Source organism: Marmota monax, unplaced genomic scaffold (assembly GCF_021218885.2).
Source record: "Marmota monax isolate L192 unplaced genomic scaffold, Marmota_monax_Labrador192_F-V1.1 WCK01_AAM20220418_F8-fsc00072, whole genome shotgun sequence".
Lineage (NCBI taxonomy): Eukaryota > Metazoa > Chordata > Mammalia > Rodentia > Sciuridae > Marmota > Marmota monax.
The window spans coordinates 9,690,851-9,762,939 of NW_026692356.1; the positions used below are offsets into that span (position 1 = coordinate 9,690,851).

Genomic DNA, 72,089 nt, shown 5'->3' on the forward strand with positions numbered 1-72,089 from the left:
GGAGGACCACGGCCATATTGACTAAGACAGAATCAGGTTAGACTAATGCTATGGCCCAGTTGTAATGGAGAGAGCGCAAGTATGAAGTTCAGGAAAAAGACGTGTTTCTGTGAGATGGCAAATGCAGCCACATCACTGAACATTCTGCCTTTATTTTGGAAAGTAAAGGTTGGAGATTCTGAGGGAATGAAGAGGTCGAGGAGCTGGAAGCATAAGTGATAGCTGAAATTTCATGTTCTCTTTAACTTCGTATTTTAGAGAAGAATTTCCAAACATGTACAAAGACATAGGCAAAGAACAGTTCACGGCCAATCTCATTTCCTTTTTATTCTCAACCATTTTCCTGCCTCATATTTTGAAGGACATCCCAGACATCATTTATTATATTTCTTTTTGCTGCTGGGAATTGAATGCAGGGCCTCATGCATGCTAAGGAGATGGTCTACCATTGAGCTACCATTGTTAAACATAAAGTAACTACTCCAAATATACACTTGATTCTGGGTAACTCCCTGATGGTTTTACTGAAAAACTTTATTTGGTTTCGATCCAAATCAGATCAATATGATGCAGTTGTTTGAGATCTAAGTCAGATTCTGCAATCTCCTCCATCTTTTTTCCTTTTTACTGTTTGTTTTATTGAAGCAACTATTGTCTTAACGGCTCAGGCCTGAACTTGTCATGACTGCTTAGGTGGTGTGCACTTCTCAGGAGGCAGCAGTGCCTGCCTTCCTGTGTTGTGTCCTTCATTAGCCACACTAGGACCTCTTGGTCCATGGTTCATGAAGGTTACATGTGGCGATATTCCACATTCCCCATCAGCTGGGCTTCTGCTATGGGGAGAATCTGACCTTTCTCAGCTACTATGTTAGCCTGAGGGTTAGTTTGTAGAGGAAAGGTTAGGGTAAATGCTTGATTCTTTTATTTACCAGGTTGCAAAGCAGTAAATTGGTTCCCTGAGATATTCCAAAGGGGATCATAAGATTAAAGAGTCATTATGAAGCTACAGATTTAAGTATATTTGATGTGTTTTAACTAATCCATTATAGTTTTATCCTGATGTTCTGCCTCAATACTTTTAAAATAATACATTATTCATCATGAGACACCTGTGTACTGAGATACTGGACAGTTACCTCGTGCTCAGGAAAGGAACTTGGTTTCATTCAAGTCTACGCTTACCTCCTAACAATTAGCCCATCTTCTGGGAAAGCAGAGCAGTTTCTGGAGAGAACAAGGCTCAGAAAGGCAAAGCATTGTGAACCTAGGACTGATAGCACACTGAAAGTATTATACAAAAAGCACACTTGTATTTTTGCATCATCCTGCAGATAATTATATCCAGAACAGTTAAATTTGTCACAAGTGTGGCTTTGAAGACCAACTGGAAGTATGGAAGATGAAAGTTTTCACCTATTATTTGCATAGCAAGGGTAGTATCAATGTTTTTAGAACCCACAGGGAAAAAGCAAATTCTTGTTCTCCAGCAGGTGTTCTAAGAGTCCTTGTCAGGGCAGATTTGAGCAGATCTGAACTTGACCACAGTGATTTGGGATCTTCCTGAACCCCTAAGTCGTATGGATGCATAGACACATTTTCTTGGAAAAAGGGTCTATAGTTTATTTATTAGAGTCTCAAAATACGCAATAAGAGAGTTTGAGTACAACTGGGTTTAGTAACCATCAATCTATGAGGTCTGTCTTGTGGTTGGGTCTGAGGATTGCTGATGTGCAGAAAAAGTAAACTACTCTGGACCCAAAAGTCTAGATCTAGGGAGATTAATTTACCGGGATGTTCCTCTCAGAGGGACTAGAGGTTCCATGGACAAAGGGGCATTAACTCTTTGTAGGTGTTCTTTCAGGCCAATTTGAAAAAGCTGGTCTGTAGGTTTAGTTACCTGCTTTGAATCCTTAGGACATGCTTATTACCAACCAATTTCATCTCTAGGGACAGGCAAGCATTTCAAATGAGATGTGTAAAAATGAAGATGATGATGAAAGTAGATGGCCATTTTAGGTCTTTATGTCAATCATCAAAATTTACAGATGTGAGCCTTAACTAGGCATTATCTGAATCCTGCAAAACTATTAACATTATAGTTAGTCACATATACTGGAAAAAAACTGTATCCTGCTGAATCTGCATACTCAGAAAAGCATTAAACACAAAGTAGATCTAACTAGCACACAAGTAGCTGAACACTTATGGGGTCAGTGGAGGAGCTGTGAATTAATAGATTGCAGGGTGATTTAGTGACACTGTCATCCCACTGATTACTACTTGGATGACTTGGTTTCCCCTCATTACTTTGTGTGCATACATTCCGAGATGGAGCACTGAGTTTAACAAGATCTTCTGGGTAGAGAACCATCCTTTGCTGCAAATTGTGAGCATACTGAAAGAAGGTAAGTAGATTAGATTCTCTTCAGATGCAAGTCTGAACAGGTTAAAACAAACTGGGAGCACACACACACAAAACCCTTAAGACTTAGTGAAATGGTGTAAATGCGTGTGAGGTTACGGGGCGGGGGGGGGAGGGACGAGGGAGCCTCAAGTTACCTTTTGAAAGTATCCCTGGTGATTCTGATGCTCAAACATGTTTAAGAACTACCGGGCTAGCTGGGCACGATGGCACAAGCCTGTAATCCCAGCAGCTTGGGGGCTGAGGCAGGAGGATCTACAGTTTAAAGCCAGCCTCAGCAACAGCAAGGTGCTAACCAACTCAGTGAGACCCTGTCTCTAAATAAAATACAAAATAGGATTGGGGATGTGGCTCAGTGGTCCAGTGCCCCTGAGTTCAATCCCTGGTATGGGGGGAAAAAATTTGTAAGAACTACTGGGCTAGATCATCCAATGCTCTCAAACATAAATGTCATTTCTGAGGAACATTCATTTCATGTATTTACTGTTTTCTATTTTCTCCCTTGTGGGAACCAAAGGAAGATACAGTTTCAGATATAGAATCTTTCTATTTATGATGTATGAACTACCCTTTGCTTCTATAACTTTGGAAGTTGATTAAGGTAATTAAAGAATGATATTCTATGTAACATCTCCAAGAAAGGAGCAGAACTCTTGATTCCCAGTGTTGCAGATCATAACGCTTTGCTGTTGGCTTTACTATTCTATCCATAAAGTGATCAGGTGTGCAGTTGTCTTAGTATGATTGCAGTGTAATCTTAAAAGATTACACAAGATTCACAGAACTGACCTAAGTGAACCTTTCTCTTACTCATCAATTAATTTCAAAGACTTATTTGTGATATTTTTATAAATTTTTCTGAGACTTGCCAATCATCTATTTACTTTGCCATACAAACATGTTCTAGCAAGTGCCCCAAAACATCCACCAGGCAAGAAATCTTCAGTGATTATGTGTGTGCTTTTTTTTTTTAATTGTATAATTCGTTTATACAGAGAAATCATTTGATTGATCTATTTACATTTTTTTTTCCAATTTTCACTTCTACTGGCAAATATATTTCACATAATAGTCAATATTGACTTGAACTGATCACCATTATAAACCTGCAATGACACAGAACTTTTAGTCTTTTCTCCCTGTCTCATTATAACAGAAACATTTTGCAGTTAAGATCCAGGAGTCTTTTTTCCACTTTATGACTAAATCCACCAAAATTGACCTAACATGGCCAAATTTTCAACACATTTCATTGTTTCTTTTCAAACTTATTTGCAGGTATCATAAACCAAGGCAAATAAAGTCCACATCCCCTCAAGCCTTCTACAACTTACTACATACCCTCAAAAAGAGCTTTTCTATCTCCTTTCATCCTCTGGCACAACCAGACATTTTTACTTTAAGACAATACTACTCTCTTTTCCCCTCTGTTTTCTTTTACTTAGTACCAGTCAATTGCCTTCCCTCTTGCTTTACAGACAACACTAAAACTTTCAATGAATTCCTTGAAGTGGTTTTTCTTTCAGTAGTCTAGATTATACGGAGTCATTTCATGCGCCTTCACCACCCTGAAATGCTACACTGTAAAAATTTCAATTTCTTAATTGGCTCAAAAACAGTATGGCTTAGTTTCACTTGGCAAAGTTAATACAATTTAAAAAAAAAAAAAAAAAACCACAAAAATATATATATATTTATATCACGCACACACATACACACACATTTTTAATCAGGAAGAAAAATAAAGATTGCCAATCTGAAAAGGCATTAAAGTAAAAAAATAAAAGCAAATGCTAAAAACTACTTTACAATAAAAAAACATTAAATAACTGGCAGGATAAATGAATGAAAAATGAGGAATGTGCAGTGAAAAACAAGCTAATATATGGTATTCCAGTTGATAAAATGGAAAACTTGTTAAGTTTTGTGGTTTGTTTTCCAGGAAGCTGTTTCAACATAAATTTTGAGATACTTCAAACATAAAATCTAGGTGCCAATGTCAAAATTTCAAATTTTGCAAGCAAGCCTTAATAAAGAAACTGGTAGAATTCCAGTCTTTGAAAATTCTGTTTTGGCTGGCACTGTAAATATCATAATTGTTGTTATTGGAAAGTTATGATAAATTCAGAATTAGGATAAAACTCAGTTCGTAAATATTTCATTTGATTAAAAATACCAGGCTTGCACAATCTAAATAATCTGAGAAATATCCTTTTTTTAAAAAGTCTGCAATTTAACAGTAATCTGCATATCTTTAGCTGCCATTAAAACAAAAACAAAAACAAGACATAAAAAGAACCCCAAACCATGAAAATGTTACAACTGGTACAAAGTAACCCTATGATGAGCCCATGCTTCCATTACAAGGAAAACAAAACTGTACACATTTATAAATAAACAATCTTTCCACCAGTTAATACACAGAGCTTCCTTTACACCAAAGTCTCCTTCCGTTTGCCGCAGAGCTGGGCTTTGTCCCTGGCTCTTCGGAAGCCAGCCTGTGTCCGGTGTGTTTTTGCACTCTTGGTGTCTGCCACCTGCAAGCTGGAGCTAAATTCTGAGGCGTTTTCGTCACCTTCTACCTGCATCATGCTGGAAACTGTGGACGCCCTTCTCTGGGCTCTGAGGTTCCCAGCAGAAGGGTTGTTCTCTTCACACTCTTCGTGGAGCTCTGGCAAACCCTGAAGCTCTGGTGGACTGACGGCCTGCTGGAAAGGGGCAATGGCGGTTCGGATACAATTGAACCACTGCTGCTTATGGAATACATCATTGGCTTGCAGAGTGTGAGACTGGCCTGGAGAGGGGTCTTGGAAGCGGACTCTAAAGATATTTTTAGCTGTAAAAATAAAAATTGAAAAAAATGGAAATGAGATTTAAGAAACTGTTTAAAGAAAGTGGTCATATTGTCCTAACACAGGCACTAGGACATCTGTAACTTGTACACTGTTAAAGTGAGCCATCACAGTCACGAAGCACCTGATAGCTCAATGTGTGTAATGAGCACAGGATAAGAGAATCATTTCATTTTAGAATTCTTAAAAAGGTTAAAACTAGATTTATTTAGATTCTGAGCTTAAATTTCAAAACTTGTATTCTACCTTTATCTGAGTTGCCAAAAGCCCCTCGAAAGGAGCCTCCCATGCGCACGTCCCCATCCTGCAGGTCTTCTAGCACCAGCTCCTGGACTGGGATGGGCTGCCGGTAAACCTGGTAGGAGTGGCGCTCATTTCGTGTAACAGGCCGGGTCAGAACCAAGATGTCTTGAAACAGGAATATGTAAAGTTTCTAGAGAAATGAGAAACAAGTGTTTTTTAAATATGAAACTTCACTGATTTTAAGTGACTGAAATATACTGTTAAAAACTTGATTTGACATTACTAATTTCATCAAATGTATTTAACTAAGATCTTTCTCTGACTTTATAAAATAGTGATTTCATGACTATGCATGTTTTATTTGGAAAACTCAATCCAGACTTGATAATTTTTTTTTTTTTATTGTTGTGTGGTATCAGGCAACAGTTGAGTAAACTATGCATCACAAAGACCTATTAGCAGTCTCATGACTTGAATCGCCACTATTTCATTTCAGTTTTCTAAAATAGTAGGAATTAAAAAATGCAAGCCAGATGAATGTTAATGGTTCCATTTTGTCCACAGAAATTTAAACCTTTGTAAAACAATTATGCCTTGTGATGGAAATCGGAGATGTCAGCTTTCAACTTTTCTAAGTAGGCCTCAACTTACACACTGTGCTTTTAAACAGCATATAATAAAATGAAAATATTATTTCATGACTAAACTTAGTTCTAGTAGGTACTTTTTTTTTTTTAAATTTTTTTTTAATATTTATTTTTCAGTTTTCGGCAGACACAACATCTTTCTTTGTATGTGGTGCTGAGGATCGAACCCGGGCCGCACGCATGCCAGGCGAGCACGCTACCGCTTGAGCCACATCCCCAGCCCCTAGTAGGTACTTTTGTAAATAATATTTCAAAAATAAATTTGCTTCCATTCAATCTGTTGTAGAAATTTGTTGAGTAGTGCTAAAAACTACTTCCATAACTCTATACTCTTAAAGGATTCTTTTTATTAAACATTACAGAACTTAGGAAAGAACCCTTAGCTAAACAAATTGATTTATACTTCAAAACTGGAAAATGAATATTACTAATTCTTCTCTGAGACATTTAAGTCAGTTATTCTATTACTGTAGAAAACAAATGCTTGCTTTATCAAAACTGATAACAGAATAAAAATCAGTTACCTTCTTTCATTATGCTATGAATTTACTTTCACACACTTGCTTCATAATTTACATGCAAAAAGTTAAGCTGGATGTGAAAAGGAAAATAATGGCTTACTTCCTGTTAGTACTGAGATGTACTTACATGTCCATTTTTATTCTTCAGCTCCCCGTGGCACAGAAGCACTTTACTTGCTTCAATTCTAGGGTCCTTCTGTTTCTCATCCAGATATTCTAGCTTGTCAATGTAATACTGGCACTCAGATTCACCTTTCTTCAAGTTGATATCGGAGAGAACTCCTTGTATTATCACTACCTACAAATAATTAAGAAATGGATGAGTAACTTTTGTATATTAACTTATCCTGCTTCCTTATGGAGTAATAATGTCACATGAAATGACAGAATTAAAGGCTTGAATCAATTAATTCATTCAGTCCTTTCATTATACAAATGAAGAAAAACAGTCTCAAACTGGGTGATTTGTCTGAAGTTAACAGCTAGCGGAAAAAACTAGATTAAAACCCAGTCCCTAGACTAAAATATAAATGTAAAATACAATTATGACAGACGTGCATCTCCTTATTACTTAGTGCACATTACATTTATTATTTGGTACTTAAAAACAATAAAACCCTTTGCTATGCTGATTCAATACATGTACGATTTCAGAGTACATTCTATACTTTCCTAAGGCATCCCAGTATATGAATGAAAAATAAAGGATTCATTTAATGGACTACTTACTGCTTCCTCCAGAAGCTGAACATCAGGGTGGTCTTTTGGAGTGTGTCTAAGAATTTCTTTTAACAGTAAAGGGTATTTGACTAGGCGACTTCGAGGGATATCTAGGAAGCTCCAAAGATCTAGTTTTCGACTGAAGGGAGACTCAAGACATCGCTGGAGAAAGTCTTGGACTCTTGGATCTTGTTTCTTTTGATCAAGAAGAGCTTTGGCTGCCAGCTGGTTACTGCAATAGCCTTTGTAGGCATTCAAGCCTGGTAACTGAAGAATAATAAAAACAAGTAAGATGCATTCCTGCTATGACCGAGTGCATCCATAAGCCTGTGAACATGAAATGCAGAATGACAGTATAGCTATGCTTGAGTTTTAACAAGCTGTCGACATTTTCTAGAGATGATAATGGGAGCAGAAAAGTATTCTGGACCAACATCACAACACTCTTGGATGAGTTCCTTAAGTTGGCTAAATTCAATTAAAGACTCACTCATATGACTTCTACTCCCCCAATCTCACTTTGATGTCAGTTGTTGGGAGTTCTAGGACACCTGAGCATCTTTAATCACATTCTTCACTGACTCTGAGACTGTTTATGGGCTCAACTATTTATACAAGGGTATAAATGCAGGTCTTTCACTATGGAATCCCCAGTGTCCCTTCCTTGAATAGTATCTAGCATTTAGCAGGCACTTGAATTTTTAAGTGAAGGAATGCAACAGGTAATCAACAGCATATAATGTGGAAATTCTGTCCAAGCAGGAACATATCTGTAAATATATTCGTAACATGATTAAACTATACCATTAATGAAGTTTTATTTATTTATTAAAAAAAAAAGGTAACCTTTTTTATCATACAATTACTTAGTTTTAGTGCCTTTTCTGTTTGTAGAATCTAGTTATGCAATCAAATTGTTTTGATATCCATCAAAAACTGTTGTAGGGCAAATCTACAAAAAGTTGAGGGGGATCAACAACTTTATGCGTACCCAGTTCACAAGAATGTGCCCGATCTGTTCCACTGTTCCATCAGGCTTGGTGGCTTCTCCTAGTCTTGCCAACAAATCTGAAGTGCAAAAAAAGCAAAAGGAACAAAGATTTTAAAATAGGTGAGAACTACATTACTTGTTTAGATTTAAAATTACTTGTGTTACTGCTGTTTAGATACTTATGAAAATTAAGTAGTATATCTAACCTTCATGCAGAGGTATATAAGCATCCAAATCACCAAATATGTGTGTGAGTTCTTCTTCTGACATGATAGACAACTTTAACATGGGGTCATGGTAGGCCTAATCAGAGGGAGAAATGTGTCATACAAAGATCAAGCAAAGCAAATGTGATGAGTGATGCACCTGAAAGTATATGAATACATAAAAGCTAGTGTGGACTCTGTTTGCCACACATAGAAGAAATTAAAGTATATATCAATCCCCCCAAAGGCTCTCTAATACTCATTTGAAGAGAGATGTCTAAATCTCATCCCAAAACTATATTTATCAGTAGATATTTTCTCCTTTACTATTTTTAAAGGTTAATAAACCTATTCTTCAGAATTTTTTGAAATGTAATTTTTAAAAACTTGGGTTCCTGATAAAAAATGATCTACTAACCTTTCTTGCAAGCTTGAGATCCTCAATTAAATCCTGTTCACCCCGGGACATTTCATATATTGCCTAGAAAACACCCAGCAAACATCAGAGGTCATTGCTTTCTTTTTTTCTTTTTTTTTAATTGGTTGTTCAAAACATTACAAAGCTCATGACATATCATCTTCCATACATTTGATTCAAGTGGGTTATGAACTCCCATTTTTTACCCCAAATACAAGTTGCAGAATCACATCGGTTACACATCCACATTTTTACATAATACCATATTAATGACTGTTGTATTCTGCTACCTTTCCTATCCCCTACTATCCCCCCTCCCCTTCCCTCTCATCTTCCCTCTCTACCCCATCTGCTGTTGTTTAATTCTCTCCCTTGTTTTTTTTCCCCTTTCCCCTCACAAAGGTCATTGCTTTCTTTGAGAAAGGAAAATTATATATAATTGATATTTATATTTAACTAATGCTTTGAACAGCTCTTTTTAAAGTGACTTAAGTCTGAAAACTATAATTCGGAATGGAATCTCAAATAAAAGGTTGTCATACATTTTATAATTTTACCAATAGAGTTGTTCAAGTTGATGACGACCACCCATCACAAAGGCTGTTCAATATGAGTTATACATTTTTACTCAAATACAAAAAATGCAAGTTAATTTTGTCATACTCATTACTATGCTATTCTTCTGGCAAAACATTTAAAAAGCATGTCTTTTTTCTTAGTATAAGCCAATAAAGTTGCTCTTGGTGCTGAAAGCCAGCATACCTCCTGACGTTTGATTTCTCTGGTTGTCAAAGACTCCTTCATGCTGATGTCTAACATCTCTGACCATAGCACACTGCTTCTTCTCTTGGCTGGCGTTGGAACTGTTGATCTGCTAGATGACTTCTGGGCAGAGGCTGGGGATCTGTGGTCACCACGAAGGGTAAATGACTGAAAGAGGCAAATAAAAGAAAACATAGATTTGGAGGCTACTTATCGTTCTTTAAGTGAAGAAAGAAGAAAAAGTTCTGAGTTTCCTCAATGCATAAATCAATCATTTGCCAAAGTTTCAATCTATAATTTATATAAATACTTGTCAGCTCAAATTACTTTTTGGGAATAAAAATTAAGACTATCTTTTGATGCATCTTAGTTCAATACAGGTTATATAAACACTGTTCTGCTAATACTATTACTTACCAGCAGATTCCAAAAAGAAAACTCATATGTCTGAACAGTGCAAACATGTTTGTATAGCTCAAAGAAAAATAAAAATTTTAGGCTCCTATAGAACGTCTCCTGCTGTATCCTTTACCCTTCCCTGTATCTATTTATATATTAATTTTTTACCTGTATTGTTTGACCAAAACGTCTGACTGCTCCATTTCTTACAGGAGAGATTAAGTTTGCCAAGGACGTGACCCGAGCAAGAGGTCGAACTCTTTTATTGCTTGGCTCCTGTAAAAACAAAACCAGACTACACTAAATGTGTGTTTAGGTGCAATGATTTCATACAAGCCTGGACAAAGTTAAGCCCTCTCACAGAACAATATTTGTACGTTTTAAGATGGAGAAACACAGAACTCAAAAAATGAATATTGTTCTTCACCATTAAAACAGACTACTACTGAATAACTTGCTAAAAAATGAATATTGTAAGAAAGGCCAGTCAAATATCTGAATATTAGTTTAACAATGTAACAAATTTACACTCAGAAGAAAAACTAAGATTAAAACAAAGAAAAATCCTATAAAACTTTTTAGTTTAATGAGGAAAATAACTTAAAAAGGCCTTATAAAAAATTTCAAACACACACAGAAGTGGAGAAAAGCATAATGAGTCATTCAACTTCAACAATTTCTGGTATAACTATTTGTCTCATTTCTGCCCCTATCTGAATATTTTAAAGCAAATCCTGGACATTATATAATTCCATTCTTAATGACTTTAATTAAAAAATATTTTATATAAGCAAGTCTGGTATTGGAGTGAATCAAAAAAATATTTAAGCCATGACAGGGGGCTGATTACAAAGGCTCCCAGACTCTAGGAGTCAGAATGTTTGGCTCAAATTATGGCTCTGGTACTTGCTCAGGCATTCCCTGGGCCTTAGTTCTCTCATCTGTAAAACTGGGCTAATAATTATAACTTCTTAAATGTTGTTGTTATGAAGACTAAATGAATAAACAGGGATCAAAACAGTGCTTGGTACACACCAAATTTTAGTTACTGCTAACATTCTTAAGGTATTTCCACTTACTACTTAAACATAAGGGTTTATAAAAAATTAAGTCCTCTCTCACATGATTAATTTATTAACTTAAAGGAAAATACAAATTCAGAAGAAATAGTTATTATTCTGAGTCTACTGCTAGCAAAATGGAGGCATATCATTAGGTGACTCACATAGTTACTCAGATAAAAATGGTACGTCACAAAACAGGCATGTCTATTTTTTATAATGTTGATGGGATATAATTTTTTTGTATTTGGTGCTCTCGACAACATGATTTTGATGAGAATTCAGAAAGATATATCATTAAAAATTATTAAGATCACTGTTTAAAAATACAAATTGTCACTTAAAAATTGTAGAACATTTTTTTTTCTAAAAATTCTTTGACATAACTAAAGTCTCATAAAAAGGGATGAGGAAACCAAATAAAAAAAATTAAAAACTGTAAAGGAACTTAATCATTGAAATATCCAAAGCAGCAGTTATACTTATGGAAGCTCCTAAATGTATAATACATATATAATATATATTAATCAGAAAGGAATGTAAACTGTTGAAGAGACTCTGTAGATAATTAAAGAGAATTCAGAACCTTGACTTTGGGAGAGAGCAAGCAAGTGAGCAAGTCAGAGATGTTAGACCACTCCCCAATTTCCAAATAATACACTGCAAAGTAAGATTCTGATTATGAAACAGCTGGTGTGTAAATGTTACATGAACTGAAAAAGAAACCTTCAAGATATGCAGTAAGATGGCACAGGCTATGCAGCGGAAGACATGTGAATGTTTTTACCATACACATCTGTGCAGACTGAGTGACACACACGTGTGCACAGGCCAGTGCAAGGCATTCCTTTCCATTTAGTAAAGACAGTACAAAGAGTCTTCTATTTGAATGAAGATAGGATTACCTCACAAAGTAAGACATGCCAACATTAACTAGAAACAAAGCAGTTGTCAGAAAGTTCTGTTCTGCTTTTTGGAAACAGAAGTTAGCTGCTCTTCCTTGTTTAAAGTGTAACACATTTGACTTCCCAGTAAATCATAAAACATGTAAGTCCAATTTAAAGGTTTTTGAAAAGGTGTTCTTCCTGGTGAATTTGAAAGGAGAAGCTAGTTTAGCTTGGGGAGAAAGAATTTTTGATATTATTTTATTACATGAAATCAAATTCATGTTAAAATTTTTTATCTTTATAGAATTAGTTATCGTACAACTATTAATTTCCTGGCAATTAAAAATTAGGTAATATTAAAAAAAACTACAGAATTTAGATTTAGATATAAATATATCAAAGCATGTTTCGACACTAACATGGACTTTGTTTATTCAGTCTCCTTAGGGTGGTGGGATATCATGCCAAGCAATATTTGGTGGTTAAGTTGCATGGTTCTTTAAAAACAACTATAATCTCGTTTCTCCACAAAGGACATGTTACTCTTCAGAGTTTATCAAGCCTAAAGTGCTTGCCAAGAAAGGATGATGCTAAGTCATAAAATATGAGTGGGGGAAGGGAGAGGAGAAGGACATCTCTGCACTTTTTGTACATGTTTTTTGGGATCCAATAAAAACCTTCCTGCTTTAGTCAAAGAACATATAGGAAGAAAGTTTGTCAGATACAACACAGGCCTTTTAGCATACATGTATTTCAAAAAAGTTAAATTTTAAGGAATAAAATAACTTTAAAAGTGTGATTATGAAATTTAACAGTGCAATACTGAAAATGGCCTACTGCCAATTTCAGAATTCATATGCTATTTGAAAAAAAAATGCAGAAATTTTTTTTGGAAAAGTAATATTGATTAGGCATTCAATGGGTTACCTAAAAAGCAGGGACAAAAAAACCTGTCCCTTTTGGAACATAGGTTAGGATTTGGCCCATGTGACTTAGAAACTTAAGTAGTAGTTCTAATTGAAAAAAAAAAAAAAGTTTTTCTTTACAGTTCCTCTGAACCATTTCAATGATCTGAATTTTATTATTAAAAACCCAAATATGTGTCACTGTCACAAAACATATTTCTAAGACAAGGTTTTTAGAGAACTGGTATTACACCTATATTCACTTCTTAATACTTATAGGAAATAGATAAGGTATTTGGAGGCAATGAAAAAAAAAACTGAATAGGAATATGCATAACTTCCCACCACCAAAAGAAGGCTCAGATAATTTTGGTGGTGGCAGTGTATTTATTTCAAAGTGCTGGAGGCATGTTATGGTGAATACAAGAAGCTTAGAACAGATGAGGATATTGAAACAATAACTCTCCTCAAAAGACATTTCAATAACTCTCCTTCCTCAAAAGATAATCTGAAAATCATGGGTATAAACAAAGAATACCAATAAGGTTTCCCTGCTCAAAGACTTTCTACTGTAGACAATTTTTTACCAAGGATAAAGTTCACTTGGAAGGGGAAAAAAACCCAGTGCTCTCACAATAAGTTTATGTTGTTTATTTTGGTTAATTTTTAATCAGACTATCCAGTTTAGATAGACAGTCCCATGTATTATCACAGGAAATCTGCCTTTACACTGGGCTTATACTTACTTTTCATAATTCACTTATAGTCAGCTTTTTGTGCCCTAAAATATTTTCTGGATGTCTATAAACAGAAAATTGTTTAGATTAATTTAGTTTTTTTTTTAATTTAGCTTTTTATCAGGATATATTTTACAGATAAATGCAACACCACAGAAGTACATACATTTAAAGTCTGAATTTAGCTTTTTTGCCAAGAAGGGTTTTTCTAACCATGCCACTTAGAGGGTATATTTTAGGACATTGACTTTTCTATGGTCAATTGAATCAAGACAAAAAAGTCAGTTTGTGTCTGGGTTTATTCGTCCTGGGTTACTAGATTCACCGTTCTTTCCTACCTAAGGAGAACTTTAAAATCAGAAGAGTAAAAATAAACTTATTTTCAAAAAAACATAAAAATAAGTTATGATCACATGGGTTTTTTTTCCCCTTTAGACTTGGAAACAGAAATACTCAAATTATTAAGCTGTTCTAAAACAACACATTCCCGGTGTTTTTAATCTTCAAATAAAGGTATGCCAGAAACATGGCTCATATCCAATACTAAATAAAAAAGCCTAGTTCTTGATGGGCCAAAAGATGATCAGTTTTAGAATTAACATTGATGACCATGTAGGTATGAGTTGTTTTACTCAAAGAAAACACTTATATATTTAAAGAACATTGAAGCATACAAACCAAAACCAAAACCAAACAAATAAATATCCAAGGCAATCCACACCAAATAAATGCATACCTCTCTCTTAAAGATGGTAGCTATTTTAACTGCCAAAAGGTGTGCAGATATGTATGAAAAATGGCTTCACAGAGGTATACAATAAACTGCACATATGTAAAAATGTATGTTTTGACATATGTATACATCTGCAGACCCATTACCACAATCCAGAGCTATACAGTTAGCTGAATACAGGAATATTTCTATCACATACATTTCTATTACATAAGTAACAATGTGGTATATACCAACAGTTCATACTTTGCAGTACATAGTACAAGTACTTCCCAGTACATAATACATACAGAATACCATATAGTGTTAAATACCAAGATTATATAAAATGTCAAAAAATAACTTTGTTAAACGTTCATAAAGACTTTAAAAAGCCAAAATGACATCTGAAAATTAAAGCAAGGAGAAATATTTAAGCAAGGATAAAGAACTTAGATAATGTTACTGTGGCTTAAATATTTTAACACATTTTTTTCTTTCTGAGAAAAAAGTGGCACACAATGCGCTTATTAGAGGTGGAAAGAAAAACAAACACCCATATCAGTTCAGACAACATTTCACTGGCATTTTGTTCACTAGCATTAATTTGTGAGGAAGAGATTCTTATTTTTCTTACTCCACTAAAGGAGTTCCTAAGACTTGGTAATATAAATTCAAGTTAAAAAAACAAAAAAACCCCCAAACGCAACCACATTAATCATCAGAAAGATATGTGACAAATGAAACCAGAGAAGTACATATATTTAAAGTCTTGTGTATACCCAAGCAGTTATATATAAGCCTATTATTTCAATTTAGACCACAGCTCCTAAATGTAATTCAAACTTGCATATCAAAGTCATACATTTTAAGATTTAATAAGACCAAAAATTTAAAATCATAGTTCATAAATTGTTAAAAATTCCCAAATGTTCCGTGGAGTTAGAAAACATTCCTCTGGCCAGTTCTCTTAAATTCTTACCTCTTGTTCTCTGAAGGACTGGTTATTAACATCTAGGACTCGGATAGTCCTTTTAATAGGTAAGAGACCTCCAATATCATCATGCGCCACCATGCTTTACCGAGTATCCCTTCAAATCTCTTGAATTAATCCACATGCAAGTCAGCCCCGTAAAGAAGCACCTTGGGGGAGCACAGGCTTTTCTTCAGAGTGCTCAGCCTCCGCTGGCAGCCATGCGCCCATGCCTCCTGCTAGTGGTGGGGCTGGCCGCGTCTGCGAACCACAGGCAGCAAGCACTCAGACCTCAGGGCTCTGGGGGTGGAGCTGCAGCCAGCCAGGCTCCAGGGGCGGGGCCCAGTGCCACGTGACTTGAGTTAGCCGCCTGCTGGGTACACCTAGGCTTCTCAGCTTGCACAGTGCAAGAGAAAGCTCTATCAAAAGGTATGGGACTTGTGGGAGGGCAAGTGGGAAAGATGCGGGGTTAACGATGGGCAGAACGTCTCTCCTTGATTTAAAATGTATTCTCAAAGGAAAATGAAATGCTATCTAAATTACCTACTCTTTCACAAGGGCTCCTTTTTATTTTCCCTATAACATTCTATTGCCTAGGAATAGAATCAACTATAGTAAGGAAACAGGAATTTAGGGTTAAGTAGCAATATATTTAAGAAAAGCCTAAATTATGCAGAGAGCTTGATTTTATTATACATAAGTGTAAGCATATTAGCAATTTTAACATTATGAGCGTCTTTTATAAGATGGTTCTTACCCCCCCCCCCCCAGCAGGATAATACAGTAGACAAACTATATTTACTCCATCGCTGAAGAAAATCTCCTACTGGATTATGGGTAAAATATAACTTTTAGGATCAGTATTACAGCAGATATTTTTCCTGTAATATTTAAAAAACTTAAAATCTGTGTACCAAATGTTTTGTAAAATTTAAAAAAAGATGATTTTTGTTCTAAAAATGTATAATAGGGTCCCTCTCTAAATTAAAAGAACTGATCTTGATATAGTTCTAATAGAGTCAGTCAAAAGACCTGCTTAAAAAGTCTTGTGATACACAAGTGAGGAAATAAGGATAATGAAGGTAAAGTGATCTCCCTGAAGTGATACACTACTGACAGTTTTCTAAATTTCTAGTCTTAAGATAAAAGAAATTTACTGTATAAAAGGCACCATTTTAGATGCTTGGGTGATTAAAACAAAAACAAGTAGGTTTCATTCTGCTCCTAAAGTGCTAATAGGCTATCCTATAAGGCAGGCCCCATGAAGTGATACTGATACAAGATGGCTTTTGCAAACTGCAAATAAATGGTGTACTTAGTAAGTACCTCAGGCTGTAAGATGTTATTTCAGTAGGGCCTTGAATGCCATGTTATTTGTTCACTGGTTTAAGCAAGAGAAAAATGCAAGTGGGATGAGGGAGTAAACTCACACTATAAGGTAACAGGCTGTGGGTAAAGACATAAGAGCAGATGACTTTACTAAGCAAGTGAGAGAGACAACGAGAACCATGTTGTAATAAGATATGTGACTGGTATTTAAGGTGGTTGAAACTGAAAAAATAACTGAAAAAATAATGCAAAATCACAAGGAGGGGTCAAGAACTTTGCCTAAGGTAGGGGCTTCGGGAAAGGAAAAGAATATATTCAAGAAGTCAAAGATTCCTAAGATTTTAAGCACAGGACTATAAATGCAAATAAAGAAATAAAGAGGAACAAGTTTCAAAGGAAAATTATTTCACTTTAAACATACCAAACCTGAGGCAGTGAAGAACATATAAATGAAACTATTCAGTTGGTAGATGATGGACAAGGCCTTGGAAAAAAGGCTGGGGTGAATTTAAACTGGAGAGTCAGCTACACAGAGATCAGAACTAAAGCCTTGGGAATGAATGAGATGCCTCAGAGGGAAAATCTGAACAAAAAGAACACTGCTCCAAGGACCCAACTCTGCAGGACTGCCAAGGGAAAGAAAATTTTGCAAAAGGAATATTTGGAAGGAAAGAAAGAAGCCAAGGGCATAAAAAGTATAAATTATAGCAAAGACGTTAAGGAAGGTAAGAAAAGATCCATGGACTTAGTGATTACAAGTTTAATGAGGTTCTCAGTAGTGCTAGTACAGTGGAATAAAGATAGGTGAATAAATAGGTGTTGAAGAGTGAACAGAGAAAAATAATGGGCATAAATACTGCTAATAGTAAATAATCTATAAAATGTAATTTACTAGGGTATGTGAAATAGTGCTAATTTTTTTGCAGGAAGGACCATCATTGCCCTTCTGTAGCTACCACCGTTGTATTTTGTATATAAGATGATGCTAATGCTTTATCTTTCTGCTTTGAATTTTTTAATTTTTAAGTGATTTTTTTTTAAAAAAGAGATTGGTTATATTTTACCATCTATTCTCTATTATTTGGTCACATATTTTGGAACTAGGTGTGATGTGGTTGGTGTTACGAGTGAAGAACTGTTTGTAGAAGATATTTCTATAGAGTATTACAGTGGAAGCACCTAGACAATGTGAACTCTAGTTCCCTAATGTTACAGGTAGAGAACTAATCTCCCCAGGTTCTCAAGAGCTATAGGAATAGCCTAGGCTAGAACCTTACAGTTTGGTTTAGTTAGCTTTCTCAGTTAAAAATGGTGTCAGTGAGGCCAATACTTTATGGTCACTTGGTCTCATAAGGGAATAAAGGATAATGTGCAGAGAGAGTTAGGAAAGAGGTTATTAGGGAGTTCTTGTGGGTCTCTTACCTGATATCTTTCTCAAAATTATGTTTTTCAATTTAGTTCTATTTGAAGTTATTCCAAGTTAATGAGGGAGAAGGGATATCTTTCATTTTCCTCTTTTAGCTGGGGACCCAAGAGGTAAAGGTAGAAGTCTTTCTATGTACAAACAGAAAGCATACATGAAACAAAAAGGTTCTAGTGATAACAAATTTAAAAAAAATTCCTGGCTCATCAACAATGAAATTTTAGTTTCATTTAAAATGTGTAGGTTAGTAGTCTAATTACATGTAGATGTTCAATTAGTATTCTGAGAGAATGTGAGTCTTTGGATTCCATAAAATCAAGGTGCAGGGTAGGCAAAAAGATAATACAATTCCAGGTGTTTAAACAGTTTAGGAGAGATCCTATTTCAAAGAATCATGATACTTTAATTATGTTGTTAATAGCAACAGTTTTTTACTTTCTACAAATGGTATAATAGAGGCAGACTGGTTAATTGTCTTTGTGTAGAAAATCTAGAATTTATAAACCTAAAAACCAAACTGAGTTATCTAAAAATAATAATGTAGTTTTGTAAAAGGGATCAAGCTTTTTTAATTTTTTAAAATACTGGTTCCTAAAGACATGTTTAGTTGTAGGCTCTGTTTTGCTTGTATGGAGCTTTTAAAAATGCTTTCTTCTCCTAAAATATGAATAAGATAAAGAGAAAATTATTTTGACTTTCTCTATTAAAAAATGACTGCTAGGCTACCTATTTTCTCCCTCTTTTAATGTGAAATATGTTTTGATATGTAGAAATAAATTAGAATTTAAGAAAAATCTGAGCTGAAGATGTAACTCCGTGGTAGAGAGCTTGCCTAGCATGTGTGAGACCCTGAGTTCAATCCCCAGTACTGAGAAAAAAAAAAAAAAAGAAAAAGGATAGTCCTTATCATTTTGGTCTAGGTACTATTTTTACTTACTTATATCTGCAATAATAATGAGCATTTGAATACTAAGCTAGAAAAGCCATATTATGGGCAGAGAAAAACATCTAAGTTCTCTTCTGCCCTCTACAGGAGATATTGTGAACTGCAATGAAATTTTTAACCTGTTTTCTTTTTGTTTTTCAATTTTGTAATTATGTTCGCAAAGACATTGTAAAGATGACTACCATCAACAATCTTTGTATAAAAATATGAATGACAGCAAAATTTGTATCTTCAGTTCTTATCTAGTTTTCATGTTTCGTATTACTAAATTAAACATATATTTAACAATCATATATATTAAAATTTCACAGTTCACAAGAAATATTATAAGGGCTTTTCTAAAATAAGAAAATCATGTTCCATTTTAAAATTATAGATTTAAAGATTACAAATACTACTATATATCTCACTAAAAATTGGTTAAAATCAGAATTAAAAATCTTACTTAAAAAAGGAAGCAATGATTAGAAAATGGAACTTTTAAGAAACCAGAGCTCTAAAATATCTAGCAATAAGTTAAAAACAACATACACAAACACAAAAGGAAGTTATAACATTTGGACTAAATGAGTATGAAAGAAACTAGTAATGAAATTATATGTGGATTTGGGTTTTTAATATCACTTGGATAAAAATTTGAGTGTCCTATTTACGTTTTATTAGGAATTTGCTTTAGGAAAATATCATAAATTTGGATCAATTAAATACTATTAGAAAGAGGTATATAAACAAAATAGTTTGGCAGGCTAGGAAGTATTTATCAAAGCAATGGTTCTTTTTGCAGTGATAATAGAAACAGTAAATAAAATAATGTACACAGGATTTTAGTGATGACTTTTTATCTCAAGTATACATACAGGTTAAGAAATAATTTCCAGTATAATATTTGATCACTTATGCTCATGTAGTAGGATGTTGGGTGGGATCCCTCTCATTTTCCCTGACTTTAATTAAGACTCCACATTAAATACAAAACACTACTGTGTCTTGAACCCATTTTCCTCATTTTTCAGCCCATTCTCACTTCACTCACTGCTGAAACAACCAGCTTCCTTAAAGGTGACCTTGCAGCTCCTGGTCTTAGCTGCACTGTGCATCCCTTGCCTTGCACCTGCTTATTGGAGGCTCTGTGTAAAATCTATGTATATGTAGCCTTACAGGGTAAGTGATGGATACCCCAAGGGCCACCAATGACTAGTGGAGAAAGCAGGTCCTCTCTTCAGTCCCCTGATAGAGCCCCCAGTAAGACCAATTCTAGTTGCCCACAGTGGTGTCCAGATTAATTGTAGACATTGCATGAACCTCCTCTGTTTTACTTCCCCATCACACCTCAAGATAGATCACCTGTCAAATGAGCCCTCATTTCAGGCCCTGATTTCTGGAAAGAATTTAGGCTAAGACACTGACAATGAAACTGGTCTAGTGGTGAGACACAGGACAGGACTCTGGAATAGGATTTCTCATTAGTAAAACGGTAACATGGTATGGATCAGGATGAGGTACAGATGAAGCAGTAAAGGCAATGGCTTAGGTACTCATGGTAGCAAATGAACAAGAGAAGGGGCAGTGGTAATTTTAAGCACTTAGAGTTGGGCTGGCATTTATTAATTAATTGCTTAAAAAACCCTGAAAAAGCAGCTGGTAGATCCTTCATGTTTGTCCTTAGTTATTAGGTGGGAACAGCCAAGTAAGGGTACCTGAAATTTCATCACCCCCACCTGGGCCAAAATAAATCAGAAGCAGTATTGCATACCAGGAGAAAATGTAGAGATTAGCCATTAACCAAGGTACAGAAAGTAGGAGTGTTGGTCTCCACTATATGCTCATTCTGTTTATCTGAGTGCCTCTTACAATGAGATGAACTGTGGTGAATGACAGTGGACCACTGCAAACTTAAAGTTCTATTCTCAGCTATTATATAAAATATATAATCTTTAATGGGAACAGACAACAAATTCTCTAGCATTTGGTATATGGCTTTAATCTGGCCTATGTGTTCTTTTCAGTTCCTATTGGTAAGGTTGATCATAGTAGTAGCTTTATTTTCTGGACACATGACAACTGCCCCAAACTTTGGGCTAGCTGACAAGTATTCATATTATTTTTCCTAAAGATTATAGTAATTAAAATAATACCAGTAAATTCAGTATCAATAAACTCTGCTACAATTAGAAGAAACTGGATGTTGCCTTTTACCACAATATGTATAATGTAAGGCTTAACTTTGGAAAAAGGCTGTGGAAGTGGCAGTTTTACGGTTTCACTGAATGTGCCCATGAAAGCACATGGAACAAAGACTGCAAAACCAAAACCCAAAGTCAGTATGTATAGCACTATGTGACAATCCAAAATTACAAGTTCATGTGGATAAACAACTGCAAGACCTGTATAAGTGAAGAAAGCAGAGAAATATGAGGCCTCTGCCAGATCTCAGTACAGAATACCTATCAACAGGTACTCGAAGCAAAGTGAGATAAGCCATTTTGGGAAAAGCAGCTGAAACTATGAAGTGTTTTACATATGCAAGGGTGATGGTAAGGGGTTCATGGCTGGCACACTCCAACCTTAGGAACTCTTAAAGCTCACTCACAGGACAAAAATTTGGATTGTCATGTAGTGCTATACATACTGACTTTGGGTTTTTCAGGTTTTGGTTGACACAACATCTTTATTTTATTTTATATATTTTTATACTATGGAGATAATTTAGAGAGTAGAGCTCAAACCGAGTGGGACAGAGGAGATGGAAGCAAAGGAAGAAGAAATAAAAGTTGGGGAGGAAACTCAGGAAGTAGGAATACATGTATTTAAACATATGTATTTATTTCTCAAAAAAACAGAAGAGCAGAAGAGCTTTGGAGTCAAGAAGCTAAAAAAAGATCTCCTGAACTCACTCACTCTTCCTTTTTCCACACAGAATGAGCAGTAGTAAAGAATTGTAGTCAAATCTTATAAAAGTCTTTATAAGAAAAACAAACATCCCAACAATAGAAACATGACAGAAAAATATGCGCCCAAACATAAAAAAAACTATAACAATGTTTTAAAATTAACCACGACACAACATAAATCAGAATTAGATGATAAGAATTAAGGAAAGAATTAGAAATAAAAGAAAAAACAGCTTAGACAAAAAAAGACTAACCTAGAAAAAAACACAAGAGCAAAGAAAAATATCTTTACCTTCAATACACTAGGAAAATCTGTCATCACTCTTTATCATCTGGATCCAAATGACTAAATGTTTTTAACATCTTAAGTCATTTTACAAAGCATGAACAAGAGGTAATAGGGAAAACAGATTCATTAGCAATTTTAATAATTTAAACATAGCAAATTTCTTTATATCAAGTAAATTTTGATATGAAGAAATTTTTAAAAAATTTTGTTCAAACACTGTAAACATCACATTTGGCATATAAACAATATACAACTTTTTAGTGAAACAAAATATTCCAGATAGCTAAAATCCTTTACCACAATATTTTATCATGATCCTTACTCAAATTAATCAAGTCCTCTTCCCTAATAAAAGCTTCATTTTAAAACCAGATTTACTTTCCCCCCTTCTAAAACATTACTGAGATTGTTGAGGTTAATTAGTGCTCTCTCTTATTACAGTGTAGAATAAATTCAACTTTTTCTTACCAACAAGTTGTTCTGGTAATATTTTCAGAGAGCCAGAATTCAGTAAGGTTATAAAGTGTAGAAATAGCACTGTTATCTGTCAATATGCACTCATTGTCTAATAATTATGAAAATGTCTCCATCTATTTCCTTCTCTTTGCCATCATGGAGAGAAAAAGCTAAATTCTGATTCAATGAAAGCTAAAAGCAGACAGTAGAGATACTGTCTCCAGTCTTTTTTCACACTTTCCTGAAAGATAATTCAATGTTAGTCCTCCCTTATTTGCAGTTTCACTTTTTTGGTAGTACTGGAGATTGAACCCAGGTACTCTATCACTGAGCTACATCCCTCACCCTTTTAATTTTATTTTTAAGACAGGGTTGCACTAAGTTCCTAAGGCTGGCCTTGAACTTGTGGTTCTCCTGCTTCAAACTCTCAAACTCCTGGCATTACAGGCATATGCCTCTGTGCCCAGTGGTTTCACATTTTTTTTTTTTTTTAAGAGAGAGAGAGAATTTTTTTAATATTTATTTTATTTTTCAGGTTTTGGTTGACGCAACATCTTTGTTTTATTTTATTTTTTTTAATCAAGTGGTGCTGAGGATTGAAACCAGCGCTCCGCGCATGCTAGGCAAGCGCGTTACCACTTGAGCCACATCCCCAGCCCTGGTTTCACATTTTATAGTTTCCATTTACTTGCTGGTCAACTTATCAGAAATGTAGGGAATATCATAACATGGTAAATGATATCATGGGGATGTGGAAAGTGCTAAAGGAAAAAAATGACAGTTTCTTCAATAACAACAACAACAACAAAAAATTATAAGAAAACAAAAAGCAACAGGGAATCTACAAATTAAAAAACACTTAGATATAATTAATCACAGATCGTCAAGTATGAACTGTATCTGATCATATTAAGGGATTTTTGCTATTCCTTAAAGGCTAGAGCACCATAGTGCTTCCTCTTCACCAGACTTGGCTGCTACACACTAGCCCCGATCTAACAGTTTTGAGAGTGGTTCCCCCTTATTTTTAACCAAGAAGTAGAATAGCAAAAAAGAGGGTCTCTGTGAACCAATATTATTCAGTTTTGCACTTAAAAATTCCACAAACCATCTTTCCCCCTAAAAACCTGATATTCATTCTTATAGCATAGAAATAAAAGGATATTCACAAATTTTAAAGTGCTTTTCTTTAATAGGGCATCAAGGCTTACCTTCAGATCAAGGCTGCTAAGGCTCACAACATCATCATCTTTCTCTCTTCGTTTTCTTTTCTATAAGGAAAATAAAAAGATTTCATCCTTATGTACAAGTGGTACATGTTAGCCCATAAACAAACTGCAACGAACAGAAAAATAACTTAAAAATGTTAAGCTTTTGTATATATGCAAAGGGAAAGTATTTTGATGAGGAACATTTATAAATTGTCCCTGGCACATATACTATCAAAATAGCCCCACCCCCCCATAAGTTATCTCTTGCTGTGAAGTGATTCCATCATATAAAAAAGTGTATTTATGTAAAGGTCTCAGAATAGTACTCATATTGTTATTGGTCTGTCTGTACTTCGAGGAAAAAGTAAAATAGATTTTATAAGAGAAAGGCAACACTTTTTTATTTTATTTTATTTTTTTAAAAGGAATACTTACGGTTTATCCTGGGGGCAAAGGAGGGAAATTTTCACTAGGGAAAAAAAGTCCTTTTTTCTTCCTGGCCCAAAGTAAAGTAACTAAAAGATGTGTTGCCTGAAGCAGGATTTAGCAAGTGAAAGCTGAAACTGATATCCCTGGATTTACTTTCCAGTATCATTCAGCTCTACTGGTGCTAAGCAGTAGAAAAACTGTGTACCTATTATTTATGGTTTATGGTCAATATAGAATACTACCTTTAAGTAACACTTCATCTCAAAATAACTTTTTAGAGTACTTGCGACCAGTTTAGCTCTTGTGAAATATCAAAAATGGATCAACCAGGACTCCCTTAAGAGTTCTTGGCTCCACACAGAAGAGAAACTACTAAGAGTCTAATCAGAGTTGAGTAGCACAGAGTCATCAGAGAAAAGGAAAAAGGAAAGACAAAGTACAGAAGGGAAAGGGGGAAATAATGGAACCAGGAGGTATCAGAAAGCAAGCCAACATAAAAATAGGGAGCCCTGTGAAGTTAGAAAAGTTACCTAAACCCAGCCTCCTTGTAAAAGTGGAGAAAAACAAAATTCACATTAAGATGAACAAAAATTCTCAAAGTTAAATCCTGTACAGAATCATTCTAAGAAAAAAGAGAATAAGGGGCAGACTACCATCCTTTTAAGGAATGAAGGCACAGCAGAGGGAAATGCTTGAAGGGGCAGACAAAACTGCAATACACTATTTCAAATTGAACTAAAAGAAATTAAGAAAATGAAACGAGAAACGAAAGAACAATATAAATCAGAACTGGAAAAAAAATTGAATATAAGGTGACAACATGAAAAACAAAAGATCATATCCAGATGATACAGAAAAGTATGAATAGTATGATTACAATGTTGAAAAGCCAACTAGCCAGATATCCTGTATATGTGTATCCATCTGTAGGCCCATGTGTGTATTAGTTAATTATAATATGAGCAAAATATAGAAGTATACAAATGGTGTTACTGTTATGGGTTAGAGTAGAGGCTGGGGATGGAAGGAAGGACTTACATGGGGAAGGACAGGGAGAAAGAAGGGAAAGGTAATTGCCTAGCAAAAAGATTACAATAAGAGAAAACATGTAAATGTCACGTGAAATTGCATACGTATGAGTACATGCATGAAGAACCTTTAACAGACTTTGAAACATTCCACTGTAATTTCTTAAAAATATCTTGAAATCTCACTTCATTGAGCCATCTGGAATTTACTTTTATATATATGTAGCATGAGATAGGACAGTCAGTTACTCCCACCCTGACAGAATTTGTTGAGCGCCTACGACTCCTTTATTATGCCTGTGATACAGTAAGTTCTAGCATCATGTGGGTAAGTATCTGGGTTCTTTATTTTGTTTGTTGGTCTGTTTATCATTCCTGTGCCCATATCACCCTGTGTTTTAATAACTAATACAATACAGTTAAGTCATACACTTCCTATCTTGTATACTGCTTTTTGTTTTTGGGTCCTCTACTCTTCCCCATGAATTGTAGAATGAGATCTATCAAACTCCAATAGGATTTCTATTAAAACTGCACCAAATATGGAGTAATTTGCAGAAAGTTGTCATTTTTTTTTTTAATTTTTTATTGTTGGCTGTTCAAAACATTACATAGTTCTTGATATATCATATTTCACAATTTGATTCAAGTGGGTTATGAGCTCCCATTTTTACCCCATATACAGACTGCAGAATCACATCAGTTACACATCCATTGATTTACATATTGCCATACTAGTGTCTGTTGTATTCTGCTGCCTTTCCTATCCTCTACTATCCCCCCTCCCCTCCCCTCCCCTCCCCTCTTCTCTCTCTGCTCCCTCTACTGACATTCGTTTGTCCCCCTTATATTATTTTTCCCCTTCCCCTCACTTCCTCTTGTATGTACTTTTGTATAACTCTGAGGGTCTCCATCCATTTCCATGCATTTTCCCTTCTCTGTCCCTTTCCCTCCCACCTCTCATCCCTGTTTAATGTTAATCTTCTTCTCATGCTCTTCGACCCTACTCTGTTCTTAGTTACTCTCCTTATATCAAAGAAGACATTTGGCATTTGTTTTTTAGGGATTGGCTAGCTTCACTTAGCATAATCTGCTCTAATGCCATCCATTTCCCTGTAAATTCTATGATTTTGTCATTTTTTAATGCAGAGTAATACTCCATTGTGTATAAATGCCACATTTTTTTTATCCATTCATCCATTGAAGGGCATCTAGGTTGGTTCCACAGTCTAGCTATTGTGAATTGTGCTGCTATGAACATCGATGTAGCAGTGTCCCTGTAGCATGCTCTTTTTAGGTCTTTAGGGAATAGACCAAGAAGGGGAATAGCTGGGTCAAATGGTGGCTCCATTCCCAGCTTTCCAAGAAATCTCCATACTGCTTTCCAAATTGGCTGCACCAATTTGCAGTCCCACCAGCAATGTACAAGTGTACCCTTTTCCCCACATCCTCGCCAGCACTTGTTGTTGTTTGACTTCATAATGGCTGCCAATCTTACTGGAGTGAGATGGTATCTTAGGGTGGTTTTGATTTGCATTTCTCTGACTGCTAGAGATGGTGAGCATTTTTTCATGTACTTGTTGATTGATTGTATGTCCTCCTCTGAGAAGTGTCTGTTCAGGTCCTTGGCCCATTTGTTGATTGGGTTGTTTGTTCTCTTATTGTCTAATTTTTTGAGTTCTTTGTACACTCTGGATATTAGGGCTCTATCTGAAGTGTGAGGAGTAAAGATTTGTTCCCAGGATGTAGGCTCTCTATTTACCTCTCTTATTGTATCTTTTGCTGAGAAAAAACTTTTTAGTTTGAGTAAGTCCCATTTGTTGATTCTAGTTATTAACTTTTGTGCTATGGGTGTCCTATTGAGGAATTTGGAGCCCGACCCCACAGTATGTAGATCATAGCCAACTTTTTCTTCTATCAGACGGCGTGTCTCTGATTTGATATCAAGCTCCTTGATCCATTTTGAATTCACTTTTGTGCATGGCGAGAGAAAGGGATTCAGTTTCATTTTGTTGCATATGGATTTCCAGTTTTCCCAGCACCATTTGTTGAAGATGCTATCCTTCCTCCATTGCATGCTTTTAGCCCCTTTATCAAATATAAGGTAGTTGTAGTTTTGTGGATTGGTTTCTGTGTCCTCTATTCTGTACCATTGGTCCACCCGCCTGTTTTGGTACAAGTACCATGCTGTTTTTGTTACTATTGCTCTGTAGTATAGTTTGAAGTCTGGTATCGCTATACCGCCTGATTCACACTTCCTGCTTAGCATTGTTTTTGCTATTCTGGGTCTTTTGTTTTTCCATATGAATTTCATGATTGCTTTCTCTATTTCTACAAGAAATGCCGTTGGGATTTTGATTGGCATTGCATTAAACCTATAGAGAACTTTTGGTAATATCGCCATTTTGATGATGTTAGTTCTGCCTATCCATGAACAGGGTATATTTTTCCATCTTCTAAGATCTTCTTCTATTTCTCTCTTTAGGGTTCTGTAGTTTTCATTGTATAAGTCTTTCACCTCTTTTGTTAGGTTGATTCCCAAGTATTTTATTTTTTTTGAAGATATTGTGAATGGAGTGGTTGTCCTCATTTCCATTTCAGAGGATTTGTCACTGATATACAGGAATGCCTTTGATTTATGCGTGTTGATTTTATATCCTGCCACTTTGCTGAATTCATTTATTAGCTCTAATAGTTTCTTTGTAGACCCTTTTGGGTCTGCTAGGTATAGAATCATGTCATCTGCAAATAGTGATAATTTAAGTTCTTCTTTTCCTATTTTGATGCCTTTAATTTCTTTCGTCTAATTGCTCTGGCCAGTGTTTCGAGAACTATGTTGAACATAAGTGGTGAGAGAGGGCATCCCTGTCTTGTTCCAGATTTTAGAGGGAATGCCTTCAATTTTTCTCCATTCAGAATGATGCAAGCCTGAGGCTTAGCATAGATTGCTTTTACAATATTGAGGTATGTTCCTGTTAACCCTAGTTTTTCTAGAGTTTTGAACATAAAGGGATGCTGTACTTTGTCAAATGCTTTTTCCGCATCTATCGAGATGATCATATGATTCTTATTTTTAAGTCTATTGATGTGGTGAATAACATTTATTGATTTCCGTATATTGAACCAGCCTTGCATCCCAGGGATGAATCCTACTTGATCATGGTGCACAATTTTTTTGATAAGTTTTTGTATCCGAGTGGCCAGAATTTTATTGAGGATTTTTGCATCTAGGTTCATTAGAGATATTGGTCTGTAGTTTTCTTTCTTTGAAGTGTCTTTGTCTGGTTTAGGTATCAGGGTGATGTTGGCCTCGTAGAATGAATTTGGAAGTTCTCCCTCTTTTTCTATTTCCTGAAGTAGCTTGAAAAGTATTGGTATTAGTTCCTCTTTAAAGGTTTTGTAAAACTCTGCTGTATACCCATCCGGTCCTGGGCTTTTCTTAGTTGGTAGTCTTTTGATGGTTTCTTCTATTTCCTCAATTGATATTGGTCTGTTTAGGTTGTCTATATCCTCCTGACTCAATCTGGGCAGATCATATGACTTAAGAAATTTATCTATGCCTTCACTATCTTCTAATTTATTGGAGTATAAGGATTCAAAATAATTTTTGATTATCTTCTGTATTTCTGAAGTGTCTGTTGTGATATTGCCTCTTTCATCCCGTATGTTAGTAATTTGAGTTCTCTCTCTTCTTCTCTTCGCTAGCATGGCTAAGGGTCTGTCGATTTTGTTTATTTTTTCAAAGAACCAACTTTTAGTTTTGTCAATTTTTTCAATTGTTCCTTTTGTTTCGATTTCATTAATTTCAGCTCTGATTTTAATTATTTCTTGCCTTCTACTTCTTTTGCTGTTGTTTTGCTCTTCTTTTTCTAGGATTTTGAGATGAAGTATGAGATCATTTATTTGTTGGTTTTTTCTTTTTTTAAGGAATGAACTCCAAGCAATGAATTTTCCTCTTAGAACTGCTTTCAATGTGTCCCATAGATTCCGATATGTTGTGTCTGTGTTTTCATTAATCTCTAAGAATTTTTTAATTTCTTCCTTGATGTCTTCTATAACCCATTGATCATTCAGTAACCTATTGTTCATTCTCCAAGTGATGTATTCTTTTTCCTTCCTTCTTTTATCGTTGATTTTCAGTTCCATTCCATTATGATCAGAGAGGATGCATGGTATTATCTCTACTCCTTTATATTGTCTAAGTGTTTCCTTGTGACATAATATATGATCTATTTTTGAGAAGGATCCATGTGCTGCTGATAAAAAAGTGTAACTGCTTGATGTTGGGTGGTATATTCTATATATGTCAATTAAGTCTAGGTTATTAATTGTGTTATTGAGTTCTATAGTTTCCTTATTCAACTTTTGTTTGGAAGATCTGTCCAGTGGTGATAGAGGTGTGTTGAAGTCTCCCATGATTACTGTATGGTGGTCTATTAGACTCTTGAACTTGAGAAGAGTTTGTTTGATGAACATAGCTGCACCATTGTTTGGGGCATATATATTTATGATTGTTATGTCTCGTTGGTGTATGGTTCCCTTGAGCAGTATGTAGTGTCCCTCTTTATCCCTTTTGATTAACTTTGGCTTGAAATCTATTTTATTTGATATGAGTATGGATACTCCTGCTTGTTTCCGAAGTCCATATGAGTGATATGATTTTTCCCAACCTTTCACCTTCAGCCTATGTATGTCTTTTCCTATCAAATGCGTCTCCTGTAGGCAGCATATTGTTGGGTCTTGTTTGTGATCCATTCTACTAGCCTGTGTCTCTTGATTGGTGAGTTTAAGCCATTAACATTCAGGGTTATTATTGAGATATGGGTTGTTCTTCCAGCCATATTTGTTTATTTATGTTACTAAACATGGTTTGTTTTCCTCTTTGATTATTTTCCCCCCTTTAGTGTCCTACCTCCCACTGTTGGTTTTCATTGTTATTTTCCATTTCCTCTTCCTGTAATGTTTTGCCAAGGATGTTTTGAAGAGATGGTTTTCTAGCTGCAAATTCTTTTAACTTTTGTTTATCGTGGAAGGTTTTAATTTCATCTTCCATCCTGAAGCTTAATTTCGCTGGAAACACAATTCTTGGTTGGAACCCATTTTCTTTCAGTGTTTGAAATATGTTATTCCAGGATCTTCTAGCTTTCAGAGTCTGTGTTGAAAGATCAGCTGTTATCCTGATTGGCTTACCCCTAAATGTGATCTGCTTCCTTTCTCTTGTAGCTTTTAAAATTCTCTCCTTATTCTGTATGTTGGGCATCTTCATTATAATGTGTCTAGGTGTGGGTCTCTTATGATTTTGCACATTCGGCGTCCTGTAGGCTTCTAGGATTTGGGGTTCTGTCTCATTCTTCAAGTCTGGGAAGTTTTCTCGTATTATTTCATTGAATACATTGCTCATTCCTTTGGTTTGAAACTCTGTCCCTTCCTGTATCCCAATGACTCTTAAATTTGGTCTCTTGATGTTATCCCATATTTCTTGGATGTTCTGCTCATGGTTTCTTAACAGTCTTGCTGAGCTGTCTATGTTCTTTTCAAGTTGAAATACTTTATCTTCATTGTCTGATGTTCTGTCTTCTAAGTGTTCTACTCTGCTGGTAGTATTCTCAATTGAGTTTTTAAGTTGGCTTATTGCTTCCTGCATTTCTAGGATTTCTGTTTGTTTGTTTTTTATAACCTCTATTTCCCTGTATAGTTGATCTTTTGCTTCTTGGATTTGTTTATGTAATTCATTGTTGAAGTGATCTTTCATTGTCTGATTTTGCTGTCTGATGTCTTCCTTGAGACTCCAGATCATCTGAAGCATGTATATCCTGAATTCTTTATCTGACATTCCATCTGCTGCAGCTATTACCTCTTCTAACGTTGAGTTGACCTGCAATGCTTGTGGTCCTTTCTTTCCTTGTCTCTTCATACTGTTCGCGTTCCTTTCTACTTGGTGAAACTGTTGTGCTATTGAATTTCCCCCCTATATATTTATATTGGTCTTGTATAGTTGCAAAGTCTCCCTCGCAGGCGCGGGCGGCGGCTCTGTCCCTCTGCGGGCCGCTAGGCTTGTTCTGTCGGTGGTCACAATTCTGTCTACTTTGCAGGCGCAGGCAGCGGCACTGCCCCTCTGCAGGCCTCTGGGGCTGTACTGCCAGTGGGTCGCAGGTCCGCCTACCTTGCAGGCGCGGGGGGGGGGGGGGGGCGGCTCTACCCTTCCTCAGGCCACTGGGCCTGTTCTGTCTCTCGGTTGCAGGTCTGGCCTGTTCTGATGGTGGTCACAGTTCCATCTACCTTGCAGGCGTTGGGGGGAGGGGGCGGCTCTCCCTCTCAGCAGGCCGCTGCTCCTCTTCTGCCGGTGGGTTGCAGGCCCGCCTACCTTGCAGGAGAGATTGGAAGCTCTGCCACTCCGCGGCCCACTGGGCCTTTTCTGTCAGTGGTCACAGTTCCGCCTACCTGACAGGCGCAGGGGGTGGGGGGCGGCTCTGCCCCTCAGCAGGCCGCTGGGCCTGTTCTGTGGGTGGTCACAGTTCCCTCTACCTTGCCGGCGCAGGGGGAGGGGGCGGCTCTGCCTCTCAGCAGGCCGCTGCTCCTCTTCTGCCGGTGGGTCGCAGGCCCGCCTACCTTGCAGGAGTGATTGGAAGCTCTGTCCCGCCGTGGGCCACTGGGCCTTTTCTGTCGGTGGTCACAGTTCCACCTACCTGGCAGGCGCGGGGGGTGGGGGGCGGCTCTGCCCCTCAGCAGGCCGCTGGGCCTGCTCTGTGCGTGGTCACAGTTCCCTCTACGTTGCCGGCGCAGGGGCAGGGGGCGGCTCTGCCTCTCAGCAGGCCGCTGCTCCTCTTCTGCTGGTGGGTCGCAGGCCCGCCTACCTTGCAGGAGTGATTGGAAGCTCTGTCCCGCCGCGGGCCACTGGGCCTTTTCTGTCCGTGGTCACAGTTCCACCTACCTGGCAGGCGCGGGGGGTGGGGGGCGGCTCTGCCCCTCAGCAGGCCGCTGGGCCTGCTCTGTGCGTGGTCACAGTTCCCTCTACCTTGTCGGTGCAGAGGGAGGGGGCGGCTCTGCCTCTCAGCAGGCCGCTGCTCCTCTTCTGCTGGTGGGTCGCAGGCCCGCCTACCTTGCAGGAGTGATTGGAAGCTCTGTCCCGCCGCGGGCCACTGGGCCTTTTCTGTCCGTGGTCACAGTTCCACCTACCTGGCAGGCGCGGGGGGTGGGGGGCGGCTCTGCCCCTCAGCAGGCCGCTGGGCCTGCTCTGTGCGTGGTCACAGTTCCCTCTACCTTGCCGGTGCAGAGGGAGGGGGCGGCTCTGCCTCTCAGCAGGCCGCTGCTCCTCTTCTGCCGGTGAGTCGCAGGCCCGCCTACCTTGCAGGAGTGATTGGAAGCTCTGTCCCGCCGCGGGCCACTGGGCCTTTTCTGTCCGTGGTCACAGTTCCACCTACCTGGCAGGCGCGGGGGGTGGGGGGCGGCTCTGCCCCTCAGCAGGCCGCTGGTCCTGCTCTGTGCGTGGTCACAGTTCCCTCTACCTTGCCGGTGCAGGGGGAGGGGGCGGCTCTGCCTCTCAGCAGGCCGCTGCTCCTATTCTGCCAGTGGGTCGCAGGCCCGCCTACCTTGCAGGAGTGATTGGAAGCTCTGTCCCACCGCGGGCCACTGGGCCTTTTCTGTCGGTGGTCACCTGGCAGGCGCGGGGGGTGGGGGGTGGCTCTGCCCCTCAGCAGGCCGCTGGGCCTGCTCTGTGCGTGGTCACAGTTCCCTCTACCTTGCCGGTGCAGGGGGAGGGGGTGGCTCTGCCTCTCAGCAGGCCGCTGCTCCTCTTCTGCCGGTGGGTCGCAGGCCCGCCTACCTTGCAGGAGTGATTGGAAGCTCTGTCCCGCCGCGGGCCACTGGGCCGAAAGTTGTCATTTTTATGATAGAGTTCTTGCATGAAAATAGTAATTTCTTTTATTTAATTAGGTCTTTTATATTCTTTTTTAATGTTTTCCAATTTTCTCCATAAAGTTCTCATACATTCTTCCATGGATTTAATGCTAGTTTTAAAAAAAATTCTTCCTATATTCATATAGGTCTTTAAAAGTTACATTTGATTTTTTTATTGCTAGTATATATAGATTCTTGTTTCAATTTTTATTATTTTAGTAGATGCTATGTAGATGGTATTCTCTGTAGACAGTCATACTGATTGGTGCCCACTATCATTAACCTTACCCTAAGTGAATACTGTGCTTTAAGATAGCTCATAATATTACTACATAAATTAAAATATGCACTAGGAGTACATGCTCAATATATTTTTGCTGATAGGTTTGCACAATCAAATGTATGGAGACTCTTATTTACTGAATTTCTGTTTGAGGTTAGGCTTATCAACCTATAAGGAAAAAGGGCCAAGATGGGAAACGTTTCAAAGGAAAATATAGAATTGCACTAAACATTAGGAGACTCTTGCTATGAATGCTTTAGTGGCTAAATGACACATGTAATGGTAATAAAAGCACAGAAATCTTCAACAAGAATACCCAACAGAAATATATATTAAACAGAAAAGAATGCAAATTAATTCTGTATTGCCTAATTCATTAGAACATTATCAAAAGATACATAAGTTACATCTGGCAAACTACAAAAAGAACCATTTTTTGCTATCTTCCCCAAATATAAAAGCATAAGAATTATATGATCTATTTGTATAATTTATTTATATATGTATTATACTGTAATCAGTTTTCTAGTGTCATATCACACAAAAATAAATGCCTTTGTAAAATCTTGCCTTAAAAATAATGCATCAGTTTCTCCATCCTGAGATGATCAATAGCAAAAAATGATTTATCTTATATATGTATATTTATTTCGAATGACTTGTTTACATTAAATATGTATATATGTAATTTTATATATGTATAATCAAACATCTTATATTTTTTAATGAATATTTCATAACATGATCTTAAATTTAACATTGGTAGGAAGTGAGAAAGGATTGTATAGAGTAAAGATTGATATATATATATATGAGTGCTTTGCAAAATATCTTATTGACTTGAAATAAAAAAATTCTTCCAGCTTATTAACAGAAAAGAAAAGGACTAAATTGGGCTGCAAAAGATGGCTGTAGAAATTCTATTCAAGATATTCAGAAGTAAAGACAAGTGAGCTATACAAGAGACTGAAAGACAACCCAAGAACTAATTCTAATGCCTTGAAATAAAAATCCCATTATGTACTTACCAAAGTGAAGTCCCAGTGGGGGCCAGGTGTTAAAAATGTGAAGGAGCTACCTCTCCGAAGGGAATATCTATGAAGAGAAAATTCAAACAATAAATAAACAGACTACATAGTTTTAAAACCATTTAAAATTGCTTGATTAGTCATTCAATCTTGGAAATAAGAGGGACAGAGTATAAAACAAAAAAGGGCACAGATCCTGGTCATGTTCAAAATCTTTAGAGTAAAATACCTTATATAAAATTAGTGAACAAGCTGGGCGCAGTAGTGCACACCTATAATCCCAGCAACTCGGGAGGCCGAGGCAGGAGGATCGTGAAAAGCCTCAGCAGATAAGCAAGTCACTGTAAGACCTTGTCTCTAAATGAAATATAAAAAAGGGTGAGGTTGTTGCTCAGAAGTTAAGCACTCCTGGGTTCAATCCCCCCCAAAAAAGTGAATAAAAAAATAGTTCACCAAACCAAGCAGAGTTTATTTTAGAAACACAGAGATCAATAATATAGAATTTATTAATATAATATATTGCATTAATAGGTTAAATAAAAACCGGCAAGTTGAACTTTCTTAGATTAAAAAATATGAAATTCATTCATGCCTAATATTTAAACAAATAAAAACAGAAGAATATTCTTAACAAGTAAAACCTAGCTGGGTATGATGGTGCACACCTATAATCCTAGCAACTCAGGAGTCTTGAGTCATGAGAATTGCAAATTCCAAGCCAGTACAGACAACTTGGACAGACCCTGTCTCAAAATTAAAAAAAAAAGGGGGGGGGGTAGCTCACTGGTAGAGCAACACTGGGTTCTATCCCAGTACCACCTGCCCCTCACCCCCAATTTAAATCCATGTTATTTACATTGGTATTGAAAATCCCTGCTGATTTAAAAAATTACAATTTTAAACTATATATAAAGCTCTGAATAATACATTTGAGATAAAGGCCTCAAGTAAGATTAAACTTTGGTTAGAATTTTGTTCCTTAAGGATTTTGTTTTCCATTCACTCTAAAGAAATAAATCAAGATATTCCTATGTCAAAAGCTGTCTTTACCTTTCTAAAATACAAACCTCTCTCTCTATAAAAATATAAACTTCTTTGTTTATAAAATATGTAGAAAAGCAAACATAGCTAGCATAGGAGATAAAGGCAGTTTATAAACCATATTTATTGTTAAATTAATTCAAATGTAAAGAAAAATAAAGCAGAGATATGTCCCCATCCCACCACCATGTTGAAATAACTGAAGAGCAACCATATGAGAAAAGTAAAGAGTATTATGAGTTTACTATGGCAATGGAGTCAGCTATCATCATTTGCATTTTAACAGAGGAGCATGAAGCCTTACAATGAAAAAACAGGGGAGGTTCAAAAATGAACTGAATGAAGACTGTCATTGAAGGGAAGTTGTAGGCGAGCTAACTAAAAGAATGTGTGTGTGTGTGTGTGTATTGTGATTGGATAAGGTGCCTATCTCGCTTACTTTGATTGGTCCTAAGTAGGAAATGGGACCAAAGTTAGGAACGTGACAGTTATTAATGAAGTCCTGGCTATTTTAGGCTAAGTATTATAGAAGTTATTATTTAGCTTCTTGGATTGTAGGCCATAGTCCATTTGTGAATCTGGTCTTTTCCTTTGACTTTCATGATCTTTGTTCATAATAAATTTAAAAATACCACAGATGGCTGTCATTCCTGCAGAAATTTACAAGTTTAAATTTGCAAGTTTAAATCAATTCAAGGGTTTCTGTAGTTTTCTAAGTTCAATAAAGTGTGTACTTTATGATAAGTCAGTATCTTTATAGTTTTGTAGTTTAATTGGAAGAGTTGTGATGTTTTCATAAAGATATATATATGTGTGGGCTGGGGATGTGGCTCAAGCGGTAGCGCGCTCGCCTGGCATGCATGCGGCCTGGGTTCGATCCTCAGCACGACATACAAAGATGTTGTGTCAGCCGAAAACTAAAAAGTAAACATTAAAAAAAATTCTCTCTCTCACTCTCTCTTTAAAAAAAAAAAAAAAAAGATATATATATGTGTGTGTGTGTGTTAATATATATATATATTTACATATACAGTGCTTGTTACATAGTAGACAATAAATGATAACTAGCTATTGCTTTTTTAACTGTTTGTTTTAAACTTCATTCCATCATTCCATTCTACATTTTACAATGAAACATCTTGAAAATAATTCTGTTTTTAAGAATGTGTTTTTTCTTCCTGTTGGCAATCATGTTGTTTGATACATTGTTTAATACCTTTCTTCTATTTATAATTCTGCTTCAACTCATATCTGCCATGGTAGAAGAAGGCAATGACACATCAAAATCTCTGAAGATATAATTTGGCTTAAGAAGAATTAATAGAATGATTCTCTTTTCAAACAGCAGCCTTACCATTTCTAATTATGCTTCATTTGTATTAAAACTAGTTAATGCAAAAATAATTTACATTGTTCAGAAACCCATCAAATAATATTAAAGAAAGCATGTTGGAGTCAAGGGAAATCACAGTGGCATTAAATAAAAAAATGTAATAAACCACAATAGTTCCTTAATGTATTATTTTATGACTTCAATATGTAATGAACCACGCTAGTTCCTTAATGTATTATTATTATTATCATTATTTATTTATTTTTTAGTTTTCGGTGGATACATCTTTGTTTGTATGTGGTGCTGAGGATCAAACCCGGGCCACACGCATGCCAAGTGAGCGCGCTACCGCTTGAGCCACATCCCCAGCCCTTAATGTATTATTTTTTTACTTCAATTTTATTATTGGGTATATTTAAAAATATATTCAATATATGGACAAAAATATTTGTATATATGGATAGAAATTTTCGAAAAGATGAAGGACTATCACTTCTAGCTTACATTTCAATCTTTTAAACCCTCTCCCCCACTTTTTAAGTGGAATGTCCTGTGGGGCCTATAAAAAGGCCACTTGTAATCTTAAAGTCTTATGAAATTGAAAAAATTTTCCCATAAGAATTTAAAATAGATACTAGATTTTGAGTCTGCCTTCTATAAAAAAAATGTGTGTCTTTCCAAGATTTTTGGAAGTCTGGCACTGTCACACATGCTTTCTGGACATAATTTGTTTTTTAGGTTTCTTTTTTCCATAGGAATTCAAAATAAATAGACGCTTATTATTAAAATGGGGGAAAATAGCATTACTGTAAAGCTGATTACAGATAATACTGGAAAGAATCTACCATTGACTTGGAAATGTTTTTCCGTTCGTTAATGTCTTAAGAATTCTTAAGAGCTATTTTTCTTTCCAACTTTTAGACATCAAACTCTTTCCGAGCCGGACATGGTGGTGTATACCTGTAATCCCAGCAGCTCAGGAGGCTGAGGCAGAAGGACAACAAGTTCAAAGCCAGCCTCAGCAATTTAGTAACCTGTCTCAAAATAAAATATAAACAGAGGTGGACATGTGGGTCAGTAGTTAAACGCCCCTCTGGTTAAATCCCCTATGCCAAACCCCACCCCCCCAAAACAAAACAAAACCAAAATACCTTTCTGAGGTCAGTATAGTTATTTCTGTGTGATAAAAAGTATTAATAGCTTTGATTTGTAATTTTTCTTAATACTTGTCCTATACCCAAAAGGAAACGCTTATTAAATATTTTAAGTGCCACTGTGAATGCTACTTTGTAACATATATTTGTATTAGATTAAAAATAATCTTTTGAGATCATTAATTGCTGCTTCTCAACCCACTCCTCACAGATGGCTCTCTATGTAGTTATATAATAGCACTTTTCTAGAGCAGCGTTTTTAAAAGTCTAATCTGTGCACTTATATAGGAAAGAGAGCCTGTCATCCACATAATCTTTTATCATTTATCATATTATATCTTCATATTATTAAGTGACATGAATTATAATTTATTTCAGAAGACGTTTTTATTAAAATGCCTTGTTCCAGCTTTTAATCAAAAAAACTTTGTTGTTCCTTGACTATGCCCCAAATATAAACACATTTCACCACCTCTCATGCTCACATGTTGTATCAACTGCAATAACCTCCTAATTGGTCTTTTGTAATTCCATCTTTGCTACATAATAGAGTGAGTCTTTAAAAATATATATCACATTGTTTCCGCTTATTTCCCAATTGGCTAAATCAAATTTAGCAATGGTCCACCAGTTACTCCATGATCTAGCCCCAGTCATCTTTCTGACCTCATCTATCATTCCTCACTTTGTTTCACTCAACTCTAGTCACCCTGTGTTATAGTTTGGATGTCAGATGTCCCCCAAAAGCTTAGGTGTGAGACAATGCAAGGTTTAGAGGAGAAATAATTGGGCTGAGAGCCTTAATCCAATCTGTAAATTAATCCAATGATGAATTAACTGGGTGGAGACTGAAGAGGGGTAGGGTGTAGCTGGAGAGGATGGTTCCCTAAGAGCATGCTTTTGAGGTATATATTGTGTTTGGCCAGAGGAGTCTATCTCTGCTTTCTGATCATTATATGAACTACTTTCCTCCACCACACTTCTGCCAAGATATTCAGCCTACCTCAAGCCCTGAGGAATGGAACAGGCTGTCTATGGACTGAGACCTCTGAAACCGTGAGCCCTCAAAGAAACTTTTCTTTCTCTACAATTGTTCTAGTCCAGTCTTTTAGTTGCAGCAGCGAAAAAGCCAACTAAAACACCTTGTTTTCTTTGAAGTTACTTGAACACACCCAATAGAATTCTACTTCAAAATCTCTGCGCTTGCTGTTCTTCTGTCTAGAATACTCTTCCCCCAAATACTGCATGGCCTAGGTCTTTCCTTCAGTCTTTGCTCCAATTTTGTTATTATCATCAGAGACTTTCCTTGTGATCTTTTAGAAATAACAAACTACCCTCTTCCTAACTCTAGTCTTCCTACCATGCCTGATTCACTTTATGTGACCACCTGATATTTTATATATTTGATTACTATTTTGTCCCCCAACCAACTTGCACAAAAGAAAGGATTTCATCTGTTTTTTTTTTTTTCCCCCAGTAGAATTCCCATTATCTACAACAATGTCCAATACCAGGTAGGTATTCAGTAGTAATACTGAATGAATGAATTTAATACTGCCTCCAGTAGATATATATTTTTTAAATTTTACTTTCCCTGAACTAGTTTTTCCTGGTTCTTCTATTTCTTAGTCTCAAGAGATGGTAGCTTCTTTTTCTCTGCTCTTTCACTACTTCTTAATGATAGGCTATAATTGGTATAGAGAAGGTTTCAGAAAGATATATTCAGATAAAGTTCATCCTAAACTTCAAGTAAAAACCAGCTTGAGGCAGGAGGATCATAAGTTCAAAGCCAGCCTAAGAACTTAAGAGACCCTGTCTTAAAAAATAAAAAGGATGGGGGATGTAGCTTGGTGGTTAAGTACTCCCCAGGGGTTCAACATCTGAAACCAATAAACAAACAAACAAATAAATAAATATCAGCTTGAGTGAAGAACTCTAGCTTTTTGCAGAGTAACTTACAATGGGCTTATCAACATCTTGTTGCTGAAACTAGGTTTTTTTTTTTTTTTTTTTTCCCTCCCTATTTCTCAAAAAGGGATTGACATATCCAAGGGATTGACATATCCTGACGGGAATGTAAGTTATATAAAGGACTGTAGTTTATCTAAAATAATGTTCAGTGAACAACAGGGACTTCTGAAAAGATGGAGTAGACAGGAATTACTATTTTTACAGATAAAAACCAGACAGATGACAGTCAACAGGACAAGTAAGTTAACATTTATTTGACAGCTTTTTGTGTACAGGCACATTCTAAGCACTTTACATTCACTAAATTTCACAAGGCCCTTGGGTACTAATATAATGCACTGTGCAGAGACATTAAGAGATAGTAAGCAACTCAAACAAGGTCATTCATTTTGTAATTGGAACCAACCGCATTGCAATGGAAAGCAACGTCTTCATTATTTTTTACATGACTCCTCTTCCAGATACAGCTTTCTGAAACCCCAGTCTAGGGTCTACCCTTTCCAGACTCCGACGTGCAAAGAAGGATTCTGGCTTCCGAAAAACATTTTATTGAAAAACTCGCTTTTAGGTTCAAACTCCGTGAGAGTTTTGGTCGGAGCATCTGCAGCCCATGACCAATCGGCTGTGGAGCACAGAACCAGTGTGGCTATTCCTCTGCCTCTGGGAAGGGCCAGGAGGAGAGTGTCAACAAGCCCGCCCCTCCTCGCAGGGCTGGGCAGCCGCAGTCGGGGCCTCACGGACGTCAGCTCCAGGCCGAGCCCTCAGTCGCTCGGGCTGCCCACCGCACTCGGCCCCCGGGAACCCGTGCCCTGCCCGTCCTTACCCCGGTCCCCGCGCTCTCCATCCCCGGCCTAGGCCCACATCCTCCCCGGGACCCCGCACTCACCTCCCGTCCAGCTCTGGCCGGGGGGTGTCGGCCGAAGGACCCGCGGCGCCATCCCCGTTGAGTACGGAGGCCCGGCGGCTTCGCCTTCGCGGCCGAGGCTGCTTCTGAGCCGCCGGCTCTAGCTCCATGTCGTGGAAGAGGGGGTGGGGCGGTGGCCGGGTGCCCGGGAGACCGACAGGCACGGGCACAGTGCCCGCCGCTTCTATGAGGCAGCAAGTGCCTGTTAGAAAGCCGCCACCACCACCATCATCCGGGGATTTGAAAATGGCGGCTGCGCAGCGATCACCCAATCAGGAGCAGGCGGTGGTTGCTAGGGGACGTGGAGTCCCGCCCCCTTCTCTGCCAGACCTGAAGGCGCCCAGGGAAAGGGAGAGAAGAAAGACTGGAGGGGAGTTGGGAAAGTTTGGTTTTCATTCCGACTGTATTTCTCAATCCCCTAGTACTTCTTTCACTGTTTATTAGGACTTTTACTGCAGTCCAAGGCAAATGGACTGGAAGCATTTCAGGTCACTAGATCTTCATTAGCGTTTAGGGAGGATAGAGGTTATAAGTAATGACCTATACTGAAGCTTGGTTATTGACTATACTAAATTATTCTTGTGAGATATATCCCCAATTGCCAAAGATCATGGAACTGTCTTTGGAAACCCGGGCTGTTTCTAAGAAACCAGTGAAATCTAGTTATGAGCCCTATGCTAGGAGACTGTGACTTCTCTGCGTCTAAGAAGGCAGCTAAAGGAACTAGTAAATAAAATAAAGGACCTTCTCAAGAAGACAATTGTGAAACAAATGAACATGTTCTTTGATTTTAAATATTGTACTGCATGTGTTAAAGTCTTTAAAAATTTTCTCTTATTTGGCATTATAAATCCATTTCTTGGAATTTATCCTAAGAAATAAAATTATCTGTACATGAAGATATATTAATGGCATTGTTGTTATAATAGAAAAATTAAAGACAACTAAACCAAACAATGATAGGAAAATTGCCAATTCTGGCTCATCTACTGGAAATAATATTTTCAGCCAATAAAAAAAATTGGGACGTGTAATAGAATAATACATTGTAATTTTCAGTAAAAAACATGGAACATAAAGGTGTATTCAGTATATTCAGAGTCATGAATTGCAAAATATTACATAGTGTATGAAGATGTCTGTAGGTATCAGACTTTTGGGCATTTAAAACATTTTAAATTTTACTTTCTTATGTTGAATACTTTTTTGAAAAGAGTGAGATACTGAACTTGTATTACCTTTACAACCCAAGGGTAAAATGCTTTAGTTTGAAAAGGATAAGAAGTTAGGGAGTAGGATATCCTTCACTAATAAACACCTTTACCCCACCTACTCTTCCCTCAAAATTAAAGAAGGAAGTACTGTTTTAGTACAGTTACAACATAATAATACAGACTGTAATCCCAGATAGAGCTTTATAGGATGCAGATATTTGGACGAAACCACATATTTACCCACAGGAACAGGTGAGATCCTTGGAAGTCAGAGTTTGTCTTCAGTTCTGCAGGTCCTAAAACTGGTTTTGGTGGTGTATTGAGAGGTGGCCCATCCTTTTGGAACCTGTAACAATCACTGTGCTAGTTGTTAAATATTTCTAAATCTATGATCATTAATCGACACTTAAAGATGATCATTAATCGACACTTAAAGATTTCTTTAAGTGTCGATTAATGATCATAGATTTAGAAATATTCTCTTGGAGGATTTCCAAAATTTTTAGCCATATGCATGTGATTGAAATTGTTAGGCAGATTAATTTTAAATAGATTCAACAACTAGCACACTAATATAAATTAATATGTAATAAATAATGATAAAATCTATTCCTTAGATAAATTAAACACTAGTTTTACAATACTGCTGATCAAGTGATATATATTTTATAGTGCAAAGCATTTATCAAATCCAATCCAATAATTTTCTAATTATTTGTTGATTTTGGTGTAATGTTTTGTTTGCCACTATTATTACTAGCTAAATGGAGCTTGAAATTACATACAGAAATGAAATAAATTTATGAACAAAGACTTTCCTATTAAGGAACTAGTAGTCTTAATAATCAGGAAATTTCTCTTTAGGTCATCAATAATTTTTTCTTTTTGTTTTGAATACTCTTTTGATAAATTCATAGCAATTACACTCAAGAGAATGAATGTGTGTATATGCGCATGTGTATAAATACATATGATGTAATAATTTTAAAAATAAAAAATAAATTTAGTATCTTTATTATTGTTATAAAAATGTTTATTAGATTAATTTTTAGTTATGTCAAACTTAATTGCTTCTGCCAAATGGAAGACATTGTAGTCCAATAGTTAAATATGTGGTTCTCAGGAAGTAGTGATTCAAATCCTGGCTTACCTACTCAAGGTTTAAACAACTTCCCTGCCTATCAGTGTCCTTGTAAAATGTTTATGGGGGGCAAGGGTCATGATAATTATACTTATAGTACTGCAGTGAGTTAATATGCCTTTAGAAGAATCATCGGCATAGTCAGACCTATGCTGCCTTAGCTTCAATGCCATGAACAAAATTCAAGTTGTTACAAGTGAAGGGTGGGAATTGAGTGGGTATTAAAAATTCATCCATAAAATGGAGGTAGAATTCGATGCCTGTAGTGAAAGTTACAGCTCCTGTACAAAACCATGTGACAGTATCCTGAGATACTGCCAGCAGAGTTAGATGGCTATGGGTCTGGGAGGTCAGAATCTGGTGTTCGTCATTGGGCTGCCAGAGCCTGCCATGCTGGGGAGATACACAATGGTGGGAGTTCGTGTGCCTAGGCAGAGTACTTGGCTGATGTGCTCAGTGGTACCTCCTGGACTGCCTAAGATTGAGTGGGCATTCCTTACCACCTGGGATTCCTAGGAGAAGCTGTTGAGGGCCCTGGAGGCTGGACTTTTAGGATAACACTGAGCCAGATATTGAGCCAGGCACTCTTTAGTTTCTGGATTGTGGGGCAGGGGAGGCCCCAAGGGGTGGGGTGGGACTGGGACAGGTGGGGCGAACTTAGGGGACCCAGAAAAGTAGTTACAACTAGTACAAAAGTGATTTATTATTTTTTTCTAACAACCAGTAAGCTTATACTAGTTTGTGCCAGCTGTATATAACTTGGGCTTCATAGGGAAAATACTGGAAATGCCCATTACTTCCCTTTTCTTCTGCCATCCCAACAATCTGATTTACCACTCTGCATTTTAGATACTTCAGTTCTTTCATCAAATCTTCAGATTCATATTTGCAGAAACATCAGAATTAGAATGCTTTAAAGATACCGGACCTATTATTTTTCTTATGCTACCAATGGGAAGGTCACCTTTATGGTAATTATCTTCAAGGAAAAATTTCAGTTTTCTCTGAGAAACAGAAGTGTATGATGTATAGGCACAATAAGGCAGTATATTTGAAATCAGGTTTGTTATCTTTTAAAATCTATCACGTGTGGCTATTTCTTCTATCTATCTATCTATCTATCTATCTACCTACCTACCTACCTATCATGTAATTACTGTATTGGTCTGCTTTCAGATATTTCAATGAGGAAAACTAAAATTCCAGAGATGGGATATTAGCTGTTGGTTGAGAGAAGGTGAATAAAAGTTAACAATATAAATGTGTGACCAGAGAAGGCACTATTGATCAGAAGTACACTGAATTTTTTTTTATGATTATATGATCTTATTAAGAGATCACAGAAGATTTAAAAGGCTGAATTGTGTTCCTAGTGGGAAGGAAGGATGGAGGAGGAAAAGGAAAGGGTTTGGCTTGATGGGAGGGAATAATAGTAGACAGTGATTTTGGTGGCTTCCAGGGTTGCCAAAAGAGTATTTTCAAAGAGAACTTCAGAAACCTCAGAATATCGATCAAAATAATTTTGAAAACAAAAAAATTCCTTGCTGACAAGGTTTTCTTTCTTAGCCAGCGAACTGGCAAGTGGATTGACTGACCCATTCACTGAGTAATATTTCAGGAAGAAACTTTGAAAAGAAAGGGAATCCTAATTATAAACGCCACATTTTTATCACATGGAAATTTTTTCATTTTTTCAAGACCTAAGGACAGCTACCAAGTGTTGTTGAACCAGTAGTGCGTGCGTGTGTGTGTGTGTGTGTGTATGTATGTAGGTATATATATATGTGTGTGTGTGTGTGTGTGTGTGTGTATATATATATATATATATATATATATATAAATTTATTTCAAGGAATTGGTTTCCATGCTTATGGATGCTTAGGTCTATAGAGTCTGAGATCCCAAAGGCAGGCAGGCAGGCTGGAAAATTTTTGAGTTGGTGCTGAAACAGAAGTTGTAACACACAGCAGAAATTTCTTCTTTCTTAGGAAGACTTTGGGCTGGGGATATAGCTCAGTTGGTAGAGTGCTTGCCTCACATGCATAAGGCCCTGGGTTCAACCCCAAGCACCAAAAAAAAAAAAAAAAAAAGAAAGAAGACCTCAATGTTTTCTCTAAATGCCATTCAAATAATTGCAAGAGGCACACATATATTATTGAGTACAAAAAGAAAGTGTTTGAATACTATTCAAAAACTATACTTAAATAGTGATATTAATATTTTATCACAGAGATTTTAAAGCAAAAATTATTAGTACCAATGGTGATTCAAAATAATGTTTCAGTTCCACAGAAAATATTAATTTAAAATTTATATGCTCTTGATGACATAGTCTCAAAATACATCAAGCAAAATTTGACAGAAAAAGAAATGGTAGATGAATCCATAATCATAGCATAAATTTTGACATATCTTTTAAAATAATTGATACTGAAAATTTGAACTACACAATAAATCAGTTGGACTTAATAGATCTATTTATTGATCTTACCTGTCTAAAACACATTCTTTTCAGGCATTCATGAAACATTTTCAAAAATGGACCATATGGCAGAATATAAAGGAAGTTGTAACAAATATATAAAGAGAGAAATCACTTAAAATGTTTCTGAACTTAATGCAATTAATAAAACATCACATGATGGTGGACATGCATGAGTGGGAGGTAGACAGTTTTTGGTTTGCTCTATGTATTTAGGATCTTTTGACTCTTGTTGAAGAGAAGCTATTCAAAAAGCACTCAGGTAATAAGAAAAGTTGATTTGCTATCACAGCAAATTTGCTTATACTCTTTCTTTTCCCCATCAATGGTTAATGAATTCATAACCCAAGAGGAGAATTTTTAAAGATGCTTGTTATTTTCAGCATAGGTGTGTGATGAAAGCAGATTGTGATAAGCTGTCATTAACTCACCTGCAATTGGCACAAACTTTATCACAGGTCGTTTAAACCCATCACAGTCAATTTTAGACCAGAGAAGTGTAGAACTAAAAAGAGACGGTACTGCTTTAAGTGAAGAAAGTTTGCAGCCCTCAGGTGGAGTCATTTCCGGGTCCTGTGATTAAAGTGTAGATAGAAATGATTGCTCCTCAATCATTACCACTGGGCAGTAGGGGCAAGTGCAGATCAGCATGGTAAGTGGCTTGGTACCTGCACATTGTTGACAGTGCTGATTTGGTGCTGAGGCAAATTTTACTCATCTTTTCCTCCACCCAAATTTCTCAGTAAAGTCTTACTACAAGAGAAGAACTTTTAAAATAGACATTTGTTTCTTTCAGTACCCATTCGACGTTGGGAGCAGATTTGAATAGGTTGTAATCTGTTCATCTGTAGCTTTGCTTCTCTCAATGTGAAGGTAGGTTGGTTTGCAATCCTTCACTGCTGTATTAAAGCACTGAAGCAAGAAACTCTCCTTTAGTTTTTACGTTTGTTTTTGAACCACTATGCTTATTTTTCTGTAGAAATCAATTGCTTAATTTCCATTTATGCTTTGGAGTCTCTGGGGACTTCAGACCCAGGCTACTATTGCTAGGATCATAAATGCGTGGCAGGGTAAAGTGCACAGACACTTTCTTTGCTCTCCATTTCTTTGAGTATAATAATGAATATTGTGTTTACAATAATTCTGTTTTGAGACCATCTTTTAAAAAATTTTTGTCCTTTTTAGTTTTACATGACAGTAGAGTCTATTTTGATATATTTATACAAACATGGAGTACATCTTACTCTAATCAGGATCCCAGTCCCGTGGATGTGCACGATGTTGAGACTGACTATGGTGTATTCATATATGTACATAGGAAAGCTATGTCAGATGCATTTCCCTGTCTTTCCTATTTGGGAACCATCTTCTAAGGCCCACTTCATCTGTAATCTCTTCTATGGATGTAATTTTAAGTATCTTAGAATTTTTTTGTCCTTAATCAAAGCAATCTTTAAAACTGATTTCATCTCTAATTATCTGTTGTACTCTCTCTCCAGCATTTTACAATTTGTTAATTTTTTTCTCTCAAGAATTATGCCTTCCAACAAGAGGAATATGTCTAGTAATGGAATGTTCTGTATCTTAACTATAAATGCTATTATTCTGGGGTGATGTTTTACTATGGTTTTGCAAGATATTTCCTCAGAGGGCAAATGACTAAGAGGTACATGAAATCTTTTTGTGTCATTTTTTTTTAAACTGCATATGAATCAACAGTGATCTCAATCTTAAATGTTTAATTAAAAATTATGCTTTCCTAGTAATTCAAATAAGCTGGGTAGCAGCATTCATTGGTGTGCTGCGACCTGTCAGTGTTGAGATTTTGTGGACATTTTGCAGTCTTACAGTGTTTCATACTGTGACTAGTATTTTAGCAGGAGGGAGAGGATAAGAGAAGACTAAGGTGAACATGGTCTTCTACACCCCTGGACCCAGTTCTCTTATAAACCCAGCTTCCTCTAAAGCCAAGCAAGGGGCTTGTTGAACCAAGTGATTCCTGCTGAGTTACAAAAGGACAGTATTACTCTGTTTGAACCACATGAAGAGCAGTGATGAATTTTTTTTGTTAATGATTATTTTTACTGTGAATCCTGTGAGCCACGACCTCATTTGGGTGGAATACAGGACAGGATGATGGACAGCTGCGGAAGAGTTAGTGAGAGAAATGTACATGTAAACTTTACTGATTAAGAGACTCTAACGATGTGTAAACAATGAACACTCTCTTCCCCTTTCTCAATTTTAACTTAAATTTGGGGAAATAAAGCTTTGATCTGATTACAGTAGCTAATGTAGTCATAGCATTTATAGTCTGTCAGGTGGGGAGAGGAATGAAAACTCTTTGCAGATAAAGGCATTTGAAGAATGTTTGCAATGGAATGTGTTGTTTTGATTTTTATCTACCAAAATAGAAGTAGGAATACAAGTTCTAAGGAAGGTGTTTTCAAAGTTAAGTTCTCAGCCTTTATCGTGAGACTGACAGTTACACAGAGAAGAAACAAGAAGGAAGTTCTCCTAAACACGTAGCTTGGACTTCTCCTGAAGAAGGCTGCATTATGCCTCCTGAATCCAAGACCCAAAGTACAAGGTTTTGAGGCTGCTGAGCATGAACAGAGTCCAAGTCAGATTGCAGGGGTGTGGCTGGTCAGAACTTGCTCTCTCCTATGAGAAGAGGTCTGGGTTGACCATGGCCAGTTATTGATGGGGAGGTCCAAGGTCTTTTTATAGTGGAATCTGACTTTGAGACAGTGCAGTTATGGAGCAGCTCAGGGTTGCCCCTCGGCTGACCAGGTCAGCAGACAGCTTGAAGGGCCTGATGATTTGGAAGAGAGGCTCCTCCTTATCTCTCTGACAAGGACTTGTTCTAGGACCACTGGCAATCAAAATGTAGCAATATTAAAATCAGCAATTGCTGTGACTTTAGATTTCTGGGATTTAACCTTTTCTTTTCATCTCAAAAAAGTAAATAATTTTGCCTGCTTAAATTACTAAAAAAGTTGTTTGATTTAAAAAATGGGATGGAAGCTGGTGAGAAGAAAATAGTAGGTTTAGATAAGAAAAAAATTACTTACTATCCAGATGTAACTAGGATTAATATCTTGATGCATTCATTTTCTGTGCCTTTTTAAAAATGGATAGAGCATCATACCCCATAAATATAATAATGTGTCTCAGATGCTTTGTACTTGATTTTTTATCTTAAGCATTTTCCACATATTATTTTTTTTGGTAAATATTTAAGAATTATATGATATGCTCTTTGATTGAAGTAAAATTCTTTAAATAAATATCTGGCAATAGATGAACGCAAGTAGATTGAGTAGATGGTTGAGCAGATTGGTTCTTGGTTTTCACCATTATAAATTATAATATTATGAATGCCAAAATCTTTGTTTTTCAGGACCTCTCTTTTGTAATTCATTTGTTTATGCCACTTGCCTATTTGTCTAGCATATGTCTTAAGAGTTTAAAAAAATCAGGGTATATGCAATTAATTTATACATAGCCCTTTATACAATACATATTTATATATATCAATTTGTTATGGTATAGAAGTTTTACATTTTGGGATTGATAAAGCTATTATATTTTGTCCTTGGCAAAGTTTCTACTAATTTTAGCTTAGACTATTATTTCTTATATAGAGCAAATATGCACAATAAATATAAAATTTCAAGGTCTGAAAAGATAACCTCTTTTATTTGTCTGTGATGATTTATAATACCTGATTAGGTTGAAAATTGATTTTGGTTTTATTCCTTTACAATAACTAGCTAAATTTTTTTCTGGGTGAGTTGGTATGACACCAACACTCACATACTATGCATACACATACACATACCCATTTCCCCATGCATGCTCACATGTGTACATACACATACTCATAGATTATATGTATTCTTAACTGAGTTTTAACTCAATGTACAATAGGTGCTTAATTTATATTGTTGAAATAAACTTTCTAATAGCATTTAAGCCAATGGTTCAGTTGTCTCTGAAGTCTAGCTTATGAACTCTGGTCTTTGGTTTCCATAGGACACTTTTGATTATCATCAGAAGATATTTATCTGTGGGCTTTAGCTTGATTCATCTGTAGTTAGAAGTGCTGAGCAACGGTGCGGTGCTCATGGCCTGAGTGCTTGTCCAGTTCTAACTCACTGTGGCTTATTTCAGAGGGAGTGCCTTTCCATTCACATTGGTCAAGCTGGCGCCCAGATTGGGGATGCTTGTTGGGAACTCTATTGCCTGGAACATGGAATCCAGCCAGATGGCATCGTTCTTGACAGTCAACAGAATCAGTTGGAAAATTCTAAAATGAAGCACATGAATGCATCTTTTGATACCTTCTTTCATGAGACGAGGGCTGGGAAGCATGTGCCCAGAACACTGTTCATGGACTTGGAACCAACTGTTATAGGTAACATAAGGTTTATGTTCTAGTGTACTTCACCAGGTCCACAATCAAACAAATCAAATGGGCAGAGCATGAGATTGTACTAAGCCATCTGAACAGAATCATATAAACCTTTTCCAAATTTAGAGCCTCATTTGATAGCCATTTAGGGTGATGAACATGACAAACATACCCAAAGAGGAGACTAGGTCTTTTTATGTATGTGATGAAACTAATTAAAACCTTGTTAATTTGTCTGCTCATGTATTGTAATAGAACACTGAATTTTTCCTGGATTTGTGAGCCTGCTGCCTGCAGCTACTGGCAAAGAATTTAAAAGTTTGTCATTATTTTGCTTATCAAGAGTAGAATATTTGAAGATAATTTCAAAGCAGCAAGGAACCAAATAAATATTCAAATTATGGGGGGGGGAAATCAATACCAATTTATGATTAGTAATGATAGACTTTGTTGTATCTTGGGAAAACACTCTTGAGGGCTAGAGAAATGGGGCTAGAGAAATATTGGAGAGAGAAGAGTTTATACTGACATGGAAAACAACTAGAGAGCAGGGTAGATTTGGGTTTGAGATTGTGTGTCAGTTATCTGTTCCTGTATAATAAATACCCTCAAACTCGGTGGTTTAGGGTTATAATCACTATGTTGTTCATGAATCTGCAACTTGGTGGGGCTCAGAGAAGACAGCTCCTCTTTGTTCCACAGGGTACCAGCCAGGGAGGTTCAGATGGGAGCTTGGAAAAAGGGGATCTACTTTGAAAGAGGCTCACTTACATGGTTGGCAAGTTGGTGCTGGTTGTAGGCTGAGATGTAGGCCAAGCATGCAGGTAGGGCCTTGGTTACTCTTTGAGATGTAGGCTTTCTGTGGGCTGCTTTGGCTTCCTCACAGCATGGTGGCTGGGTTCTGAGTGCAAGCATCACATGAGAATAAGAGAGAAGACCACGGCACTTTTATCACGTAGCCCAGGAAGTCATACAGTGTCACTTTATCTATTCTGCATGGGTTGAGGTAGTTAACAAAAATCCACAAGGGTGGGGGGGGGAGCATATGAATGAACCCTACCTACATGCAAGATTGGTGAGATTCTAGAAGCACATGTACAATGGGAAATATTTTTGTAGAATATAATCTGCCTGTAATATAAAAATAGAGGCCATTCACACTAGATTGGAGTTGATTTCCTTGTAAGAACAGAGACAAAAAAAGTGACAAACTGATGGGGGCAGGTTGATTGATGTCACTGTAAATGAAAAAACAGAATGTTTTATTAAGAGGAGTGGGTTAGAAATGCTGAGGCCAAGAGACCCATATATAAATTCAGTATTACTCTGTAGATTCTGTGAAAGAGTAAAAAATAAGAAATTACTGATGGCTTTAAGAACAAATGAGTTGGTCATGGTGGTGCATGCCTGTAATCCCAGTGACTTGGGAGGCTGAGGCAGGAGGATCACAAATTCAAAGTCAGCCTCAGCAACTTAGTGAGGCTCTAAGCAACTTAGTGAGACCCTGTCTCAAAACCAAAAAATAAAAAGGGCTGGGAATGTGGTTCAGGGTTAAGCACCCTTGGGTTAAATTTCCCATACCAACCAACCAATAAACAAAACAAAACAAGACACCAAACACCACTACCAACAAAAAACCCCAAATAAAACAAAGAAACCCCATAATGCCCCATAACACCCCCCCAAAACAAAAAACAAAAAACAAAAAATCACCAGATGAGACTGGTATGGAGGCTAAGATAAATAATTATGTTACAGTGTGATTCAAGTTATAAATGCCTAAAGATAATATATAAATTTTTATGCAAGACCAAGGGGAGTTTGCAACTGTGAGCCTTAGCTGGAATCTAGTGTTCCAGGAACCTAGGCAAAGTGGATTATGTGTTTTTCAGTGGACTTTGGTCAGTGTAGTTGAAGGAGCAATGTGGATTTGAAGAGGCTAAATCCAGTTATCATGGACATCACAGCAGGTATTTTAGCTTTTGTTAATCAAAAATGCCAGGCAAATAGAAGGATTAAGGCCCAGGATCAGAAGCTGAGAAAGTCAAAAGACAGGAAGGTAGCAGCAACAATTGGAAGAAATTCCCTAGTCCTCTAGGACATAGCTCACAGGGAGGATGATTTTCAGGGTCCTGAGCCAGTTCAGACAGAGATAGAAGAAAAGTGCTGCAGGATTTAGGGGAAAAGCATTGGTTTTCCTTGTTTTATTCAACAAATAAGAGTGCCTCAGACATTCTAGGCAGTGTTCCTGACATTGGATATGTGTGTGTGTGTGTGTGTGTGTGTGTGTGTGCATGTATCTCAGTCTCTATGGAGACAACATTCAAGTGAGGTACAGACCAAGAAAAACACCCAGTAAACAGTTTTTCCGATGATGATGATAAGTGGTCTGGAGAAAAATAAAGCAAGGAGACGAGGAGGGGCATATTATATGTGTGTGCACAAGGAAAGCCTTAAAGAGAAGGAAATGAGGACATAAAGCCTATCTTTTTGGAAGAGATTAGAAAAGACTTCATGGACAAAGTGATCTTGCACTTGAGTTCTGAAGAATGGGCAGGGGAATTTCAATAATTCATGGGTGAGAGTAAAAGAAATCATGACCACAGACACATTCAGATGCTTGGGAATATTGTTTTGGCTTGAACCTGAGGAGGGTGTTAATGTACAGGAGTTATAGGAGGCTTAAACTGGAATATTTCTTTTATGGCAGAGAAGTATCATAATCTATTGGTGAAAAAATGTTACAATTGGAATCTTAGAAGGCAAACCATGGAATCTCCATGAATAAGATGTTTGATTTGTATTTGATATGAAATAGAGGCCAGTGAATAGTTTAGATTTGGGAGAAAGGCAGATTTAGAACCATAATTTAAAGATTAATCACAAGATTTATTCATTAATGTACTTGGCACCTGCTATGTGCAACATAATGACACAAATAGCATGGATTGAAGAAAATTATAAGATTGTTGCAAGGGTAGGAAGTTATTCTAACTTTTTAGAGTTGAGTTGTCCCTCAAAATTTCATGTGTGAGACAATGCAAGAAGGTTTAGAAGCCAAATGATTGGGTTATGAGAGCCTTAGCCTATTCAGTGCATTAATGCACTTGAATGGATTAACTGGGTAGTGGCTGTAGGCAGATAGAGTGTGGCTCTAGGGGCCATGCCTTTGGGGTTTATGTTTTGTCCCTGGTGAGTGAGAGCTCTCTCTGCTTCCTGGTGCCATGAAGCTGCTTTCTTCCACCACACCCTTATGCCCTGATGTCTGCCTCACCCCTGACTCAGAGCAATGAAGTTGGCCATCCATGTCCTAAGACCTATGAAACCATGAGCCCCACATAAACTTTTCTTTCTTTAAAATTTCTCTTTTCATCTCTTTTGGTCACAATGGTGAAAAAGCTGACTGAAACAGAAATGTCTTTCAATGTCGGCCTCACTGAATTCCAGACCAACCTAGGACTTGATCCAAGAATATATTCTTTCTTTGTAGAATTTTCTATTGTTAGTAGATTGAAGACGCAGATAAACTCATGGAGGAAAATGAAAGATAGCTGAATATTTTTGGTTTTCACAAACTGTTTTGTGCATTCATCCTTCCTGCATTTGAGTCACAGGGTCATTTGAGTTTGTCGTGATTTTGTTGTTAAAATCTCTTATAAATAATACTGATTATAATTTAGATTGGTATACTTTTCATTCTATTTCAGCACATAGTTGGCGATTTTTAGAGAGGAATACTTGTCTCAAAATTCTAAAGCATTATGGAGTAATGAATGGGTTGAATAGTGTCCCCTCTAAACTAATATTTACCTGGAACCCCAGAATGTGACCATATTCGTAAATGGAGTCTTTGCAGATGTAGTTAGTTAAGATGAGGTTATGTTGGATTGGGTTAGGCCCTAAAGTCAAAGAATTGTGTCTTCCACAGGAAAAAAGAGAGGAAGAGGACATGTATGACAGAGGCAGCTACCACCCAAGGATTGTTAAAAGTCACTAGAAGTTGAGAGAGAGAGAGAGGGAGAGAGAAAGAAAGAGAGAGAGAGAGAGAGAGAGAGAGAGAGAGAGAGAGAGAGAGAGAGGGAGAGAGAAAGAGAGAGAGAGAGAGAGAGAACGGATTCTCCCTAGAGGCTCCCAAAGGAACCAACCACAACTTGATTTTAAACTTTTGGCTTCCTGAACTGTTAGAAAATAAATTTTTGTTGTTTTAAGACAAATTTGTTATGGCAGCCTTAAGAAAATAATACAGGGTATATGGTGGAAAATATACTTTCAACTTATATGTAAAAGATTCTACCTTTGTCTAGATTAAGAAACGCTAGTTCTGAAGTATGTTTGTTCTTTTACCACAACACTGGGGGAAAGGGTGGGGACAGTATGGAGCCCTGTGAGGATCAGCAAAGGGCTGACAGTTGAACTGCACTGACTACCTTTCCGCCTGCAGATGGGATCCGTACAGGAAAGTTACGTTCACTCTTCCACCCAGAGCAGCTTGTTAGCGGAAAGGAGGATGCTGCCAACAACTATGCACGAGGTCACTACTCTGTGGGCTCCGAGATCATCAGTCTTGTGCTGGAGAGGATCAGAAAGCTGGCAAGTGACCCCTCTCTCCTCTGATCAGGCCATACCTGGGCACTGGTGGTCTGTAGTAGGATGCACCAACATTATCTACAGGCACCACCATGGCCACCCGAGCCTTTCATCTGGGTGTCTTTGTGGGTGCTCAGACCTGGAAAAGGGTCCCAGTGTTGGTTTTGATTATACCTTGTTACATAAGAAGGGTGACAGAAGGCTTTTACTTACTAGGTGGTCCCATCTACCCTTGCTTCTAATGCAGGGTTTATCTTGCTATCAGAGACTTTTGAAGCACTCTGAAGCACATAATTTTCCAAGTCACCACTGCTTATGAAATTTATAGGACACAGATCCTACACCTGGAGATTGGTTACTGACAGCTCATTGTTCCATAAGGACCCAAGTCTGGAGTAGGTGGTTTGGCACAATCATTAGGTAACGTGATGTCTGCTACATCAGCAGTGTAGATGGAAGGTTTAGAAGAGATAGGTACTTCACCTACTATGGGGGCAACATTATTTCACTAGAATATTTTGCTCATCACTTTCTTTGTTACCGATAAAGGCCTTGCTTTTCATCATCTACCAATACATTCACTCATAGAGGCTAATGAAAGAGGGTAGAATATCTATGCTTTGCTTATATAGGTTGATTATCCCTTATCTGAAATGCTTGGGACTAGAAGTATTTTGGATATTTTTTTTTTCAGATTTTAGAGTGTTTTGCATATATATAATGAGACATTCCAGGGATGGGACCCAAGTCTAAACACAAAGTTTATTTATGTTTAATCTATTCCTTATATACATAGGCTAAAGGTAATTTTATACAATATTTTCAGTGTCCCTATGTTTTGGCTATAACCTGTCACCATGAGATCAGGTATGGAATTTTCCTCTTGTAGCTTCATGTTAACACTCAAAAAGTTTGGGATTTTGAACTTGGGATGCTCATCCTGTAGTAAAACTCAAAAGAGCTTCCCCTACTCCAGAAGTACCACTTAGGTATACTCCAAAGTAACTATGCTTGTTGTGGAGTTAAAACGTAAACCAGTCCTCTCTGAAACTTGTTGACTTTGTTTTGGGGAACTTGTTGTGCCTTCCGGTTGTGCATTGATTTGGCTGCATTCTCACATTGCATGCACTTTTCCTAGGCAGAACAGTGCAGTGGACTTCAGGGATTCTTGATTTTCCGAAGCCTTGGAGGAGGTACTGGATCGGGATTTACATCTCTCCTAATGGAGCAGCTCTCCGTAGAGTATGGCAAGAAGACTAAACTGGAATTCTCTGTCTACCCAGCCCCTAGAATCTCCACTGCTGTAGTGGAGCCTTACAACTCCATCCTCACCGCCCATTCTACCATGGAGCACTCAGACTGTACCTTCATGGTGGATAATGAGGCCATCTATGACATCTGCCATCATAAACTTGGTGTTGAACGCCCCTCCTATGCAAGTATCAATAGGCTGATAAGTCAGGTGGTATCTTCCATTACGGCTTCCCTTCGGTTTGAAGGACCCTTGAATATAGACCTTATTGAATTCCAGACCAACCTAGTACCCTATCCAAGAATACATTTCCCCATGACAACCTTTGCCCCCATCATCTCTGCTGACAAAGCCTACCACGAGCATCTGTCAGTGCCCAACATCACTGCTGCTTGCTTTGAGTTGTCCAACCAGATGGTCAAGTGTGATCCTCAGCTTGGGAAGTACATGGCCTGCTGCTTACTATACCGAGGAGATGTGATCCCTAAAGATGTGAATGCAGCAATTGCAGCCATGAAGTTGAGGACCTCTGTTCAATTTGTAGATTGGTGTCCAACTGGTTTCAAGGTGGGCATCAACCATCAGCCACCTGTGGTGATGCCCGGAGGGGACATGGCCCGGGTCCAGAGAGCTGTCTGCATGTTGAGCAACACCACAGCAATTGCAGAGGCCTGGGACCGGCTCGACCACAAGTTTGACCTCATGTATGCCAAGAAGGCTTTTCTACACTGGTACATCACAGAAGGCATGGAACAAGGGGAGTTCTCAGAAGCCAGGGAAGATCTGGCAGCTCTGGAAAAGGATTATGAGGAGGTGGGGCTGAGTTTCTGATGTAAACAGGACTGGTGGAAACAATGTGAAGTTAAAATGTCATGCTTTCTGTTCAAGCCATTATATACTTAGTGGCTAGAGTTTCCCATACTAGAAGAAAAATGAAATCAAGTGAAGCAAGAACCTAAATTCCACACTAAATTAAATGGGTCTTTATTGATAATGCACGTATATTTCCTTATCTATGGTATAATTCATCTCTGCTGACTAGGAGCCTTCTGGGGAGTCTTTTGAACTGGGTCATGTCTAGGTGGTTTTTTTTGTTTTTTTTTTTTTTTTAAATTTTAGCTTTTATGTTAGAATGGAAACCGGTCTTTCTTCTTGCTTCCTTTAACTAAGAGAGTATTAAACCCTAAAGTTTATGCTTTTCCTTTTCTGTGCCTAAAGCGGAAAAACACTCATATTGATTGTGAATGTTATTTCCCCTGTATCTCTATTTTGTCTGTTGATTAAATAACACATATTTTCAGTCTGTTTCTTTTCCTTCCTTCCAACATGGGCTTTAAGGTTTCCATTTGCTTTTCATTCAAACAAACCAGAATTCTCTTGGGTCTTTATAAAATTTGGTTTAGTTGAAATGCAAATTCTGAGCTTCACTGGAGAGGGTGCTGAAGGAGAACCCTGGGGCTGGGAGGGGTGTAATCCAGGGATCTGACATTATAAAAAACACTGTGAAATCAGTTCTTTGGGACTGAACAGTCTCATTTCAAACAACAAAAGTGTTCCATAGACTCAATAGCTATGAATGCACTGAAACTGCCAGGGAGATTTTTACAAACCATGATGTTTAGTCTGACTACTATTGGAAATGAAGGTGAATTAGATATTACAAAGGTGCGTCCTTGGGCTTAGGTACTGTTCTTGGAGTGATTGTGGCAGATCATCAGGAGCCTCATCTATCTGTTCTGTTTAGCTTGCAGTCTTAGCCCTCCAGTTGTTCACTCTTGACCTCAACCTGGTATATACTTTGGCCCAAGTAGGCATCTGAAGGTAGTAAGTGCTCAAGCCACAGCTACAGGAACACAGTTGTTTTGTGAGACTTCCCAAACCAGAAGGATGCCACCCTCTTTTTTGCTAATACCACTTGGACCCAGGAAATGACCCTCCATTATTTGTAAAAGGGACTTTAATTTTTAGAAGAGTTTTAGGTTCGCAACAAAATTGAGTGTAAAGTAAGGCCCTCCATTTGTAACAGTTGCCCGGGGGGATTCTATCTTGTTCCAAAATCATCATTCTAAGAAATGGCCCTCAAGAATGCCACTTTGACAATATACCATATTGTATATTTTTCAACTGAAATCTTTGTCCTCTCGGAGGCCAGTGACCACAGGTGCAAGTGATATCTAAATACCCTTGAATGCCTGCACAAGTGAGCCGGATTTTTGATCAGTTCTCAAATTTCTAAGCACTGGCTGGATCCCTCTGAGACTCTACTTCTAAGTCCTTCTTTCAAGGGCTTTTTTAGATCTGACATTAAGTCAATCTCATGACAGAGTTCCATTTGGAACATAGGCCCTGTTAATTCTGAGATGTGCCAGGATTTCAGGTATGTAGCAGAGAAAGGAGCATGACTCTCATTCTCGTGTCTCTAATTTGCAGTGATCAAATATTTTGGAAGAATACTAAATTTTTTTTTTCCTCTAAACCTAAGAAACAATTTGGTAATTTTTATCAACATTTAACACAGATCGATAGTGGACTGTCTGAAGTGTGGAAGAAAACCTTCTTCAATTGCAAGAACGTATTGTAGTGTCTGCATTACTGGGTTGGGGGGGATCCACTTTTCAATTTACCTATGTCTCTTATGTTTGCATTTAAAATATTATTTCTCTTAGTAGTAAATAAAGCTATTTGATGACTTAAATAAATACAATGGACTTTTCACATACTTGTGAGTTTTAAGATAATGTTTCTTAAAGAGTGGTCCTTAAGTCTCAAATACTTTTCTTTAGATCTTTGCATTAATTTTATTGCTTAATGAACAATAGGGAAGAAATATTTGGAAGGGTGGATACAAATCATGGCACTGTTGCAATTATGTGACCTTGAAATAGATGCTTAACTTCTCCATACATGAAAACCCTCATTGTGGACAAGGTGATTTCCAGAACCTTTCCAGTTCCAAGAGTCTGCGAGTCTAAGAATTGGTCAATTTATAATGTCGGTTGACTCTACATGCCTTACATAAGTATTACGTTCATGTATTTATCAACTTTCTATCTTTCATGGTTCTTCTTTATTAGCTCGTTAAATATTCTTTCTAAACATTCTTTTTGTGGATACCCAGAGATGACTACCTTCAAACTTAACATTAGCATCTGTCATGCAATAGCACTTCTTCTGCTCTCTGGAACTTCTTTTCTCTCCTCCTGTCCTTTGTGTATTGTTACCTCATATTTTAATACTACATATACTTTGAACCCCACAAGATATTATTACTATTGTTTAAACAGGGAGTGTGTTTGCTTAGATTTGTCCTCACAGTCAGGCTCTCTGATGCTCTTCATTCCTTTTTGCATGACTATACTTCCATCTGGGATAATTTTCCTTCTGACATTAAACAAAGACAAAACCACCAAGCCACCCAGAAACCAGAAAACAAAAACACCCTCCAATGTTCTTTTAATGTGGATCTGCTGTCAGAAAATCATTTTAGTCCTTATTTATCTCTAAACATCTCATGTTAACCATCTTGTAAGGATACTTTCTCTGGTAGGTATAGACTTCTAGGTTGACAGTTATTTTGTGTCAGTACTTTAAAATGTCATTTCATCATCTTCTGCTTCTATCATTTCCATTGAGAAGTCAGTTGTCAATCTTGTTGCCTCTTTGAAAGTCATGCCCTGCTTTGGTGTTTAATGGTGAGATGTGCTTAGGTGTGATTTTTGTTGTATTCATCCTACCTGAACTTTTTAGAACTTTTAGAATTTATGGCTTGATGTCTTCTATCAGCTTTGGAAAAATTTGACCAATAATTCTTTAAATTTTGTTTCTAACTGAGTTTTTCCTCCTATTTTCATGTGATTATACAGGTTAAATCTTTTTACATTGTCTCATGTAAATGTTTTATTTTCTGAGATCATTACTTATGTTTTCCACTCCTATCTTGCAGGAAACCTTGATCTTTCATCTCTTTTGTACACCCCTTCTCTTTTTGCCCATTGATTTATTTTTTTTCCTTATTTATCTAAGTTCCTCCATTCAGAAAGTCAACATAGGGGCTGGGGTGGTAACTCCGTGGTAGCATGCTCACCTAGCATGTGTGAGGCACAGGATTCGATCCTCAGCACCACATATAAATAAATAAAATGAAGGTATTGTGTCCACATACAACAACAACAACAACAAAAGTCAACATAGTCTTTTTTCTGGATTCTGCTGTCCCTTAATGTACTGTTTTATCTATCCACTCTGTCAAATTTCTAAAAGAATATATGTTTTCCATCCTTACTTCATCTTCTGCTTGTGGGCCATCCTTTGTAACTGGGTTTCTCCCCCACCCCAAGCCTTCCTACTGAAATGATCATCTTGAAGATCAATGATCAGACCATTTGTGTCAAAATAATGATCTTTTTGGCCTTAAGATTTCTTGACCTTAGATTTTGGTCATTTTGGTGAAGTCTTTCCTTTGACTCCTGTGACATTGCTTAGTGCGTTTTCTGCATTTAACATCTCCCCAGACTCTTCTTCTACGTTGTCTTCCCTTTGTGGAGAAATTTTTGGTCATATTCTGCCCTTATTTATCATACAGCCACTTATCACAACTGAGCAACTGTTATAGTTCAAGGTGTTCTTTTTCTCTTAAGTCATATCCTGAAAATTCTACCTACTCGCTGGGCCTGTTCTCCCCGATGCTTTACCCAGACTTAAAATTCCATTTCTTCCTGGAAAAACATTATTTTCATCAAAAGAGATCCTTGTTCCTTATGGTGTTCTTGATCTCATTTGTTTATGCCAACATTTTTTTCCCAAAGCAGGTTCTAAACAACACTGTCATTTTTGACTGACCCCCTCATTTCTACATAGAATTAAGTCCCACGGATTTGACTTCTGTAATGTTTTCAGGATCCATTCACTTCCCTTTTTATACAGGTCATCAAATCCTCTCGCCACAACTAGCACTAGTATCTAAATGCTTTTCTGCCTTTCCGTTTGTCTTCCTAACTCATCCCACACACTATTCCATGGCTGAAAATTCCAAAGCACAACTTGGATCATTTTGCTCCCATACCCAAAGCTTTAATGATTCTCTGTTGCTGAAGCCCATTTTTCCAGCACACATTATTCTCTCTCGCCTCTGCTCTTGCTCCTTTTCCCCCTATGACATGTGATGTAATTCCTACTTCAAGGTGCAGTTCAAATGTCACCTGCTCCATGAAGCCTCTTGGGACTCTTCTTTCTTGTGTCCTCTTAACAACCAGAGCTGTCTAGAGAATCCATGCATTCGTACCCAGAACTTCTGGATGGTTGAGATACACTCTGGATTCTCTCAGTATATTGAAAATATTGTAGTAAGTACTCACTGATGGTTTATTTCCACTTGTATACCCTATCTATCCAGTGATTCACAGTTTCATTAGTTTTTTTCCTATTTATTTATTTTGTATTACAATTCTTAATACACTATTATACAATAATTTGTCATATCTCTGATTATATATAAGGTATGTTGACACCAAATTTCATTAGGTTTTTTAAAACATGAAATTTTACTTCAAACTTTGTTTAACTTACATGTTGTTTCTGGATTTAGCCACCGGAGGGCACTAGTGAGACACTTAAGTAACTCTGCTCAGCAGGCACAGCGGGGGGCCCTTGGGTGGGGGGGCTGTGTGTGTGTGTTCTGTGTATGCGTGTGTACACGTGCATTCATATACCTCCAGAAAGAGACTGACAACTTTTGTTTTTCAAAATTACTAACTTACTCAGCTTAAGATGAAAAACCTAATTACTCCTTAAGCTTTTAAAGTCCACTCGTGAATCTTACTATTTATGTCTAGTAAACTTGTATAATAACTTTCAAAGGGAATATACACAAATGTTTGGACCCTTTTACAATCTTAGGTTAAGTACTCTTAACTATTTAAGATTGAATATAAATTTAATATATTCTCTTTTAAGGAGTTTGACAAACTTTCCCAAATATCCTAAGTAATCCTTTCTAAATCTAATAGTTTAAAATATAAATATGGTGAATGAGTACATTTAAGTATTCCAAAACTGTCTGTAAACTAGCCATATATTTTTAAGATCAAAGTGTAAATTTATTTATGAAATTTATTTATTTTAAAATTGAAATCACAAGACTGAATATGATTCTATTGTCAAAACCTCTTAAATATTAAAATACTGCACTTTAAATGCCAAATACGAAGAGCTTCCCTATCACAAGGACATCAATACATCTGTATCTAATTTACCAACTATTCAATGAGCACCTGCCACATGCTCATTGCTATTCTAGACACTCCAGATACAACAATGAACAAAGCAAAACCCATCCCTACCTTGTGGAATTGATGCTAGTGGAGGTGGGAATGGAAGAAATAAACATGAAGTGTATGAACACACCCAATTCCATTGGCTGTCCTTGATGGGTGTCCTCTCTTACACAGTTTCCAATATGTCATATTGGAAAGTTGCAGGACGTAGTGTGTGGTTCTCTATTTCTAAAACAGAATAAATCCCCACACAAAAAAACCTGGGGCCTTTGTGTGTTGCCACATTGGTCAATAATTTCTTTTGCAGAATTCAGTCATGTTTAACTGAAAAAGACCCTAAGTAACCCCCTTCAGACCTTTAGTGACACAGGGTGTATGTGTTCATTAGTAGAAAGCAATGCCGTTGATTTGGGGACACAGACATTGGGTAATTGGCTAGGCTTGATCAGTAAGTAGATAATTAAATTGTTCATGCACATCTGCTTTGAGGAGTAATTCAAAATTGTGACTTAGAAAAATGGCAGGTTATTATACACCAAGAGTTCGTGAAAGTCCCAATCACAATGTTAAATTCTGTGTACCAAGAGCTTATTCTATCACTTGCTGGGTTTCAGGACTTGCTATAGTAAAATGCTCCCTGGTCCCAGCAACTTGCCATTACACTGAAGTGTTAAGTTCTTGCTACTGGAGAGGCTGTTCCTGTTGGTGTATCTGTCCTTCCCTGACTGAGGAGAAGGGAGGGGATGACCAGAGGGTTTTTTTTTTTTTTTTAAATCCTTTTAGAACAATGAAGATTGCTCTCTCTCCCTGCCCCTCCCCAAAGTGTTACACAGTGAAGTCAGGGGTAGCAGATAAAAGTAGCGGTGGTCTTTGGATGTGGCCATCCCACCTTCCAGCATTGTTGATATTTTTTAAAAAATTATTTTTTATTTTAATTAGGTATATATGATATTTTTATGAACACATGCTGAGAGGTGTCACTTGCTCTCAATTAGAGCCCAGTGTGGTGGGCAGAACTGTGGAATGGGCGCTGTCCAACAGGAATTCTTGAGCTTTCCTGACTACTTGGTAGGTTTCAGTTTTGGCCCACTTTTCTTGTTCATCAACCATCTGCACACTAAGTCATCTGTAAGATGCTGAAAGCCAATCAAATACCAGCCTCACCTGCTGGGTTCATAGTCTTGAATCCCAGTGTCTGTGTGGTGCTCTTCCAGCTGGTTCTACTATCTAGTTCACTTGGGTCTGCTGATAGCACTGGGAGGTGGGGTGATTGTTATTCTCAATGCTTTTTGTACAAATTAAGGGTCAGTTTTTCATGGAGGAATGAGAAAGGGTTTGTGGCTGGGCAGATCTGACTGCCATTTAATAGCTGGGTTACCTTGGTTACATTTCCTAAATTCTCTGGGCTTCAATCTCTACCTTTAAAGTGGAAAAATATTATGGCTACATTGAAATAAACTTGAGAGAATTAAGTGAGATAACGCTCATAAAATACCTATCAGTGTTCTTGGCACACAGATATTCAGGGAAGTTATAGGACTTGTTCATAGACACTTAAAGTGTAGATGAACAGAGACTCAAAGGATAGGTGTTCTGAGTCTCAGAACATGATTCTTTCTGCTCTACTGTGTGTGTTTTTTTCCATGGTTGGACACAATAGTTATGTTGGTCCTGTTAAGAGATGGGGTATTTTAAATTTCAATTTTAACTTTTTTTAAAAAATGAAATTTAAAGATTTTAGCAATGCCTGACAGAAACATGATTATTGGGTTATAGGAAAGACAAATTTGTGGTTTTGATAAGTACTGCCAAATTGTGTCTCTATGGTTTTACCCCTACCAGCCAGCAGGAGAGGAGGTGGCCATTAATTTCACCAATGGGGAATATTGTCAAACTTAGGGACTTTTGCTAGCACTGCAGGTGAGAAATTGTCTTGCTATTTTTTTTGTGTGTGTGTTGCTGGGGATCAAACCTAGGACCTTGTGCATGCTGGGCAAGCACTCTACCACTGAGCTACACCCTCAACCCAAGAAATTGTTTATCAGTGTAGTTATTAAGAATGAAATTGAGCATCTTTTCATATATTTGAAAGTCATTATTATTTGTGTGTATGTATGTGTGCTTGTGTGACCTATTTGTGTCTTTTTTTTATTTTTCTTTTGGGTTTGTTCTTGTTTTTTAGTAATTATATATTTGTTCAAAAACCCATTTTTCTTTTACACGAGTGGCAAACATTTTTGCAAGTTTATTGTTTATTTCTCTTTTGACTTTGCCTCTGGTGGTGGTGGTGATATTAGTTGCTGATGTGTGCTGCCTGTTTATCATTTTATTTCTTAATGATTTGTCACTGTGCAGAAGTGAGAGGGACCATAGTCTCTCCTCTGGGAATCTGGCCCCTAGGCTTTGCTGCCGCCGGGTGGGGGTGGGTGGGTTAGCACACTTGCTAATAACCATTTTTATTGGAGTTTTGCTTGTATCAACTGTTCTCTTCTGAATTCCATATATATATATATATCTGTTCACATTAATTGTTACCAGTTTGCAATTCATTGTTTGCATATTCCCTGGTGATCTTTGTGGTATTTGGTTGATTTGTGGATGGCAAAGCTGTGGCTCAGACATCAGTATTGGCCCTAGTACCCAGCACAGCACTGGGTGGGTACTGTGGGTTCAATGAGAATTCTGTAAAGAAGCAGTGGCCTGCACCCTAGCAGGAGTTTGGGATGTTACAAACTCCCTCCCTCTTTCAGCCCCGGGGGTGTAATGGAAATCCCAGGCTGTGTCCCTTGAATAGGATCTGGCCAAGGAGATGGCTCTGGATAAAATGACAAAAGCTGATTGACTCTCAAACTTTCCTTTACTTCTTTTATGGCCTCTCAGAACCACAACCGCCTGTCCTGGGAGCAATGAAGGACTGACTCAGCAGGACCCTCCCTCGCTAGCCTTTTTTGTTCCAAGCTCAGTCTTTGGAGGAAGAGGAACTGAAAACAAGCCAGGAGTTCAAGAAGCCACTGGTTTTAATGGGGTGAGAAAGTAAGGAAGGTGGACAGTGCATCTCCTGGTCTCTGCTGTGGCAGGGTTGATGTGGGGGCGGGAGAGGAGCCTGGGATGCTCTCTCCTCAGGCCTGGGGTCAACAGGGAGGAGCTTGGAGAGGAGTGGGAGAGCTGTGCCTCTTGCCATGGGGAAGGAGAAAGGAGACAGAGTACAGGGGAGACTTTAACCTCCGACATCTGAGAAGGTTAGACAATACTGCACTTCTGTGCTTATGTACAGAGGAGAAGGGAGACTGGGTTGGCAGCAGGAAGGATCAGAGGGGCTCAGCAATGAAGCAGCCTGTGAAATACAAGCCTCCAGTGTCCCTGTCCCCCACCTCTGTGCCTGGTGTGCTGCCGTCCTGTCCAGCCTCTTCTGCTACTTTTTCCGCCCAATCTGCGCCATCAGGTGGGCATTGGCAGCTGCCTTGGCCCGCAAGTTTTTGGCCTTGGCGATGTCGAAGAGGATGTTCATGATGTTGGTGGGAACATCCAGGGACAGGGTGAACTTGGTGCGCCGGTCGCTCTTGGTCTTGTCCTGGTACAGCTTCCCCTTGTGCTGGGTTTGGGACAGGTATTTGTACCGGGTGTTTCCAGCTCCACCCCCACCCCCAGAGCCTGGGAAAGTCCTTTTGTCCTTGTCCTGCTTTTCCTCCTCCTCCTCCTTCTCTTCTCCTGAAGACGGGTCTTGACTGGGCAGGTAGTGGAAGCTCCTCTTGCTCAGCGGGGCCATGTCCTCCCACTGGCTCTGCTTGACCTCAGCTCGTGCTGTACTGAGGCAGTTGAAGACGGGCCTGGCTCTGTAGAACTTATAGGAGAGGCCGGCCCCCGGGTCCCCCAGGAGCAGCAGCAGGAGAAGCAGGAAGTGAGCTGGCACCAACATCTCTCCCTGCAGTAGAAAAGAGGGATGTGGGGAGGGGCGTGAGAAGAGCTGAGACCTCAGAAAGACAACGAGCAACATCCAGTGGTGTGTTGTCAGTGTTCTACTCAAAGATCCCCAATGCATGGTCCTTAGACTGGTAAGAGCAGCATTGCCTGGTCTCATTTGTTAGAAATGCAAACAATTGTCAGGTCTTTCCCCCAAACTAGCAAATCAAAACCTCTTGGGCATAGTGACCTGTTTTAACAACCCCTGCAGATGGTTCTGATGATCCCTAAAGTTTGAAAACCATCACTTTACTAGTATCTAGGTATTTTGTTTAACTCAGATTTGCGGATAGTCAGTGGCCCTGAAAGGGAATAAGAAATATGTTAATGAGCACTTAGTAGCCTAACTGGGTTGATTGGTATGGTGAATATGGTGAAGAGATTTTTTTTTTTTTTTTTGGTACTGGTGATTGAACCTAGGGGTGCCTAACCACTGAGCCACATCCCTGTCCCCCAACTTTTTAAAAATATTTTATTTAGAGACAGGGTTTCACTAAGTTGCTTAGGGACTTGCTAAGTTGCTGAGGCTGGCTTTGAACTCCTGCCTCAGCTTCCCACAGAGCTGGGGCTACAGGTGTGCATTACAGGTGTACACCTGGCAAGGACACTTTTAGTTCCCTCCTCATTGGCAAGGCTGATGGAGTACATTCTTACTGCTTCATGTCTAGGCTGAGCATCTAGTTACTGTTTCTGAGGCAGATCTTCAAGATGGGTCCCCTCCTACACTCTCCTAGTTTCTTCAGAACCATAAGCTTTGTGAACTTGGTTGGGTTTATTATAGTTTTCAGGAAGCAAAGTCAGTTTTGTATCTATGTGAGACCACGTGCCTCCCAAAGAGCTCCTAAGTTCTCCAATTCCAAGGCCTCCGTCTGAATAGATACCCCGTGTGCCTGGTTATTATTCCGACTGAGTGAGGGTGATGGTCCAGAGTCAATCGGAGCAGCTTCTGTCTGAGGATGTGTCCTTCTGGGTGAGGCCGCACACCTTCTTCAGGTGCTTATTCAAGGAACTTATTGTCCAGAGTGAGAAGGAGGTGCTCAGAGGCACGGGAAGATTGCTTACAGTGACCATTTGAATCTATTTACTTATTGATTTTAATAAGAAGCCCAGGGCTGGTGAATACCCCTCCAGATCAATACCCCTCCAGAGTTCACACTGTTTGGGCTTTAAATCACCATACATTGCTGTTGGCCCACCCCCACCACATCAGATAGAACTTCAGCTTTCCTTTTCACCCAGGAAGAGGCCCCGTGTTAAGCTATCCACGCTCCTCTTTCCAGTCTTGTTTACGATAACAGCACAGGGCTGTACCAGGTCATCAGAATTAGGCTTGTCTGTGGCCACTGGGAAAACTGTACGACGGGCAGAATTTGCCTCTGGTGCCCTGGGGCGGAACCTACCTGTACCTCAGGGCCCTTTGCCTGGTCTGTGGGCAAGTTTATTTCCAGCTTATTTACTTCATTGTCTTTCTTTATCATGCATGAGAACAAGTGGGGTCAAATGTCTGGATTTTATCTAAACCCTCCTCAAGCAAACACAGCTCTTCTCAGGCCTGGATGTACTGAAACCTAACATGCCTTGTTCCCTAGTCTCATGGTCAGAAAGAACCACCTCCTGGACTGTACTCTGAGATACACAGAGTGAAAGGTTCAACTTGACATTTGGGTATTTTCCTTGAACTTGGAATTTATTTAGTAGCTAACTATGGAACTCAGGGAAATTCTTGCCTTATGGGAGTTTTAAAAACTAACAAAAAACTGGAGAAGTAAATAAACAAGGGGATTCTCCTGAGTACTTGGCAGTGCCAGGCTGGCGTTGGACTGTTTTATTTTCTGCAGACGCAGGGTGGTGTAGTGCCAGGAGGACCTGGTGGTAAGAGGCCTAACTTCGAGACCCAGCTCTGCAGCTCTGTTGGTGTGATCTTGACCGGGCCATTTCCCAAAACATGTGTGGGAGGGGACCCAAGCCCCTTCACGTTTCTTAGGCTGTGAATGATGGTTGGGACTAGAACTGACTCTTAAAAAAGACCAGTGTCTAGTTCTCCAAAGGAGGATCTTTTAAATTTCTACTCTTTCATTTGCTACCAACACACACACACACACACAAACACACACACACAATAGTCAAAAAACAGCAACAAAAAACACTCCCCCAAACACATGTACATACACATGTATACATAAAAGCATATACACGTACATATCTCACACCTATACATGCTTAACACATGCATACACACGTATACACACATACACCCATATGCACACACGTACACACAAATGCACATATGTGCACTCCCTACTCACTTGGAGAGTGCTCTGCAGCACTTTCTGCTTTCTTAGGACTATTTCATTGTCCTTCCCATCTTCTTTCTCTGGACTACTTTTTATAATCTGTTTGTTCCTTTATTTTTATAAGAATTTTATAAGAATTTGAAGCTTTTTTTTAAAATCTAAGAACATTTTTCGTATTTTATGGCAAAATACATGAGCCTTACTTTAAATAATGCAAATGTGTGCACGAGGGAGGTTTGGGTATGTGACATCCTGCAGTGACACCCCTATATACTCTGGAATTAGACCTAGGCTTAAATGCCATCTTGTCTTTATTTGCCAGAAGGCCTTGGCCAGATTCCTTAGCTTCTGTGAATTTCAATTTCCTCACCTGGTAAATGGGGTAACAATAACTCCTTTATAAAGGGCAAGTGAAGGATTAAATTTAAAATGTCCATGTGTGAAGGCTCTTTGGTTGAAACAGGCACTCAATGTAGCCTAGTTCATGTCGGTTTAGATGGAAATAATCTCTGGGTCCCCTTAGGAGAAGTTATGGTATGCACAACTTTTTTCAGAGTGTATTTCACACCCCCCCCCCGCTCCCTGCCCCCCACAGCTGAGAGTCTGATGCTGCAGGTCAGTGTCCTTACTTTCTGTTCCTCTGGTTGCATACTGCTCTTTGCAGCTCATTTGCCCTTAACATAGTGCAGGTAAGCAAGTGGTTCTCAACTTCAGAGTGCCCTAGAATCTTGTGAAGGGATCATTCAAACACACACTGAGGGGCCTCATGCAGAGAGTTATTGGGTCAGCAGATCTGGGATGGGCCTGAGAACTTGTGATGTTGCTGCTGCTGCGGGTCTGTGGACCATGCTTCAAGTGCCCCTGTTCTTTGCATTCCAACTCCTCTCTGTCCTCCTTGTGACTGCAGGCCAGAGTTCCTGGAGGACATTTTGCAGTGCTGGATCCACAGTCTCTATGGAAAACAGACTTATTCTTTCCTTGAATATTGTGTTAAATAACCAGATTTTAGCTTTACCAAGTAGAAAGAATTCAGGTAGGTGTTCTGCATAAATCGGGTATGAACTATGATTAGTTGCTGTAGGCCTTGAAGGCATCTTAAAGCTTGGGAGCAATTTTGAATGGCTTGTGAATCCTGAAAGAGTTTTAAAACAGCCAGCTTAGAGAGGGTTAATACTGGTGAGAAGGTTGTGGAGAAAATGACCATCTCTCTGTTCCTCTAAACCTTTATTCCCTGTTTCTTTCTCAGATCACTATACCAGCTCTTGACTAAATGCCCAGGATCTGAGAGTTGTCACCTGTGAGAGCAGGGGATTGAATCTGAAGACCTTTTTCTTCCCCCTTGATTTTTTTCTTTTCCTAGTTTTGAAAGCAAGCAGTCCCTCTCCCAAAAGAAGAAGGAAATGATTTCTGTTCTCCTCAGGTGAAAGTCTGTGGACTCTGGAAGTTCATAGGAGGCTTTTGAGGGGCAGCCCCTCACCTTGATGTTCCTTCTATTTTCTCCCCAATAAAACATCTGCAGCAATCCAGGGGAGCAGCACAACAATGTTCTCCCCTCCTGACCTTTCCCCCTCCCCGGGACAGTGCTCTGCATTCACCCTCAACTACTGGGAATTTTCTGCAAGAACCACAAATATTGCTGAGAACTCAGATTACATTTTGTGTCCAAGTCCATTTCAGGGTAAATATTTATCCTGGGTAAATATTTGTTAAATAAACTGAAATTCAGATTAATATTTAGGCACTCAATTAAATCAATTTTCCCTTTGCAGGACAACTGTTTTAAATTCTCTTTTTAGGTATATAACCTTTCTGTAAATACATGCTATTACATACCACAGAGAAAAAAATGCTTCATAAGGCACACATTTTAAAAAAATTTTTGAAATCATACATACATATCTGGAGTCCATTGAGGGTCTCTGAACATGAAGGAGTTTTACCTAAATACTTTTCTACAGTTTTCCCAGGAAAAACTTGGGAAGGTTTCTCCCTTGCCCTGAGCTAGCCTCTGCATGTATCCCCTGGAAATGCCACTCATCCCAATTACCTGAGAAATTCACGGGGGCTGGGGAGGTAAGGTCCCTTTTAACTCTTCATTTACTTTTTCATATGTTTTTTGGTCAACTTGTAAATATTATGCCTTCATCAAATTCATTATCTTCTAATTTTTCAAATGCCAAGTCTGTCATCAAGAGAAGCTGCAAGAAGAAACTAAAATGTCCATGTGTAAAGGCTCTTTGGTTGAACCAGGCATTCAGTATAGCCTAGTTCATGTCTGTTTATATGGAAATAATTTCTGGGTCCTATGAGGAGAAGTCATAGTATGCACACAACCTTTTCAGAGTGTATCTCTCTCTCTCACTCTCTCTCTCTCTTTCTCTCTCTCTCTCTCTCTCTCTCTCTCTCTCACACACACACACACACACACACACACACCCAGAGACAATCTGATGTTGCAGACCTATAATCTTGCTGCCTGTTCATGGAGGGGATGCCAAAGGTGTCTAAATAATCCAACTGTGTTTGGGAACAAGTGTTCTCAAACACAGTTGGATTATTTAGACACCTTTGGCATCCCCTCCATGAACAGGCAGCAAGATTATATATATTATATATAACAATAATATATTATATATAACAGGCAGCAAGATTATACATATATATATTATATATAACAATAATATTCAATATTATTTATTGTCCTGGTGTAGCCAAGGGTAACAGACCTTCTTCTACAGCAGACCCTGGGTCTGGCTGTGGTAGGGTTGTGGGATTTGGAAAGATATCTCCTTATCCCCAGCAAGATGCAAAATTATAAAGCAGAGAGAGATACTTAGAACTATGAACTATAAATGATAGGGAAGTCCCTAAAGTCTATTCTGATCTTAGCTCTATATTGTCTAAAACATAAGCGCCCTTTGTGATCCTGGATATTTTTACCATCAAACTGAGAGGCTGGGGGCTAGGAGGCACACTCTGATTTCTTTCTGAGACTTTCTTTTTGGGATTCATTTGGATTTGTTTGAGGCTTGCATGTTAAAAGAAAAGAAACTCTCTACAAAGAAAAGACACACTTTGCTCCTCAGGTAATGTCTGATTCCTGAGCAAGTTTCTCCTCTCAAATTCTTCAGGCTCTTTTTCTATACCCTCTCCTGAAACAACATAGAGGGTTAAGATTTCCCTGCTTCCAGCCGTGGAAGTAACTAAGAATCATGTAGTTAGATTTCAGGGCAAAACTCTTCTCCTGCGTTTTTCTCTGTGGGTGCCTGAACCCCAACCATTCCTTTAGGTTCTTATAACAGGAATCTCCTAGGGTCTTAAAGAGATACAGTTCCTTCCGAGAGCTGTGGCAGAGGCAGCGAGAGACAGTTACCAGCCTTACATTCAGAGCACCTTTCAGGG

At 38.0% G+C, this 72,089-nt stretch overlaps 3 protein-coding genes across 4 annotated transcripts in view; 1 reads left to right on the plus strand and 2 right to left on the minus strand.

The window, feature by feature from the left end:
* Positions 1 to 3,363: 3,363 nt before the first annotated feature.
* Net1 (neuroepithelial cell transforming 1) lies at positions 3,364 to 41,220 on the minus strand. Of its 2 annotated transcripts, XM_046442407.2 has the most exons (12): positions 41,051 to 41,220; positions 34,666 to 34,732; positions 24,002 to 24,061; positions 10,350 to 10,457; positions 9,783 to 9,950; positions 9,021 to 9,083; positions 8,603 to 8,699; positions 8,397 to 8,473; positions 7,415 to 7,672; positions 6,813 to 6,983; positions 5,521 to 5,707; positions 3,364 to 5,258 (listed from the first exon to the last, which is right to left on the minus strand). In XM_046442407.2, exons 1-12 carry the CDS (start codon positions 41,176 to 41,178, stop codon positions 4,855 to 4,857), a joined length of 1,788 nt encoding a protein of 595 aa, XP_046298363.1. In that variant the 5' UTR covers positions 41,179 to 41,220; the 3' UTR covers positions 3,364 to 4,854. The 2 variants fall into 2 exon arrangements, with proteins under 2 accessions (XP_046298363.1, XP_046298364.1); XM_046442408.2 differs by lacking the exons at positions 24,002 to 24,061; positions 34,666 to 34,732; positions 41,051 to 41,220 and adding an exon at positions 15,466 to 15,739.
* On the plus strand, positions 41,177 to 57,461 carry Tubal3 (tubulin alpha like 3). The gene is made up of 4 exons (XM_058578667.1): positions 41,177 to 41,404; positions 50,082 to 50,325; positions 54,764 to 54,916; positions 56,052 to 57,461. The coding sequence occupies exons 1-4, from the start codon at positions 41,177 to 41,179 to the stop codon at positions 56,990 to 56,992; spliced, it is 1,566 nt and encodes a 521-aa protein (XP_058434650.1). The 3' UTR covers positions 56,993 to 57,461.
* A 7,971-nt stretch (positions 57,462 to 65,432) lies between these two features.
* Positions 65,433 to 72,089, minus strand: part of Ucn3 (urocortin 3) — an 8,066-nt gene continuing 1,409 nt past the window's right edge. The window contains exon 2 of the mRNA XM_046442425.1: positions 65,433 to 66,355. Coding sequence (XP_046298381.1) covers positions 65,846 to 66,349 — 504 coding nt within the window. The 5' untranslated portion in view covers positions 66,350 to 66,355 and the 3' untranslated portion in view covers positions 65,433 to 65,845. The remainder of the gene's footprint in view (positions 66,356 to 72,089) is intronic.

Coding starts and splice junctions, on each gene's coding strand:
- Tubal3 (XM_058578667.1), top strand. CDS start 41,177: ATGTCGTGGAAGAGGGGGTGGGGCGGTGGCCGGGTGCCCGGGAGACCG. Junction 41,405..50,081: donor CTTCTCTGCCAGACCTGAAG/GCGCCCAGGGAA, acceptor GGCTTATTTCAG/AGGGAGTGCCTTTCCATTCA. Junction 54,917..56,051: donor GAGGATCAGAAAGCTGGCAA/GTGACCCCTCTC, acceptor TTTCCTAGGCAG/AACAGTGCAGTGGACTTCAG.
- Net1 (XM_046442407.2), bottom strand. CDS start 41,178: ATGGAGCTAGAGCCGGCGGCTCAGAAGCAGCCTCGGCCGCGAAGGCGA. Junction 6,984..7,414: donor TTCAGCTTCTGGAGGAAGCA/GTAAGTAGTCCA, acceptor AATTATTTGTAG/GTAGTGATAATACAAGGAGT. Junction 5,708..6,812: donor TGAAGAATAAAAATGGACAT/GTAAGTACATCT, acceptor TCATTTCTCTAG/AAACTTTACATATTCCTGTT.